At 42.0% G+C, this 65,401-nt stretch overlaps 3 protein-coding genes across 6 annotated transcripts; 2 read left to right on the top strand and 1 right to left on the bottom strand.

Annotated features, from left to right (window-relative positions):
• The first annotated feature begins 3,843 nt into the window (after nt 1-3,843).
• LOC113195607 (speedy protein E4A-like) lies at nt 3,844-8,874 on the top strand. Its single transcript, XM_077802907.1, has 6 exons — nt 3,844-3,879; nt 4,932-5,100; nt 5,932-5,990; nt 6,597-6,682; nt 8,475-8,643; nt 8,815-8,874. The coding sequence occupies exons 1-6, from the start codon at nt 3,844-3,846 to the stop codon at nt 8,872-8,874; spliced, it is 579 nt and encodes a 192-aa protein (XP_077659033.1).
• Nucleotides 8,875-35,683: 26,809 nt separating this feature from the next.
• On the bottom strand, nt 35,684-41,479 carry LOC144256970 (E3 ubiquitin-protein ligase RNF4-like). Its single transcript, XM_077802906.1, has 3 exons — nt 41,450-41,479; nt 39,254-39,331; nt 35,684-36,262 (listed from the first exon to the last, which is right to left on the bottom strand). The coding sequence occupies exons 1-3, from the start codon at nt 41,477-41,479 to the stop codon at nt 35,684-35,686; spliced, it is 687 nt and encodes a 228-aa protein (XP_077659032.1).
• Nucleotides 41,480-46,280: 4,801 nt separating this feature from the next.
• Rbak (RB associated KRAB zinc finger) lies at nt 46,281-64,567 on the top strand. 4 transcript variants are annotated; one of them, XM_026407186.2, is made up of 5 exons: nt 46,281-46,553; nt 49,230-49,288; nt 57,215-57,341; nt 57,595-57,690; nt 58,493-64,567. In XM_026407186.2, exons 2-5 carry the CDS (start codon nt 49,274-49,276, stop codon nt 60,379-60,381), a joined length of 2,127 nt encoding a protein of 708 aa, XP_026262971.2. In that variant the 5' UTR covers nt 46,281-46,553; nt 49,230-49,273; the 3' UTR covers nt 60,382-64,567. The 4 variants fall into 4 exon arrangements, with proteins under 4 accessions (XP_026262971.2, XP_026262972.2, XP_026262973.2 ...); XM_026407187.2 differs by having other exon boundaries at nt 57,193-57,341; XM_026407188.2 differs by lacking the exon at nt 46,281-46,553 and adding an exon at nt 55,927-55,972 and having other exon boundaries at nt 49,236-49,288.
• Nucleotides 64,568-65,401: the final 834 nt, after the last annotated feature.

Genomic DNA, 65,401 nt, shown 5'->3' with positions numbered 1-65,401 from the left:
AACATTTATAATGGAGTCTTACTTAAAATTGAGTTCTTCTCTGGGGCTCGGGATATAGCCTGGGTTCAATCCCCAGCAACACACACACACACACACACACACACACACACTTGAGTTCTTCTCTTCTTGGTCAAATGTCTGTGAATTCTGTCTCTATACAGGTTCCCTGAAAAAATAATTTTTTAATTACTTAGTCATCTTTCTGTTCATGGAACAAAATACCTGAAATAGTCAACTTAAAAAGAGGATAAGTTGACTCATTGCTTTTGGGGCTGTGAGGAGCACAGCATGGTGGGCATTGTGTAGAAGAGCAAAGAAAAGAAAGAGTTGGGATCCAGCAATCCCATGCTAGGGCTCAGCTCAGCCCAGTGACTTATTTCCTTCCACTAGGCTGTACCTTATAGAGGTCCCCCACTTCATACAAGTACCATACTGGGGAACAAGGCTTTAACACGTTCATCTTCAGATGATCTTCCAGATACAAACTTAATCAATAAAGGTCTCCAGGTCCTTCTATGTATAAATATTCTCATTCAAGATTAGCTGAAAAATGTAATTCTCCATCCTCCCTTCCTGCCTCCATGCTGGGATCTGATGGGTTACTTATGCTAAAGAGTGGAGGGTAGAGACAGTTCAGGGGAGGTGAGCCTCAGGACTTTATGAAAACTGCCAGCAGGACAAGTTCAGCCCCAAGGAGAAAACAGACCAGAGGCTGGTGTAATCTGGTGTGGAATGGCCAATAAATATAATGTTTGCTGGTTATAAAAGTTCCTGTGACTATCTCCACATATCCCCTTCTGATTATTAAGATTATTCTATTAATAATCAATGGTCCAAAGTGTATAAAAGTCCTCATCAAGTTTATGCTTTATACAACTTGACATTTGCTCTCAACTTGTCCATATCCACAGCTGGAAACTATATATTATTATAGCAGTACACAAAGTCATAGAGCATGCTCAGGTTAAGAATCTGGGCATTTTCGTCCATATGCTATCCCATGCCTTTATAGAGTGTTATCATGTCAGTCATTGAATTCCCCATGACTTCCCTATGCTTTAAAACAGTGGCAAAACCTTGTATTAAATAGCCATCCCTTTGCAGGTAACCACATCGATCATTAGGCTGTGCAGTCTGCCATTGTGTGTCATGCCATCTAAATCCTACTACCTCAATAGTAAGTACTAGCTCATCCAAATGAATGGGCATATAACCCATCTTGATATCTTCGCGCCTGCAGCTCTTCTACAGCATTCAACTCATCCTGCACAAATGTGAGCTTGTCCAGTTCTGCAGTCTAGAAGGGATTGGGGGTGCTGGGAACCTCTTGGCCAGCCTTTGCTGCTGCTCAGCATGACCTGGTCTAAGTCCTAACTAAGGAATGAAGTTGACAATGCTGACACAGAGACCGTAAGTCCAACTTCCAGGAAACATTTCTCTGGGTGCTTCTTGGCATCATGTAGAGAATGGAAGCCACACTTTTTTACATCTAGGAAACCACATGGGGAAGAGAACTGGAACTGGAATCAGCCAAGGTCTCAGTTCTTACCTCCAACTGTGCACCCACTTCACAAAACTCAAGCATGGGAGCCTCTGAACCATACTTCTCTGATTCTCTGCACTGTGACCTCCAGGTGCCATGTCTCCCTAGATACCCAACTCTACCCATTGTTCTTTCTGCTCGGGGACAATGCTGGCTCCCCCAAAGCCCCTCCTGCTCTGTGAATTGGAAACTTTTTATCTAACGAATGAGATGGAATTACCTCTCAGGGATCTAAATTCCTAAAGACTGCTATTCCATATATTTTCCCTCTTTTAAAATTTGTTTTAGCTGGGATCCTGCGAATCCATGTTGAGCAGAAGAAGCAAAAATATGCCTTTCATTCTCTTTTTTCCCAAGGATTTCACTAGTTTTATGACAGAAGGGATAGTTCTCCTCAAAGTCCAGAGACCTTGAGTCACCAAAGGTTAAGGGAAGGTGAGAGAAATTTTCCTATTCACACGGACTCCAGGGCCAAGCAAGGGGGCTGTCACCCAATAAGAAGACTGCAGGCTGATTCAGAGGGTCCAATCAGGGTAGGATCCAAGGCCTGTCATAGTCTTGCCCTGAAGGGCCCTGTTCATACCTCGCCTACCCACAAAAATGTTTCCTGGTCATTTCCTTCTGTATTGATTTTGATTTCTTTAGAGGAGTTCTGTGGCCTTCTCAAACCAGAGATTTGAAACCTGAAATTATAACAATGAAAGTGTTAAGTTGGGTGGTGTCTCAGTCCATTCAATAAGAATATTTAAGGCTAGGTGCCAGCAGGATCTGTAGTGTAGTGTTCCTCCCTGTGACCTTATCCTCTTATCTCTCCAGTGCAATGAGCAATGATAGTCATTGTTGTATCAGACTGCATCCACAGGAGGAAAACAGAAGTGGAGAGGCAATGGTCCATATCAGACATTATCTGGGCAGTTTACTTAATTTTTGGCCAAATACCCACATTTATTAAGAATGGGAACTGCCTACTTGTAAGCATGTCTACACCAGGTGGCCAGCAGAGACAGGAATATCAAACTACAACTGGAATCCTGGTAAAAATAATCAGGATCTTCATGGTCCAGAAAAGAAATTTTAGTGAAAACAGAATATTGATTCAATAGTCATTCATCACTTAACGAGGAGGCTAAAGAGTGAAAATGTGCCATGAGTCAATATATCACGTGGTAAGTCACAGAATGTACTTACAGAGGCTATGATGTCTCCTAAGTCGCTAGGCAATATCTTATATTGTGGGACCATCGTTATATATGTGGTCCATCATTGATCAAAACATTGTCACATGGCACATGACTGTACTTGAAAACTTTCTAGTAAAAAAGGAGTGTGTGAACTTCTAATTTTCTATGGGAGGACCCAATCAGCTCTGAGGGTTGAAGGCATCATGAATGGAAATTGTATAAACAGAGCAGCCAGTCAATTTGTCTCCTACAGTAGAAGGACCTGCTTCCTGATGCACAGTATTTTTCCCATCAGGGAGAAATTCAGTGGGCAGCACAGGCCTGTGAGGGAGCTGCCAGGGAACTTGCATGTCATGTGGAAGATCTCTGGAACCTCATCCAACGCCAAACATCCATGACAGCCAAACAAGGTGGACACTCACTCCCAGCACGTTCCATGAACTAACTTGACGTTACTCCTGTTTGGCCTGGGTTCATTAGCATCATGCAAGACATTAAAATACAAAATGAAACTTCCAGCACAGCATGAATAACAGATGTGCTTCTTGTCAATATGGTCCAACACTGGCAAAAGAAAGACTTAGAATCCAAATGTGGAAACAACCCAATGTCCACTGAGGGATAAATAGATGTACAAAAGATGTAGTCTAACATGCATGGGACTGTTATTCAACCTTAAGAAAGAATTCTGACCCACCCTCCAGCAATGTAGGGTCTTAGAATAGTGCACAAAGTTAAATAATCAGGGGAAAATTACACAGGGGCAAATACTGTATGAGTCCACAGTATGCAAGACAGATGCGGTACAGAGAGTTGTCAAATTTATAGAGACAAAAAGTTGAATGGTGGTTAGCAGGAGCTGTGGGAGCAGAAGTGGGGAGTTATACAAATTGGTTCCATCACATGATATCCCACAGTGATGTCACAGCCATCTCAGTTGAGTATTCTATCATGTTTGCACAACTATGAAATCAACTAACAGCACATTTCTCAGAACATACCCCAATCATTGAGCAACACATGGCTATACTTAATGCCACTGAACTCTACACTTTAAAGTGGTTAAAATAGTACATTTTGTATATACTTAACTCACTGTTTTGGTCAGAAGCATAAAGCATGATTCGACTATCCAGCAGGAAAGCAGAAGACCGAGTAGGAGGTTCAGAAAGAGTTCCCCAGTCCCATTGGGTGCTGTGTCACATCCCATGCACTCCCCTTGGCTTTTCAGAAAAAATATTGTCTTTCATGGGAGATTTTTCCATTAGTCTCTTTATACATGTGATGTGTTCTTTAGGGAAAATAAGTGGTAGTGAATTTCTAGGTCAAGAGCAATACTGGTATACCAAAATTAGCTAGGTAGACTATAGAGAATAATTAGAATTGAGAAGCAGACTACAGGTGATCCACAGACACCATGACACTGTAGACACTATTTGAAGAGAGGGTGAGCAGGTATAGAGTATTCTATGATTTTAGATCCTCAACAGATCTCCAGGTGTCAAGGATGCCTAAGGGTACAGGATGTGTTCCCAGCACAGATTACTGAACACAGTGAAGGCCAATAAACATTCAGCAGAAGAACTTTGCCTAACCTAGTCTTTTCATATCCAGCCCACTCTTCAGTGTACCTGTGATCTTTTGTACCTATTTAGCTCCCTCTTGGGAGGTCTTATCATTTCTTCTCTCCCCAAATTTCCTTGATATTCTTCCTTTCCTGCCAGACTGAGCTCTGAAAAGGAACTCTCAGAGGGGAGGAAAATCCAACCTGGGTTAGGAGATGAGATTCAAGCAGAGGAAGCTGGTGAAGGGAACACAGGAAGGATCACTCCCCTTCATGGGAGAAAGTGTCCATAATGAGCAAGAGTTTTTGAGGAACCGGGAGATGGGATGATGGCAAGGAGAATCAGGGGCAGATGGTCATCAGCAAAGGAGAAAGCAACAGTTGAAGAGGTTAGGGTTTTTGACGGGAGGTGGTTTGGACATACATGATAAAAGGCTGAATTCCCCAAACAGAAGCTTGACTTGGCTTTCTTTGCTCAGCCCCAACAGTAGAACCCAGCTGCCTGCCTCAGTCCTCCAGCCAGAAGAGGAAGACAGAATGGTCATCAGATTCTGGGGAAGAGCTGGAGGAGGATCTGCCTGGCTTTTTGGACTCAAACCCCAGGGTAGAACCTGGCCTCCAGAGTGGGTTCTCTGGCCAAAAGAGGAAGAGGGAGTGCTCATCTGATTCAGAGGAGGAACTGGAGGATCTGGATCCTGAGCCTAAGCACCCCTGGGATGTGGAGACCCTGTGTGGGCTCGAGATGACGTTAAAGAGACAGCGTGTACACCTGGTGCAACCAGAGCACCATGAAGTCTTTGCCAGGCTGCTAGGTAGGGAGATACCCCAATTAGCACCCTCCAGTCCAGTTCTTAACACAAGAAGGAAACTTCCACTCACTGTACTTTTTTTTGTACTAAATATTGAACTCAGGGGCATGTAACCACTAAGTCACATCCCCAGCCCTTTTTGTTTTTTATTTTGAGAGAGAGAGTCTCTGCTTTGGGCCTCGCTGCATTGCTAAGGCTGGCTTTGAACTTGTGATCCTCCTGCCTCAGCCTCCTGAGTTACTAAGATGACACATAGTCACTGCACTATTCCAATGGAAAAGATGCCCTGCTAGCCCTGAACTCCCCATGCCTGGAGGACTCAGAACCCATCTTCCCTCAGAGATCCTTAGATGACAGAAGTTATTCTATCTTTGAAAAAGGTCCCTGCTTGGGATCACAGAGCTTGGTTCCAATTGTCCCCCTGAAAGTGAACTTTCGTTGACATTCTGGCTTTAAATATCATCATCCCTGAGAGGTGGGAAATGAAGCCAAGTTCCCACTCTGATGTGACTATCAAATGAGAAAATGCCCTACGTAAGTCTCTAATTAGGAGGTGGTGCAGTCAGAGGTAATCCTGGGCCCTCGGTTTAAGTTCTTAATCATACTGATACCTGGCTGTTACCTAAACCCTCACTAAGTTACTTCTCTGTGGAGTCTCAGGTCTAAGCCATGGTCCTTTGCAGGTGAATGTTCCTGTCCTCTTCTTATCCACCTTAAACATGGGCCCCAACCCTAAATATATATTCTCCAAGGGAGGCCTGATTCCCTCCCCTCTATCTCACTCCCACTAAACCCATTCTGGTCTCCAGACTAACATATGAGCTCTGTTCACAGAGGATCCTGTTGTCAAAAGATTCCTGGCCTGGGACAAGAAGCTGAGGGTGTCTGACAAGGTGAGGTTGTTCTCCACTGGGCAGTGTTCCTGCTCCAGCACAGCCTGGATGGCGGGGGGGCTTTCTAACCCCTTGGTCCTCTGTGCTTCCACATAGCTTCAACACGATGCTCCCAGGTCCTGGCCCCTTTGTGACTTGTTAACATCTCCCTTCAAAGCCTAGAAGCTTCTTGAAGAGAGGACAGGTGGACCTTGCCTCCGCTTGGGTGCTTTGAGCCTGAGGCCAGAGTCTTGCATGGCTGTCCTCTCTTGGCTTGCAACCTGAGGTTCCTGGATCATCTCCTCTTAGCTCTCTCTGGGCCCCTCTTTTCTCCAGCTTACCAAAGACCCCCCCTGACACAGCTGACCTAAATGTTCTACCTCAGAAGGGCCCCCTCAGAGATGGCCATCCAGTGCATATCTAGGCCACCCCTCCTCCTGACTTCTCTGACTTGCCATCAACTGACTTTGTCTCCCCGTACCATTCCCTAGGTAAGCTGGTCACCCTAACAGGCATCATTCTCTGAATAGTGGCACTGTGTTCCCCAGCCTCCCATTCTTCTGTCCCCACATTCCTTCCCTTCCATGGTGTGATCTCTACATATGTTTTTTCCTCTCTCTCCATCAGTACCTCCTGTCTATGGTCATAGCTTATTTTAGCCGGGCTGGCCTCTTCTCCTGGCAGTACCAACGAATCCACTTCTTTCTGGCCCTGTGAGTATTTTGCCTCATCCTGTCAGTCAGGATTCATTATCAGGGATGGTGGGAGGAAAGCAGAGGGGCACTAATCTGACCTGAGCCTTTTAACCTCTGTTGTTTTTGCTCTGGGTATAAAAAAAAAAAAAACCATAGCATTATAATATAGTTTTCTTACAATTCTCCAACTAAAAACAAACACTCAAACCACCTTAAGGCAGGTTAAAAAGAGTAAATGAAATCAAGGGAAACATAAAGTTCACCTGGGAGGAGAGGTGGAAAGGACAGCACATCCTGTCCCTAGTCTGGAGGGGCGGTGATCTGACTACTCTCTCTTTCTTCCTACATCTACACCAACATTTATCTTCTGCCTCTGGATTTCCAGGAAAGATGCCAAATTTAGGTCTTGTCTGCACAGCACTGGTCCACTGTAAAATTCTCCCTGTGGATATCCCTCAGCTCATAGTGTTCTAGGTATTCCCTGAAAATCTTTCCAAACCTGGGTGCAACCCCATCTTAGCCCTCCTCAGCAACTGTGTTGCTCATGGCTTTCTAGAACAAAACTGGAGTCCTCGTGTGGCATTTAGCCTTCTCTATAATCTTTCCATCATTAAATCCTTTTACCATTAAATTCCTTCTGACTTTCTTTCAGTGTTCCTTCCAAATTCCCTCTTCTCTCTCATCCCCTTGTGTTTCCTGTCTCCACACATTTGTACCTAAAGAAAATGAACTATCCTTAGAATCAACTAAAACACTGAAACCTCCATGGGTATGGTGTTGCTCACTCACACTCCTAGCTTCTTAGAAAGCATGGGTGGGAGGAAACTGGAGCCCAGGACAACAGCCTGACAATAGAGAGAGATCCTGTCTGAAAAACAAAAGAAGACATCAGGCTGTGCTGTGCTCCCTGATCAGTAAGCTACTGCACCCTGGAAGTGATTAAGGCCATAATATTTTATTTCAGTTTACACTTTCTTATCTCCCCTGTTCCTTGCCCTAATGCCATTGGACGGAACACCTTAGGAAGGCAGGGTCCTATCAAAATATTCATACGTTGTTAAGACACTCAGCTCAATTATCTTGATCTTGATCTTGCAAGAAATTATTTTATAGCATTGAGTCTATGAGGTGGTCATTATGGCATTTGCTATAGATAAAGATTTCATTCATTCATCTGTTCAATAGAACATTATGAAGTGTATTCTCTGTGGCCGGGAAGAGGGACCTTGGGAAGAGAGAGATAATAATGTCTTGTTGAATTAATACACCATATGAACCAGACCCTCTGCTAGCCAAATGGTAGGAAAGGGATGACTAGATAAATTATCCAGGGTCAGGAACAAGCCTGGATACTACCTGGGTATGGTGTGCTCACTCATACTCCTAGCTTCTTAGCCAGTCAGGATTCATTATCGGGGATGGTGGGAGGAAAGCAGAAGGGCACCCCCCCCGTGGTGGGGGACACAGAAGTGAACACATGGAAGAAACTGAAGGGAGGGGGATGAGGATAGAGATGCGCAAACTGATGTCAACTGCACTGGGTGTGGGTGGCAGGAAGGAGCCTTAGGTGATCCAGCATCAGGTGATCCAGCATCAGGTTTATCTTCAGCCTCAGGGTGTGAGAGAGACCCCCTTCAGAAGGCTTCTATCAGGGGCCTCTGGACCAAGGGATGATCATCCGTAACACTGGATAGGGATGGTGCGGTCTTGTCTAAAAATGGTAAGCCTGGCCTCCTTTGGGGGAATCTGACCTCAGGAGGAGGTCCTTCCTGGTTGTATCCCTGAGGAGCCACCTGATTTTTTTCCCCAGCTACCTGGCCAATGACATGGAGGAGGACAACCAGGCTCCTAAACAAGACATCTTTCATTTCCTGTACGGGAAGAGCCACGCCCAGCATCCCTTGTTCCACAAGCTGCGCTACCAATTCATCCGTTCCATGGGCTGGAACACTCGGGTTTCCAGGGAGGAGTGTGAGGAGGTGGGTGGTGCTGTGTGTGCTTGTCGGGGGAGAGGGATGGGCTGATAGGAGAGACACGGAGAGGTGGGGTTTGCAGGTGGGCTCTGCAGAGAAAACTCTGCAGGCTGCACAGGGAAGGAGTGGGCAACCATCAGTTTTTTTTTTTTGGGGGGGGGTTCTTTTTCTTTCCAGATTCAAACTTACAATCCGGAACTCTGGGTGTGGGGCCGAGATCGTACCCTCAATCCCTAGAAGACATAGGTCCATGGAGGCCTGAAGTCATTGGCCTGAGGGGAGGTATGAAATTCTGTTTCCATGGCCCATTTATTGTCTATTTAGGAGATCCAAGGAACCCAACTACTGACCTACTCATGTCACCTCCCACCCACAGCCACCCTCTATACACCATGCAACGGCACAAACATGCACACACAATCTGAATCTCCTGGTCAGCTTCACAGCCTCAAAACCACAACCACACAGATCATCTACTACAGATGTGCTACTGGGTGCTATAATGCTGCTCAGCCAGACCTCAGAAAAAAACAGTTGTTACAGAGGCACACATGTGCCTTAACCCAAACCAGTTGGGCCCAAACGCCAGCTTTTATGAAATGTCTCTGTCTAAAGTGAATAATATCCCATGAAATAGCCACGAGTTTCTCTCTCCCCCTGTGAATTAATTGCCCTTTTTGTGTGTGTGTGCTGGGGATCATTGTTCACAACGAAATAATGAAGACTAAACATCAAATGAAACTTTATATGTACAGCAATTCGGGGTACTACAACTGAATATGTTGTGCATGCAAGGCAAGCACTCTACCATCTGAGCTATCTATATTCCCAGCCCTAAATTAATTGCCTTTTTACCCTCTCCTTTTAATTCATTTTGGACCATTCATCCTTTAAGGATACCTAGTATGAAGATTTTTTTTTTTTAGTCGTAGTTAGACACAATACCTTTATTTTATTCACTTATTTTTATGTGGTGCTGAGGATCAACCAGGGTCTGCTGAGCCACAACCCCAGCCCCCAAGTATGAAAATTAATTTAGAACAATGTGAATGTGCCCCGATAAGATATTCTATGCGACTATTCACATATTCAACAATGAAGATAATTCTCATTAACTCTATTTTCATCACAGTTTGCTTTCAAACAAATGGCTTACAGACAGAACTAACTCCTGAATGTCTTTTGTCCACTGATTCACTGCTTGGGGATGAAGCTCTCCTCTCCCACAAAGATATCATTTCCCCTCAAGTTCATGGTCAAGGAAGTTTGTCAGACCACATCAGGTTAAGAAATACCAGGGCATCTTCTTACAAGCAATACATCAGAGTTACAAATTTGGGTAGAGCATAAAGCAAAGATTTGGTTTAAATCATGTGCAAGCAGTCAAGTTAGGAGCAGTCATTATCTGGAATTGTTAGGGATTAGATAGGGATTTCAGTCAACTGGTACCCTGGTCCTCGATGTTGGTATGTTATTGATTTTCAGTTCAGATGTGAAGTCATTGGCAAGGACCAGGATGTGACTTATGGCCAAGGCTCCATTCACAGGTGTGCTCTAATCCACCAGCAGAATCAACTCAAGTCTTTGCAATGAAGCAGAACTCTGGGCCTGACCATATGAAACATATGAAACACCTTTTAGAGTTGGGGTCAGTAAAGTATGAGAACCAAAATTAAAAAGATGGTTCAGAGCTGGTGTCAAGAATGGAGGATCAGGGATAAAGGTTTGTAAGTTGGTCTAAGCTCTAGTTAGGACTGGCTCAGAGTGTAACTCACCTTCATGTCTACAGAACTGGGTCCACGAAGTCTAACAACTTCTTCTTCCTTCCAGATCACTGGGGGAGACACATTTTCAGCAGGATGTCTATGGGGACACAGAGAGTCATGAGAAAGGAAGAGAAGAACCTCTGTATAGATAGTCCAGAAGAACCAAGACTCTTCTAGAACAGCTGCTTATTTGCTAGAATTGTAATCCTGGGAGCTGGGGGTAGGGGAGATACTTCCCCTGGGAATGATGAGAAACTGGTTTCTTCTGGTTCCATGGTTTCCTGAGTCACTCCCTACATTTTAGAGTATTGAATACAAATCATCCTTGAGGTAAAATGTCAGAGTCCTACTTTTTATATATAGTTACTACAGTCTAGGACCATTTGAAGATGGCATGCAGGGATTCTGATGGAGAGGGAATTACTTTTAAACAAGAAATTAGAACCATAGTATTGTTATACTTTTGCTTCATATTTCGCATTTTATTGGTTTATTTTGAATATATTGGCTACTGGATTATTACTCTATTGATTTTAAATAATTTTAAGATAGTTATTGCTTTGAAAACATATTGTTCCTAATCAGTTATATGATGGGTGTTTTATCTGTTGTATGTACCCAAGTAATTTTACTTTTTAATAGAGATTTTCTCTTGTTATCTTTTTCATTTATGTATCTATTATATTTTAGTTCAGTTGTAGTACCCGGAATTGTTGTACATATAAAGTTTCATTTGATGTTTAGTCTTCATTATTTGATTGTGAACAATGAACTGTCCTTTTTCAACATGCCTTGACACATTTGTCCTTCATTTTAAAGAGGGTGTGTATTTTAGGAGAACAAGTGTGCTTCATGATTTTGAAGAGCACAGCACAGCACGTTCTTGGAGAAACTGAGCAAAGATAAACACCTTCTCACCTTCGTGACACACGTGATCATGTCGGTCCGTACTGCTTCTTTGCTGTCAAATGACACTGTTGATTAACGGGGTTCTTGTCAATTGACCAAATTTCTTAATTCTGAAAATGAATCCTCAGTTGCTATTCATACAGGAAAACAATAGATAGAAACTAGAAGCAGAAACAGGGAGGACTTTGAGGGAGACAACCCATTTCAGAGAGATGACCCTCAGGGCTTTCAGAAACACATTACCAGCTGCAATGCAGGCAAGAAGCTTATTTCACTTTTTAGGGACAAAGAAATATTTTGATCACTGGTTTTCTCAAGGAAATGCTGTAAAAAAATGGAGAGAAGAAAAGGTCTCTACCTATTGGCAACATGCTATATTTAATCTTTTATTCATTATTTAGTAATTAATTTCCTGATTTTTAGTGCTCTAAATGAAACCCAGCTAGACCAGCAGTCCACCAGTGAGCACACCCCCCCCAGCCCAATCATTTTTTTTAATTCAGTGAAATTAACAATATCTGGGCTGGGGCTGTAGCTCAGTGGTAGAACACTTGCCTCACATGTGTGAGGCACTGGGTTCGATCCTCAGCACCACATAAAAATAAGTAAAATAAAGGTATTGTGTCCATCTATATCTTAAAAATATATAAATAAGAAATTAACAATATCCAAGAAAATGGTCAAGTAACTGTACTAACCAACAAGAACGCACACAGGATAATGCCACACTGTATTTTAATATAAAAATACATTCTCATGGAAAACCTAGAGAAGACAAGAATTTATATGATAATCGATTCTGCTCCAAAGGGGTTTTAGAAGAAAATTAAAATGTGAAATAATATTAGCAAGCACACTGAAAGGGACATGCTCTTAAGATAGGACAAAAAATACCCCCCTACACCTCAAGACCAGCAAGTTTTTTGTCTGTATGGTGTTGGGCAAACCAGGGAGGCTTTTTTCTGTGATTTACTTTCCTTGTTTGACATTAGAGACTCACAGTTGTAGGTTGTTGGTAGGTTATGACTGGTGTCAACCTCTCCAGGCTCAGTAGCTGGATGGGTGGGTCAAACCTCTGACCCCACTCCAGTGCCTGCTTGAGCCAAGGGAGCTCACCTGCCCTCTGCACACCAATGCAGGTGTGTCAGATGCCATGGAAACAAAAATCCTTGCCAGGAGCTGGAAAAAGGACCTGGATGGGATAAGCCAGTTGGGAACCAAGATGGAGCGAGAGATCAGGGTGAGGAGCCAGAAAAGAAAACCAAGCTCTGGAATGATGGTTTCCAGATGTGTGCTCTCACCTGAGAGGAAGTGGGGAGGGGCCACATGGAAGGGAGCTGCTTAGCAGATGAATTTGGGGACCCCAGCAGCAGACCCAAGCTTCAGCTCCAGCCGTGACTTATTGCTGTGTGTGTGACTCGGGCAACATTCTGAGCCCAGTTCCTTTGTCTAAAAAGAGGGGAACTAAGTTTGAAATCAAAACTCCATATCTCTCTCAGTATCCCTTCAACCCAAGATTTAACAGAGCTAGGATTGACAAAGCAGAGAAACTTATAAGCACCAACTCTCACAGAGCAAGCAAAGAGGGTGAATTGGCAAGTGAGAGGCAATAAAAACATAAGGAATGTATATGTATTCATCAGCACATCCAGCACTTCATTTCTTCTTTAGACCAAAAATATTCCTTCATGTGAATAAAACATATTTTGTTTACACATTCACCCACTGATGGATATTGGTGTGGTCTCCCCTCTTTGGCTGTGGTGAATCATGCGGCTGTGACCATGTGTGTACAGATCCTTGTTGGAGCACTCTGAGGTATGTATGCAGGAGTGGAATTGCTGGATCACAGGGAGAGTTGTGTCCAGGAGCCAGGAAACTGTTTCCCACCATTTTACATTCTCACCACAGTGTTAAGGGAGTTCCGGTTTCTCCACATCCTTGTCAGCATTTGATATCATCTCTTTTGTTTTAGCCATCTCGTATGTGTGATGTGGCTTCTCATGGTGCTTTTAGTTTGTATCCTGCATTGATTTTGTCCCCTCCTCACAAAGAAGTTGTCCACTCTGAGATACTGAATCTATTCCCTATTGTTTTTACACTAACTTTTTTTTTTTAAAGAGAGAGTGAGAGAGGAGAGAGAGAGAGAGAGAGAGAGAGAGAGAGAGAGAGAGAGAATTTTTAATATTTATTTTTCAGTTCTCGGCAGACACAACATCTTTGTTGGTATGTGGTGCTGAGGATCGAACCCGGGTCGCACGCATGCCAGGCGAGCGCGCTACCGCTTGAGCCACATCCCCAGCCCTACACTAACTTTTAACTTTAAATTTTTTTCTAACATAAAATCTATTTTTCCAAGCAAGTTGGTAAATAATCTCTTTCAATTCACAGGCTTGAACTCTATCTTATGACATAAACATGCACAGTTCTGTTGGTGAGAGATTAATGGACTAGCACCTTTATGGTTCTTTATAGCTTTTTAAAATTTATTTCTATCACCTAATATCTGTCAGCATCCATCTTTGATATGACTCCACATTTAAAGATAAATACTCTTAATATTTATATTTCAGATAATCTTTCATACTTTGCCAAATTCTCTTCAAAGGAAACCACTAATAAGATCATAATGCTGTATCATAAGTCTGTATCTCTTGATCAAAACCAGTATTTATCCAAATGATTTCACATGAATTTGTGAAATGTATCCAAGTTTCTGTTATCCAGACTCTTAAACCTGAATTCAAAACTTGATTGGACTTGTCTCATGGGGGAAAAAGACAACATTTATTTAGGTTTAAGTAAAGATCAAACAATGGGGAATTGGATGGGTTATAATCTATTACCTCTGCAGAATTTATTTTCCTGTAGTCATCTGCTTTTCCTAACCATAGCTCTCTCACCACTTTCCAAAGAGGAACAGAAGATATAATTCCACCACTCCATCTTTATGCTTTTAAAAGCTGGACTCAAGAGAAGTGACAAGAAGTCACTTGTTAGACTAAACAAAATATTTCCACACCTGGAAAAACTCATCCTGAATGAGAGAGACAGCACACAGGCACAGTCACAGACACGAGGTCCTAGAAGCTCTCCCCACGAAAAATACAAGGTGAAAACAGGACCATTTCTAAAATGGCTCATTTTGGCCATCTGCATAGTACAGTATTGTTTTTCATGAATCCCTCCTCAAGAACAGATATGTTCTAGCCAATCTCAGCAAATTAATTTGTGTTTTAAATTAAACCCCAGAAATTTTGCATATAAAAACCTTTTGAATTTCTGGTAGAGATCTAAAATCATGATGCACTAAGGTACAGTGGTTTGGATCTGCAGTGTCCCTGAAAGGCCCATCACTGAAGGCTTGGTCCCCAACTTGTCATGCTAGTAGGAGGTGGTGGGAACTGTAGGACATGGGGCCTAATTTATTATAAGAGTTAGCATGCTCTTGAGGGCATATTGGGACACTGGTCCCTTCCTGTTTCTCTCTCTTTCCTCCCTGGCTGCCATGAGGTAAATAGAACCTCTATGCCACATGCTGCAGCCATGATACCCTAAGCAACAGGACCGAGCAAGGGTGGATTGAAACCTCCAAGACCGTGAATCAAAATGAACCTTTCCTTTTTTAAAGTGGATTATTTCAGGTGTTTTGTCACATGCAACAATGCACTAGATTGTGCAATGACAACATCTCAGAAATCTTAATGCCTTCAAACAAGAAAAGTATACTGTGTGTACCCTACATCCTCAGTAGACGTGCAGACAGTTTGTCATTGGGTCCTTGAGAAACATGGGCTGATGAAATGGCCACCATCTCCAACCTAGGTAGTTGTTGCACCAGAGAGAGAAGAGGACTTTCTCCACATCTCACCCTGGAAATGGATTATTCTGTGTTAAAGTTCATGAAGGTGATATTGGCTATCAATGTATTCATATCTACAGCTGGAAAATATACACTGTTTTAGCAGAGGCATAGAGCATGCTTGGGTGGAGAATTTAAGTATTTTTTCTTTCATATGCCACCCCATGTCTTTATATATGCTATTATGAAAGTCCTTGAACTCCCCCACTAGTTTCCTATACTAAAAATCAGGGGCTGCAGTTGTAGCTCAGTGGTAGAGTGCTTCCCTAGCATGTATGAGGCACTGGGTGCCTCATAAATAAAATAAAGGGATTGTGTCTATCTATCTATCTATCTATCTATCTATCTATCTATCTATCTATTTTAAACCAGAACCAAAGCCTTGGAGTTAACAGCCATTCTTTGTAGACAACCACACAGATAATTCAGCTGTGCTGTCTGACACTGTGTGCCATCGCCATCTAAATTATCTGAATCCTTGCTGAGAGAGTGAAAGTGACAATTGGTGACAGAGAGACCACATGTCCAACCTCCAGGGAACATTTCTCTATGTGTTTCTCTGCATCAGAGGCATTCTTGGATGTCTAGGAAGCCATGTGATGAAGAGGGGCAGAGTCAGAATTTGCCTGAACCCCAGTTCTCACTTCCTACTGTGCACCCACCCAGCTCAGCCCAAGATGGGGGGTTGGGGGAGGTTCTGCACATTGCCACTCTCTAGTTCTCTGCACGATGACCTCAAGCTGCCATGTCTCCTTATATACCCGACTCTGTCCTTTCTACACTGGGACAATGCTGGATCCGCCATGTCCCCACAAGCTCTGTAGATTGGAAACTCTCCATCTGGGAAATGAGCTGGGCTGGCCTCTTTTTCAAGGATCTAAATATCTAAAGACAGATGTGTCAAATATTTTGTCCTCTTTTTAAACTTGTTTCGTCTGGGACAGTGAATCTGGACTTTGTGCGTCCATGTTGAGCATAAGTGACAAAAGTCCACCTTTGGCACTCATTCTGTTTCCTCAAGGGTTACTGGTTCTATGGGTCACAGAAGGGGTAGTTCTCTTCAAGGTCCAGAGACATTGACTTATCAGAGGAAAAGGGAAGGTGTGGAGAATCTGCTGGGAAGAAGGCAGGCAGAACTTCCTGAAAAGACTCCTATTCACATGGATCCCAGGACTGAATGAGGGTCTGTCACCTTCCAGGAGGACTAAAGCCTGGTTCAGAGGGTCCCGCTCAATGGAGAATTCATGGCATGTGACAATGCTGCCCTGTCAGGCCCTAATTATACCTTTCCTCCTACTAAAATGTTTCCTCTTTATTTCCTTCTATGGTGACTTCAATGTCTTTTTTCTTTTTTCTTTTTAAATATATGACAGCAGAATGCATTACAATTCTTATTACACATCTAGAGCACATTTTTCATATCTCTGGTTGTATATAAAGTATATTCACATCAATTCGTGTCTTCATACATGTACTCTGAATAATGATGATCATCACATTCCACCATCATTTCTAACCCCCTGCCCCCTCTCTTCCCCTCCTACCCCTCTGCCCTATCTAGAGTTCGTCTGTTCCTCCCATGCTCCCCCTCTCTACTCCACTGTAGGCGACAGGAATCCTAAAGAAATTGAAGTCGCAGGTAAATGGATGGAATTGGAGAAGATAATGCTAAGTAAAGTTAGCCAATCCCCCCCCCCAAAAAAAAAACACAAAAGGGTGAATGTTTTCTCTGATATAAGGAGGCTGATTGATAGCCTATCCATTTACCTGCGACTTCAATTTCTTTAGGATTCCGGTCGCCTTCTCCAAACAGAAATATCCAATCTGAAAATACAAAAGAGAAAATGTTCTCATTCCCACTTAAACAGAATTGATAAGGCTAGACCCAAGAACCTGTTCTGTAGTGTTCCTCTATGTGACCTTATGTTCCTCCATGTGACCTTATGCTGAAAGGCTGGTATTTGCAAAACATTTCTGTTCACGCTGATATCACTCTGGTATGACTCTCATCATTATTGCACCAGCTGCATCCATAGGAGGAAAAGAGGAGTGGAGAGGTGAAGTACATAGCACAAAACCCTGGGCTTGTTACTCCATTTTTGGGCAAAGTACCCACAGATCTTAAGGCACTGTGTAATTGTAGCCTGTCTCGAGCAGGTGGCACTAGAGACAGTCTACTAAGAGACAGGAATAAGCAAACTAGACCTGAATTCAAGCCAGAATAATTTTCATGGTCCAGCAGAAAAATTTTAGTTGGGACAGAATATTGATCTCTCACATAGTCATGCAGCCCTTAATGACAATGATGAGGTCTGAAAAAAAGTGCCATTAGGAAATCTGTCATTGTAAGAAGTCATAGGATGCACTTACAGTAGATAGGATGTCACCTATGTCACTAGACAATGCCATCATGTATTTTTCAGTGTACACGAGATCTTTGGTATGTCCTTAATTCTCTCTTGGAGGTCTTGTCATTTCTGCCCTCCCCACTCTTCCTTGCCATTCTCCTTCCTCTCCCACCACACTGAGCTCTGAAATGGGAATGTTCATAGGAGGAGAATGCAACATGTACATAAAACAGCCTGGCAGTTACAGGTTTTTTCCTTCAAACTGGTGGCCAGGTTGGAATGACTGATACCATCATGTTCTTCAGCCTCCTTATATCAGAGAAAACATTCAGCTTTTGTTTTGGGGGGATTGGCTAACTTCACTTGGCATTATCTTCTCTAACTCCATCCATTTACCTGTGACTTTAATTTCTTTAGGATTCCTGTTGCCTACAGAGATCGGAAGAACTATGCCCATTTGTCAATCATTCTCCCAGTCTGAGGACCAGAATTCTCCCCCTAGCATGTCAGGGTACTGCCTGGAGGTGGAGATGGATGATGAAGTTCTAGGACCATCAGGGGAGGGAGCTCTGGAGTGAGAAGTGATTGGAGACAGTGATTGGTAAGGAGGAGGAAGGAGGAGGAAAGTCAGGAAAGATGAACTCAGGAAACCAATCTTGGAGAAGGAGAGAAAAGGACATGGGACAAGGAAGTCCAGGTGGATAGAAAAACCTTCAGAGAAAGGAATTGGGTTAGAAATCCAAACAGAGGAGAGGGGTGGAGGGGATACCGGTAGGGTCACTCCCCTCACGGGAGAAAATGTCCATAATGAGGAAGGGTTTGGGGGAACAGGAAGATGGGACAATGTTAAAGAGAATCAGGGGCAGACGGATATCTGTGAATGGGAGAGATGAAACACCACCTCAGAAGAAAGCAATGGTTGGAGGTTTGGGGTGTGGGAAGTGATTGGGCTTAGATATTGAAATAGAAGCATGACTCTAGTTTCTTTACTCAACCATGTGGGTAGAATCCATCCTCCCACCTCACTCCTCCAGTCAGAAGAAGAGGGAAGGCTCCTTTGACTCTGAAGAGGAGCTGGAGGGTAGACCCTGGGCCTAAGCACCTGTGAGATGTGGAGACACGGTGTGGGCTCAAGATGAAACGGAAGAGACAGTGTGTGTCCCTAGGCAACCAGACCACAGTGAGGACTTGGCCAGGCTGCTCAGTAGGGAGACACCCCAGTTAGTGCCCTCCGGTCACATTACTTACCCAAGAAGAAACTCCTAGTCACCGCACCTTTCCAATAGAAAAGATGCCCCTTCTAGCCTGAAGCTCCCTGTTTCTGGAGGACTCAGGACCCATTTCTCCTCAGAGATTCTTAGACGACAGAGGCTTATGCTATACTTGAACAGAATCCCAACTTGGGATCACCCAAGCTTGGTTCTAACCATTCCCCTGAAAACTAAGCTTTTGAAGACACCGGCTCCAAATGTCCTCCTCCCAGAGGGATGGGTAATGGAGCCCAGCTTACACTCCGACGTGACTATCAAATGAGAAAATGACCTGAGTAACTCTCTTGATTCTGAGTTGGTGCATTCAAGAATAATGCGGGGCTCTCGTGGGTTATTCAAAGCTCTTAAAAAGAGAGATACTTAGGGCTGGTGATATAGCTTAGTTGGTAGAGTGCTTGTCTTGCATACACAAGGCCTTGGGTTCGATCCCTGGCACCAGAGAGAGAGAGAGAGAGAGAGAGAGAGAGAAAGAGAGAGATTGATTTGATTATTTACCCAACCCCTCACTCTGTTACTTCTCTGTGGAGTCTCAGCTCAAAGCCACTGTCCCTTGTCTAGTGAATGTTCCCGTCATCTTCCCATCCACCTAACCCTGGGCTCCAACCCTGAATCTTCTCCAAGAGAGGCCATGGTTTTCCACCCTGCTTCCTTGGTCCCATCAAAGCCTGGGATGGTTCCCAACATAATGCCTGTGCTCTGTTCAAAAGACCCCTGGCCTGGGACAAGCATCTGAGGGGGTCTGAGGCGAAGCGAGGTTGTTCTCCACTGGGCAGTGTTCCAGCAGGATGGACTGGGGAAGGAGGGGCCTGCTCACCCCCACAGTCCTTCTCTGTGCTTCCACCTAACTCCAATGTGATGATCCCCAGGTCCTGGCCCCTTGCTGACTGTCATCATCTCCCTCAGGGCCTAGCAGCTTCTCGGAGAGAGGACAGGTGGACCTTGACTCTGCCTAGGGTGCTGTGTGTTCTGAGCCCAAGGCCAGAGGCTTGCATGGCTGTCCCCTCTTTGCCTGTTGCTATTTGAGAATGCCGGACCCTCCCCTCTCACCCTCTCTTGGGACCTCCCTTTCTGCAGCTTACCAAAGATTCTCCTGACCCAGATGACCTAAATGTCCTCCTCAAAACAGCCCCACAGAGCTGGCCATCCTGTGCCACTCTAGGCTACCCCTCTCTTGGACTACTGACTTAAGCTTGCCCTGTCCTTCCCCAAATAATTAGGTCTGCATGGCTGCCTCAGTATCACTCTCAGCCCCAGCCTCCCGTTCCTCTGTCTGCTCTTTCCTGGGTCTGACCTCTCTGGGTACTTTTTGTTCTTTCAGCACCAGTACCTCCTGTCTATGGTCATAGCTTATTTTAGCCAGGCTGTCTTCTCAGTACTAACAGATCCACTTTTTTTTTTTTACTGGCTCTGTGAGAATTTGGCTTCATCCTGGAAGGGTCTGAATGGACCCATGCGGCTCTAATCTGTCCTTTGCCTTTTATTTTTTGGGAGGAGGTACTGGGGATTGAACTCAGGGTCACTCAAATACTGAACCACATCCCCAGCCCTATTTTGTATTTTATTTAGAGACAGGGTCTCACTGAAGTGCTTAGCACCTCGCTTTTGCTGAGGCTGGCTTTGAACATGCAATCCTCCTGCCTCAGCCTCCCTAGCTGCTGGGATTACAGGCATGTACCACCGTGCCTGGCTGACCTCTGCCCTTTAACTTCTTTGTCTTGATTACTCTGGGCAGAAGAAACCCCAGAATTATAGTGTAGTTTTTTTTAACATATCTCCTAGTAAAAACACATACACAAGATTCTTTAAGGCCAGTTTTGTTTCTTTAAATAGAGACAACAAATGGAAACAGAAATCCCATTTGAAAGGAGAGAGGGAAAGCAGGGGCACATCTTGTCTCTCGTAGAGACTGGAGGTGCAGCTGCACTGATCTGCTCAGTCTCTTTCTTTCTGATCTATACAAACCTTATTTTGCCTTCTGCCACTGGATTTCCAAGACAGATGCTCAATCAGATCCTCCCTACATGGCACAGGTCTGCTGTAAAATGCTCCCTGCTGGTCCTTCTTATAGGAGTCTCCCCAAGCCCGTGTCTTTCTATGTATTCCCTGAAAATCCTCCCAAACCTGTACAGCACCCCTCAGGCCTCCTCAGCGCCTGTGTTGTTCATTGCTTTCTAGACCATGGCTGAAGTTTTCATGTGAAATTCAGCCCTCCCACCATCTGCCCACCGCTAAACTCCTTTATCTTCTACCATGTTGCCCTTTCTCCACTGCTCCTCCAAAATGCCCTTCCCTCTGCCTTTCTCAGGTCAGGGTCAGGCCCTACCCTCTGGATATTGACCATATGGTGGGGGACATCGGTATGAGCACATAAAAGAAGCTGAGAGGAAAGGGGTAAGAATGGAGATGGGGAAACAGTTATGTCAACTGTACCGGGTAAGGGTGTCATTCCAGAGGGATTTTTCTTCAGCATCAGGGTGTCTCTCCAGCAGAGGCCTCCAGACCCAGGGCTGGTCCTCTGCAACTTTGGATAGGGTGGTTCAGTCCTTTCTGAAGATGGTCCATCTAACCTCCTTCTTGGGAATCTGACCCTAGCGGGAGAGCCTTCCTGGTAGTGTCCCTGAGGAGCAACCTGATTTCTTTCCCCAGCTACCTGGCCAATAACATGGAAGAGGACACCCAAGCTCCTAAACAAGACATCTTTATTTTCCTCTTTGGCAAGAGCTATGCCCAGCCTCTCTTGTTCCACACACTGCGCTACTAATACATCTGCTCAATGGGCTGGAACACTGGGATTTCCAGGAGGAGAATGAGGAGGGGGCTTGGAGAAAGAGGGGGATGGGCTGAATAGGAAGGTGGGTGGTTGTAGATGGGATGTGGGGAGGAGAATGAGAAAGCTCTGGAGGTTGCACAAGTGGGGAGAGTCTTCCTGGGCAGCCTTCAGCTTTTGAAGGGACTCCTTTTCTTTCCTTACTCAAGCTTACAATCTGGAGCTATGGGTGGGGGGCCGAGATTGCACCCCCATTCCCTAGAAGTCCTGGGGATCATGGAGGCCTGAGATCATCGGCCCGAGGTAGGGTATGAAATTCTGCATCTCTGGCCTACAGTCAGGGTGATTTGGGGCCCAACTGCTTGAACCATTCCCATCCACCTCCCTCCCACAGCCACCCTTCGCACACCACGAAAGAGCCCAGCCACGCACACACTGCTGAACTCTCCTAGTGAGCTCCACAGCCACAAAACCATAACCACAGACAAGGCTTCCCAGAGATGTGCTGAGTGCCACGAAGTCACTCAGCCAGACCTCAGAAAAAACAGCTGTCACAGAGCTACAGATGTGCTAGAAAGGCTTGACCCAAAGCCACAAGGCCCAATATCAGCAGGGAAGAAAAGTTGATCTCTGTCCAAAGGGAACATCCTTTAGTCATGAATATGTCTCCTTCTGTACATTGTCTTTTTATCTTCTCCTTTTAATTCCTTTTGGGCCATTCATCCCTTAAGAATACCAAGTATGGAGAGTTATGTATAACAAAGTGAAGGTGACACAACAGGATATTCTGTGCCACGGTTCACATATTCAACAACAAAGATGATTATCCTTACCTCTATTTTCCTCCCAGTTTGCTCTCAAACAAATGGTTCACAACCAGAACTCACCCCTGCATGTCCTCTGTCCACTGACTCACTGCTGGTGAATGAAGCTCTCCTCTAGTACAATGACACTTTCCCCCTCAGGTTCACGGTCAAAGAGATTTGTCAGAACCATAGCGGGTTAAGAAATACTAGCTTCAGGGCAGCTTCTTACAAGGCTCACGTTAGACTTATGGACTTGGGCAGAGGATGAAGCCAAGATTTGGTTTAAACCATGTGGAAGCAGCCAAGTTAGGAGCAGGCATTATGGGAAATTTGAGGGGACAGGGTAAGTATCAGGCACCTTGTCTCCTGGTTCATTATGGTGGTATGGTAGTGATGTTTGTCACATTAGTTCAGATGTAAACTAAATGACAAAGATTATGGTGTGTATTAAGTCCAAGGTCCCATTCTCCATGTGCTCTACTAGCAGTATCACCTCAAGTTCTTGCTTTAAAGCCGAATTCTGGGCCTGACCATAGGCTTGTGGAATTATTTTTGAAGTCAGGGTTCGTAAAGTATGCATGTCAAGGTAAGTTGAAGAAGAGCAGCTCAATGTTCACAACTCAGTTTGTGTGTGTGTGTGTGTAAGCTTTTTGAGTACTTTGTATATCCTGGAGATCAATGCTTTATCTGGGTACAGGTGGCAAAGATTTTCTCCCATTCTGTAGGCTCTCTCTTCATGCTCTTGATTTTGTATCCTTTTCTGTGAAGAAGTTTTTAGTTTGATACCATTCCATTTATTGAGTCTTGATTTTTACTTCTTGCGCTTTAGGAGTCTGGTTGAGGAATAGGAAAGACAGTGGAATGAATCTGACATAACTTCTTACATACATATATGAATACACCACAGTGAATCTCAACATTGTGTCCATTCACAAAACTGGGATTCTAATTAGAATAAGACATACTCCATGTTTGTATAAATACGTCAAAATAGACTATATGGAGAGTATAACTAAAAAGAACAAATAAAAATAAAAATAATAAAGGGTCAGATAAAGTTGGGATTGTAAGTTGGTCTAAGCTCTAGTTAGGATGACTCAGGGTGTAACTCATGTTCACATCTACAGAACTGCGTCCATGAAGTCTACCACCTTTCTTCTTCCTTCCAGAGCACTGGGTAACGGGGAGAGACATCTTCAGCAAGATGTCTATGGGGACACAGAGAATCACAGGGAAGAAAGAGAGAAGCCTTTTGTACAAATAATCCAGAGGAACCCCAACTCTTTTAGAAGGAGATGCATAGACACTATCTTGAACTCCTGGGAGCCAAGGGTAGTAGATACACTATCCACAGGGAGAAGATGATAAACCTGGATTCTTTCTGGGTCTCTTCTTTCCTCAGTCATCCCCAAATGTTACAGCACTGAATTCAAATCTGCCCTGAGGTAGAAGATCAAGGTCCTGTGTTTTATATATTTAATGCTATAATCTACGAAGGTGGCATACAGGGACTCAGAATGAGAAGGAACTACTTGTAAGCATGAAATTAAAACCATGGGATTGTCCTCAAGAAGTTTACTACATATCATACATTTTACTGGTTGATTTTGAATGTGTTGGTCATTGAATTATTACTTTATTTATTTTAAACAATGTTAAGATAGTTTTTTGAAAACATGCTGTACCTAATTAGTTTTCAGTTGAGTGTTATAATTGGCTTATGTATCTAAATATTTTTCCTTTTAAGAAAGGTTTTTGAGGTTTTATCTATTTTTGTATTTATTATATTTATAGCTTTGTGGTGGTATTCCTATGTCTTGTAAATATAAATATTCATTTGATGTTTAAGCATAGTTGAGTTGTGAACATTGTTCTTCAACTATTCTTGACATGTTTGTCTGTCATTTTTTAAAGTGGATTAACACATAAATAGGTCCCTCATACTAGATAAAGGTACCAAAAACATACTTTGGAGACAAGAGAGCCTTTTCAACAAACGGTGCTGGGGAAACTGGAAATTCACATGGAGTACAATGAAATTTAACCCCTATTGCTCACTTTGCACAAAACTCAGAGTGGATTGTAGACCTAGAAATTAGACCAGAAACTCTGCACATACTAGAAGAAAATATAGACCCAACACTCCAACAGATTGGCAGAACTGACTTCCTTTAAAAGATTCCTAAAGTGAAAGAAGTAAAATAAGTAATCAACAAATGGGATGGCATCAAATTAAAATGCTTCTTCACAGGAAAGGAAATAATCAAGAGCGTAAGGAGAGAGCCTACAGAATGGGAGAAAATCTTTGCCACCTGCACCTCAGATAGGGCATTACTTTCCAGGATATATAAAGAACACCAAAAATGTAACACCAAAAACAAACAAATAAACCAATCAATCAATGGGCAAAGGAACTGAACAGAAACCTTCAAAAGAAGGAGTACAAATGGTCAACAAATATATGAGAAAAAATGTTCAACATCTCTAGCAATTAGAGAAACGCAAAGTAAGCCTACACTGAGATTTCATCTCCAGTCAGAATGGCAATTATCAAGAATATAATCAACAACAATTGTTGGTGAGGATGTGGCGAAAAAGGTACACTCATAAATTACTGGTGGGGCTACAAATTGGTAAAACTGCTTTGGAAAGCAGTATAGATATTCCAAAAAAAAAAAAAAAAGAAAACTAGTAATGAAAACAGCATTTGACCCAGTTATCCCCACTCCTCAGTATATATCCAAAGGATTTTAAATCAGCATACTACAGTGGCATAGCCACATCAATGTTGATAATGCCTCAATTCACAATAGGTAAGCTATGGATAGAACTAGGTGCCTTTCGAAAGACGAATGGATAAAGAAAATGTGGTATATATACACAATGGAGTATTACTCAGCAATAAAGAAGAATGACTGTGACTTTTGCTAGTAAATGGATGGATGTGGAGATTATCAGGCTAAATGAAAGAAGCCAGTTCCCAAAAGCCAAAGGTCAAATGCTCTCACTGATATGAGGAAGCTAACCCACAATAAGGAGGGGTGGAGACTAGAAATTCAGTAGATTGAACAAAGGAGGATGAAGGGAAGGGAGGGGTGGTAGGAAAAGGAAAGACAGTGGAATGAATCTGACATAATTTTCCCAAGTACATATATGAATATACCACAGTGAATGCCACCATTATGTGCATCCATAAGAATAGAGTCCTAATTAGAATAATATATATAGCATTCTTCTATAATTTATCAAAATATATTAATATACTCATGTATAACTACAAAGAACAAAAAAAGAAAGTATTGTAAATGATTGACATTCATGAATATACATATTAGGCATATATTCAGCACTTCTAATGAGCATCTAGTAATTTTAAACTGAGACTAATTAAAAAATTTTTTTTTTAGAGAGAGAGAGAATTTTTTAGCATTATTATTATTTATTTTTTAGTTCTCGGCAGACACAACATCTTTGTTGGTATGTGGTGCTGAGGATCGAACCCGGGCCGCACGCATGCCAGGCGAGCGCGCTACCGCTTGAGCCACATCCCCAGCCCCGAGACTAATTAAATTTTGATGGACAGTCAAAAAATAAAGTATGAGAGAGAGCTAATGTGTTCCATGCTTTTGAAGAGCAGAGAGCAGGCATTCTTGGGGAAATAATAATGAAGAGGAACCATCTTCTCACCTTCGTGATGTGTGTGATCCTAACAATCTGAACCGCTTATTTTCTGTCAAATAACACCGCTGTATAACAGGGTTCTGGTTATTTCACCAAATTTCCTACCTGTGGGGGGAAAATCCTCAAATACTTTGCATGTAAGAAAAGGGCTGAAGAGCTAACAGATCCTGATCTAGAGACTGGAACCAGGAAACACAGGGAGGACATTGAAGGACACAACCAGGAAGAGTAGAAAGAAGAAAGAAAATTCCAGGGAGCTGTCAAACAATCCCAAATCTGAAATCAGAGAGAGGCATCTAAACAGGAGGTGCCCTCTGGCAATGGTCCAAGGCAGGGGGAAGCACAAGGAAAGGTTGTGTTTACCAGGTGAGTCCTAATGGGACTCTCTTCCACCACTCTAATTCCAGTTTTATATAATAAAGAAAATCCAGAGGGTTGTGATGAAATACAAACACACAAACAACAACAACAAAAAGGTAACGGAGAAGGTTCTGAGAAAAAATAAGGTGATCCAAAGATCTGAAGCTGCCAAACAGGTGCAGAGAGGAAAGAGCTAATGGTGTGGGCACCGAGTGATAGAAGAAAGGCATCTTGGGAGATGGGAGCCTCTGAGACTATGGGAGCAGCTGGAGTCAGGTATCCAAGCCAGAACAAAGCCCAAGGGAGGTGACAACAGAGCAATAGGCTTCTGAGAAAAAAAAGAGTCACTAGTGACCTGTGAATGGGGTTAGAGAGAAAAGTGGCATCAATGTTAAAGAGCCTGGAAAGGACCCATGTGACACGAGGTTAAGGTTGGGTGGTTGTGTGGAGAGGGGGACGGTGGTTGAGTGAGTGGAACAAATGAAGAGGTGACAGATCCATCAAGGAGAAGCCAGAAAAGATGCTGCAAAGTTGGTGGTTCTCGAATTTTACTTTATAATTCTCTGGAACAACTCACTGAACTCAGAAGAGCATGAATCTTGCCATTACTGTCGGACACCAAGTGAGACCAGCCAAAAGAAGCTGACACGTGGCTTGAGGTCTGGGAGGGTCCCGATGACAGCTTTCATGTCCTCAGGATGGATCATCTTCCCAGGACATCCACGTGTGTCACCAACCAGGGAAGCTCCCCTTGGTTTCAGTGTCCTGAGTTTTGATTGGAATTTCAGAAAGCAATTGGTAGGAGTGGATGAGCAGAGAGTGAAATCAGGCTCGGGTCCTGCCCTGTGGTTACGTCACAGAGAGTGGGGGAAACAGGTGTGTGTCCAGGAAAGAAGACAAGGGAAGGGGGTGTGGATAAAGACGGGGGATCGAAACGTCAACTACATAGTGTGAGGGTGGCACCAGGCAGCGTTTGGGTCTCCAGACTGGGTTCTTCTTCCTGACCACCATGTGAGAGGTGCCCTTCAGAAGTCCCTGGCCAGCAAAGCCCTCTCAAGGAAAGGCCTGTCTTGACCAATGCTGGGCATGTAGGCACCGGACTCCGACTTTTGGGCCTACGGGAAATTTGTCTTTCTGGGCCCACCTAAATTGGCAGAACTCACTGGAAATCTGTGATCCAGAGCCCACGGCAGGTCCCAAGGTAAGTACTAGGACTCTCTTTCCCAAGAGTCTGTGCACCCCATTTAGAGACAGTGTGAAACGTGCCCGCCTCGTCTAACAGTTCAGAGGAGACTGTGAACATTGGCTGCCCATAGGCCTACCAGCCTCCCAACTTCCAGTGAGGTTTCTCCTTAGTTCAAAGGACTGTTTAAGGAAATGTCTAGAATGTCTCTCCTTCATATGGTGTTTTTCCTGATTGTGTATGGATTCAGTGAGGTTACAAAAATCTATACATGGGATAAAATGGTAAAGACCTAAAGACTCCTTGCATAGATGACAATTTCCTAATGTGAATACTATCCTGTGGTCTTGTCATATGTCAGCATTGGAGGACACTGGATGAAGGTACATTGAACCTGTATGCACTGTCTTCACAAGTTTCTTGGAAGGTACAGGTATTTTGAAAGAAAAAGCAAAAAATTTCAAAAAAGCACTTATATTGACTGAAACTTTCAGAGCCTGGAAAGCGTTGTATGATTCTAATTTTATGAAACTGTGGGAAAGACAGGGGTCTGGGCTCTGTTAGGCTTTTGAATATCTGTGTCATTATTGTGGTAAGAATGATGGTCCATTATATTTCCCTCAAATTGACAATACATACACCTAAAATGAGTGCTTTTGTTGTACATATTAAATATAACTTACATTGATTTTCTTTTTTTAAAAAAAAATTTATTTATTTTTAGGTGTAGATGGACACAACACAATGCCTTTAGTTTTATGTGGTGCTGAGAATCGAACCCGGGTCCTGCTCATGCTAGGCGAGTGCTCTACCACTGAGCCACAATCCCAGCCCCTTGATTTTCAAATCAACAAAAAATGATCCTTCCTGGGCTGGGACTGGGGCTCAGTGGTGGAGCACTTGCCTTGCACGGGTGAGGCACTGGGTTCGATCCTCAGCACCACATAAAAATAAATAAATAATCAAAGATATTGTGTCCATCTACAACTAAAAAAAAAAAAATTTTAAAAAGATCCTTCCTGGATTTTTGAACATTTTATAGAGAGTTTGACAGATAGAAATGACGGGGAATCTTTTTAAAATTCATTCTCCCCTCTTTCTTTTTATGCCACCGTTGTTTTATTTTTCTCTTCCTACAGCTGGTGTGGTTATGATTAGTTCAGGCAAAAGATACATGAGAGCAAAGAATCTGAGTAATCATAGGTGAGAAACTGAGAGGATGGGATTAGCTGCAGTGACAGGTGTTGTCCGTGGGTGGCCTGCTGGACTCTCTGATGTTACCACCTATTGCTTCTTTCTAGTTTTCTCCACATTTTGTCCTCATAAAGCTGCTTCCTGGGCTGGGGCTGGGGCTCAGTGGCAGAGCGCTTGCCTCATATGTGGAAGGCACTGGGCTCGATCCTCTGTACCACATGAAAATAAAATAAAGGTATTGTGTCCATCTACCACTAAAAATAATTTTTTAAAAAAAGCTGCTTCCCCTTGTTTTACTCCTTGCTTTTAAACTATCCCAGACCCCGCCCCTCACTACAGCCCCTTCTGTTACAGCCACAATTTCCTGGGCCTCCTACTCATCTTCTGAAGTCCTGTAGACGCATTTTCTCCTCACATAAAATTCTGCTTGCCTACGTTTGTGCTGTGGTTTCAACTTTCTCATCCGATCCATTCTGTATAAGTTATTATCACATCAAACCCTTGTTTCTGGTTGCCCTCTTACCTTTCTACTTTTAACCATTCATAGCACCGTTTCAGATACTCCCCACACTTCCCCATGTCTCTCCAATCAGCCCATCCCTCTCCCCCCACAAGCTCACATGGTCCCACCCACCTCCCCACACTCCTCCCTGGAAACCCAAGGGTTCCAGCCCAGGGAACAGACGAATTGGTAGCGCAGTTTGTAGAACAAAGGACTCTTCCCATAGAGGAAACTAAAGATGCCTTGTTTAGGAGCCTGGTTGTCCTCCTCTATGTCATTGGCCAGGTAGCTGGGGAAATAAATCAGGTTGTTCCACAGGGGCTTCCCCAAAAGGAGGCCATAGCTGGGTGTGGTGGCACATGCCTGTAATCCCAGCAGCTCGGGAGGCTGAGGCAGGAGAATCGCATGTTCGAAGCCAGCCTCAGCAACTTAGCAAGACCCTGTCTCTAAATAAAATATAAAAAAGGGCTGGGGATGTGGCTCAGTGGTAAAGTGCCTCTGGGTTCAATCCCCAGTACAAAAAAAAAAAATTAAATGTTATGGGGGACTATCCCTTTGTCCAGAGGCCCCTGTTGAACAGACATAACCTGATGCTGAAGACAAACGTCTTTGGAATGCCTAAGGCTGCCTCCTGCCACCCTCTCCCACTGCAGTTGACATCACCGTTTCCCAAACTCCATCCTCACCCCTTTCCCTTCAGCTTCTTCCACGTGCTCACACCCTTCTGAGGGAGGGTATTTAGATCAGCTGTGTCAGGAGGGTCTTTGATGATCTGGAGCAAAGGGGGTTCCAGAGAGAGAGAGAGCTGAGAGAAGAGGAGCCCAGAACCTCGGGTGGTAACAAGCAGAGAGGATGGGCATGTAAGACTGTGGTCTTGGGCTTGGAGCCCAAAGCACCCCAAGCAGAGGCAACGCCTGCAAGAAGCTGCTGAGCCCTGAAGGGTGGTGTTTACAGGTCACTAAGAGGCCAGGACCTTGAGAGCATCCCTTTGGAGCTAAGCGGAGGCAAAGAACTGTGGGGTTAGAAAGCCCTCACTACTCCAAGCTGGGCTGGAGCAGGAACACAGCTGAGTGGAGAATGACTTCACCTTGTCCAACAGCCTCGGATTCTTGTCCCAGGCCAGGAAACTTTTGACAACAGGATCCTCTGTGTACAGGGCCCCGGCATTAGGTTGTGTACCAGAGTAAGTTTCAATGGAAACTAGATAGCAGGGTGGAGAGTCAGATCTCCCTTGGAGAAGGTTCTGGATGGGAGTCCAGGGTAAGGCAGATGGAAAGAGGACAGAAACACTCACTGGGCAAGACTCCACTCTTTGACCTGAAACTTGACAGAGAAGTGACTGAAATAAATGAGAAGTTGGGTGGCAGCTGGAGATCTCTGTTATTATGAACTTTGAATAACCCACGAGTGCACAGCACTGTGTACAAACGTACAGATCAGAATCAGAGACCTACTCAGGTTGTTTTCTCACTTGATAGTTCCATCAGGGTGTGAATATGTCCAGGATGAGGACATTTTGAGCCATAGTATCTGCAAAAGCTCAGTTTTACAGGGGGACAGTTGGAACCAAGTTCTGTGATCCCAAGTTGGGACCTTTTTAAAGTATTGTGTAAGCCTCTGACATCTAAGAGTCTCTGAGGGGAGCTGGGTCCTGAGTTCTCCAGGCACGGGAGCTCAGAGCTAGCAGGGCATCTTTGCCATTGGAAAAGTGTAGGAATTGGAAGTTTCTTTTATATATATATATAGGACTGGAAGGCATTAACTAGGGTCTCTCCCTACATGGTAGCCTGAGGAAGACCTCATGGTGCTCTGGTCACAACAAGTATAGGTACAGTCTCTTCTGCTTCATCTGAGCCCACACAGTGTCTCCACATCCCAGGGTGCTTAGGCTCAGGGTCCAGCTCCTCCTCTGAATCAGATGAGCACTCCCTCTTCCTCTTTCAGCCAGAGGACTTAGTCTGGGGACTGAGTCCAAAAAACAGACTTCCTCCAGCTCCTCCTTTGAACCTGATAACAACTCTCTCTGCTTTTTCTGCCTGGAGAATTGAGGTAGGAGGCTGGGGTCTACCCATGGGACTCAGTAAAGAAACTTGAGTAGAACCATCTAAGCTCAATTCACCTCCCAAACCCCAATTTGGGGTTTGTTCCATCTCCCTGTACCTCAAAACTCTTGCTCATTATGAACACTCACTCTCATGGGGGGAGTGACCCCGCTTACATCCCCTTTACCCCCTTTCTTCTGTGTGGTTCACATCTCCCAACCTAACTCCTTTCTTTGTAGGTTTTCCATCCATGTGGACTTCCTTATCCCACGTCCTGTCGCTCCTCTAAAACCAAGTTTCCTGAGTCCATCTTTTCTTTCATTTTTTTTCCTAGTCATTTCAAATCTCTTGTTGCTCTGGCTCCTTTGCCTGATGGTCCTGGGACTTTATCATCCACCACCACCTTCAGGCTGTACCTTGAGGTGCCAAGCTGGGAGACTGATTGACAAGTGGCTATGAGTTCTCCCAAACTCTCTTCCTTTCCAAACAAAGTATACTCTGATCTGCCCAAACACTTTTTCCAGAAATCTGGTTGAACTCAAACCCATTTGTGCTTCTCCAGACGGGGGGAGAAATCAGTGGTGGAGAACAACCCTGAGAAGAAACTGTTGACCACTGTGCTACCAAGGACCCATGGAGTCGGACCCTTTCAATCAGGAAGGTTGGAAGCCTCTGATGTCATTGCTCATTCCAACCTGGTACCCAGTTTGAAGGAAAACACCTGTAACTCACAGACTGGTGTGTGCACCTGTCTGGAATTCCAGGGCAGGAGGTATCTACTGCCACTGACCCTAAGTCTGTCCATCATGTCTAACTGTCCTCCAGGTCTTCAGCTCCCTCTTCCACTTCTCCCCAAAACATGCCTCCTTCTCTCAACTCTCCACTCAAAACATGCTCTATTCTCATTCTCCCGTGCACTCCCACTTCAGAATTCAGTCTGGTGTGAGAATAAAGAGAATGGCAAGGAAATGTAGGGAGAGAGGAAATGACAAGACATCTCAAGAGAGAAATGACTATGTAAGAAAGATCTCAGGTACACTGAATTTTCTGCTGAAAACATTAAATAAAATCACTTGATTTTCAAGTTATTCTAAGTGTTACTGACCTTCATTCAATTTAGGAATCTGCACTGGTGATACCTCCTAAAGCATCTTTAAGTTCAGGAGATATTTTGTGGACCTAAACCATTGAAATCTCTACATATGCTCACACACTCTTCAAACAGTGTTTAAAATTTCAGGGAGTCGATGGAACACCTCAAGTCTGCCTCTCTACACCAATTAATCTCTAACCTACTTAGCAATTTGGGAGCACAGCTATTGCTCTTGACCTAGATAGTTCACTACCACTTAAGTACCCTAAGGAAAATGTCGCATGTACAAAAAAGAACAAATGGAAAAAATCCACCATTCTAGAGAGATGATTTATTTTTCCTAAGAAGGTGGAAAGCATGTGGCATGTGACACAGCACTCAATGGAAATGGGGATCTCATTCCAAACTTCCTTAGGCCTCTGCTGTCCACCTAAGTAGCTGAGTTGTGCTTTGTCTTTCTCAATAAAAGTTGTTGTTAAAAATACACAAAACTTAATATTTTAACCTTTGTAAAGTGTAGAGTTCAGTGGCATTAAGTACAACCATGTATCACTCAGAGAAGAAGGTACATTCCCAGAAATGTGTTGTTGGTCGGTTTCATTGCTGTGCAAACATTGTACAGTGCTCTTAGGCCAAACTGAGATGATTATGGCATCATTATAATAGGATATCAAATTTTGGAACCAATTCATAGATGTGGTGCATTGATTGGCCCATTATTTGCCAAAATGTCATCATGTGAAGCCTGACTTTACATTTTCCTTGTGCAACCATTATGATTCATCTCCAGAGCTTTTCATCACTCTAACCAGAGACTCTGCACCCAGAAACAGTAACTCCCCACTTCTCCTCCCACAGTGCCCACTGACCACCATTCTACTTTCTGTCTCTATGAATTTAACAACCCTTGGTGCCTTATCTGTCTTGTGGACTCACACAAGTACTTATTTTTGTGTGTCTGGCTTATTTAATTTATGCATTGTCCTCAAGGTCCTATATTGTTGAGGATGTGTCAGATTTTTTTTTGGTCCAAATTAATGGTTTTATTTACATCTTTAACACTAGTAGAGGAGTCCAAAACAGACTGATGTCCATTGATACAGTTTCAATGTAACAAAGAAAGAGCTGAACTATGTACAGTGAGGAAAGGGACTTTTCCCCGGTACCAGTCTTTTCCTAATTAGCAGTTTCTCATTAGTAGAAACTAAAGACACTTTTTTTTTCACAATTTAATTTAGGATGAAGTAATGCAACTTTTATAATTCATCACATAAGTTGTCTTGTAAGGATAAAATACTAAGAAAATGTTAAATGCGTGTCACCACCTCTATGGGTTGACAGCTTCGCAGTCACCTTGGCCCTTGAAGTCTGGTGTCATTACAGTCTAACAAGAGCACTTCCGTGAGGCCCAGAGGGGACTTCATGGCCATGATGTCCAGAGGGAGGCAGGCACGCAGCACTATAATGAGCACAGAAGCTACCGTCCTCTTTCAACTCCATAAGGAAAATCCTGACTCTCATTCAGATTAACTGGAAGTGAGCCAGGCGGCAGAGACGTCAGTGAAGAATGAAACCTTTCTTTCACACAGAAGAGGGCCACTCCTTCAGCCCTGTCTAAAGTGAACGCTGTGCGGAGTCCTGCTCCTTCAGGAGAGTGCAGTTATTGCTAGCAAAGCCAGAAAGGCCCCTTTCCCACCAGGAAGGTATTTCACATGGAAAGGCTACTGGATTGGCTTGAAGCCCTCTGAAGGAGGGTATGGCAGCAGAGGCTGGCCCGTAATGCACGGGAGGCCTCTCCCCTACTAGCCACCCCCAGTGTCTCGGGGCAGTCTGGATCACCTTGTTGCCAAGGCTCCCATACACCTAGGGAGCAGAGGTTGTCATCAGGCCCTTGCAGAGAAAGAGCCACCACCATGCTCTGCCAACAACCTTTACAGCTGTCAAAAGCCCAAAGGGTCACAGCCTAGCTGACCAGAAGAAGAGCTTCTGAAATGTTGACTGTGGGGGAAGGTGAGAAGCCAAGTCAGGGCCAGGTCCAATGGGCCAATGTCTTTGAAATAGGGGTGCCAGCGATGTGGGCAAAAGCATGGAAGTGAGCAGCTGATAAGGCCCCAGTTACTGCCACCACCTCCTGGTATCTATACAGGGCAGACATAGGCAGTAGGCACTGAGGAACTGAGGACTGGAGAGCAGGTGGCCAACAGGACAGATTTTATCAGAAAAGAGAGGACACCCAAATACATACCTGCCCTATTGGCCTCGAATGTCCTGTGCCAGGTGGAGAACTTTGGAGCTCGGTGAGGTTCCTGAGAACACTTGATGAGCAGAGACAGGATGGGATGGGCACTGCTCCACAGGTGACATTAGGGCTCCTAGGAGGACACTAACAGTGCTACATCTCCTAGTCTGCTATAAAGTAGTAAAGAATGGGCTTTATTGCACTTTCGTACTTAGGAAACAGGGGATTGACCTGCAGAGGTTCTTGATTTGCAGAAAACACTGCAGATAATGACAAGGTGCAGGCAGAATCACGGGTCACCTCTGACCCTCAAGGCGGGGATTCAGGGGGGAGAGGAGGGTCCAGTAGTTGGGTTTTCCAGGGGGCCACTGCTGCACCTGGAACCCTTGGGCTGAGTGGACTGTGTCTGGCTTGGTTACTGTGTGGTAGACAGACTGGTCAACTGACAGTTGCCCAGGAAGGTTGTGTGTGTGGGAGAGATAGGGCAAGCTTTCCAAACAGGGAAACTTCTTGGCAAAAGCAGGCCCAGAAAAGCTGGAACCACAATTTTCAACTCCAATGTCCTGACTCTTACTCCTACTCTGGGATAAAACTACCTCAGAGGAGCCAAGATAAGGAGCCAGATGGGGAGGGCCCCTGGTCCAGCTCCAGAGCATCAGATGAGATTACAAAAGGATCTAAGGGGGGCAGGTTAGAAACAAAAGAGAAGTTTACATATCAGATGTTGGTTTTGAAACAGTATGTTGAGCTCAGGAAATTGAAGGCAGATACCATGTGAAGAGCCCAGCCGGGCTGTTTGTCCATTCGTCTCTCCTGAGCAGCTCTGAAACTTCATATATAAATGGGGTGGCATGGGGCTGGGGTTGTGGCTTAAGCGGTAGCGCGCTCGCCTCGCATGTGTGCGGCCCGGGTTCCATCCTCAGCACCACATACCAACAAAGATGTTGTGTCCGCCGAGAACTAAATAAAATAAATATTAAAAATTCTCTCTCTCTCTCCTCTCTCTCCTCTCTCACTCTCTCTTTAAAAAAAATAAAAATAAAAATAAATGGGGTGGCACCGTTTGTGGTTGATCTTTTTCCTACAGGTTGGGCAAGTATTAGCATTCTTTAGGGAATCAAGGAGGCACTGGCGACAGAAGACGTGGCCACACTCTGTTGAGACAATGAGACGTCCATTCTGCACCATCTCTGAGTATCTGTCCATGCCGATGGGACAACTGACGGTACCAGAGGGCCTGAGTCCTGTGGCCCCCTCGTCCCTGGTGTTTCTGGGAGTGTGGGTGGTCCCATACACATCTCTGTCTCTGGACAACTCCTCATCATCACTGCCCACCATGCAGATGTTGGCATGGTCTTGGCGTAGCCTCCTTGTGTTCCTCCTTGGCCTCCTCCTTTGGTCAACAATCTCAATAGAGTCATTGTGAGTCAGGTCCACCACCACAGGCTCTAAAGATTCACAAGTGAGGTCCATGATTTCATCTCCAGCAGTTTCCACGAGTTCTATGGGTTCTACTTCCAAGGAAATCTCAGGGGTGGAGGCTGCCTCCCGAGTTCGATTCTGGGCTTGTCTAGAACTTACAGTTCCACCACGATGCTTTCTCTGAAGGTATTGTACTCATTATGATCCTTGGGTCCAACCTACAGAAAGGGAAGTGATCTCTACCCAGGTTTGCAGCAAAGCAGAATATTCAACCTCTCATGCCCACTGGTTACTCATCCTCTGGCTTAAAAGAATTTGGAGCCAGGCAGATTTCAGTTTCTTTGAGTCCTGTCCCAGGGTTTGGCTGGTCTGGCAGGCGCTGCCACCAACACTTTTCCTTCTTTCTTAAGGGTGATAGTCCAATTTGTAGATAGCCTACACCTTTTGTCCATCTATCCATCTATCTGCAGGCATTGGGTTGCTTCCACATTTGGGCTCTAAGTCTTTTTTTTTTAATCCACTGTTGGACCTTATTGATAAGAAGCACATCTGTTATTCATGTTGTGCTTGAGGTTTACTTTGTATTTGAATGTCTTCCAGGATTCTAATGATACCACGCTAAGCAGGAGTGAAGTCAAGTTGGTTCATGCCACAAGCTGGGAGTGAGCATCCACCAGGTTAGGCAGTCATCGGTTCACAGTTGAATGAGGTCCCAAAGACCTTACAAGAGAACTGTGAGTTCCTCTGCATCTTCCACATAAGCCCGAGCTTCCCACTGAGTCTCTCCCTGATGGGACAGGAATGTCAAGAAGTAGGTCCTAGGGGCTGGGATTGTGGCTCAGCGGTAGAGCGTTCACCTAGCACGGGTGGGACCCGGGTTCGATCCTCAGAACCGCATAAAAATAAAGGCATTGTGATTAAAAAAAAAAAAGAAGTAGGTCCTATTGCTGTAGAAGACCAATTGCCAGTATGCTCTGATTGTCCAATTTTCACTCATAACACCTTCAACCATCAGAACTGGTTAGGTCCACTCACAGCAACTCAGAATTTAACATACTCTCTCTAGTGGACAACTTTCTTTCTTTCTTTCTTTCTTTTTTTTTTTTTTTTTGGTATCAGGGATTGATCTCAGGGACACTCTACCACTGAGCCACATACCCAGCCCTATTTTGTATTTTATTTAGAGACAGGGTCTCACTGAGTTGCTTAGCACCTCACTTTTTCTGAGGCTGGCTTTGAACTCACAATCCACCTGATTCAGCCTACCAAACCACTGGGATTACAGGTGTGTGCCACCATGCCCAGCTTAATGGACAGTTTTCAAATGCACTCATGTGAAATGACTGTTTAAGTGAATGATGCATTACATATGCATATGCCCAATAGGATTATATTGCTTAAGAAAATTAGAGCCATGTTAGCTTGTGTAAGTGCAGTCTGATTTCCCACAATGATGAAATTTCCTAATGGCATGTTTGTTAGATCTTATCTTATCCCTTAAGTGCTGAATGACTATGTAATATAAATATTCTGGTCCCACTAAAGTTTATCTTCTGGACCATGAAAAGCCTCACTTATTTCAGCCACAATTCAAGTCCTATTTGGCATATTCCTATCTCTTCCGTCTAAACATGCTACAATTCAGCAGTGCCCATCCTTTATTTTATTATTATTATTATTATTATTATTATTATTATTATTATTATTACATACCAGGGGTTGAACTCAGGGGCACTCAGCCACTGAGCCACATCCCCAGCCCTATTTTGTATTTTATTTAGAGACAGGGTCTCACTGAGTTGCTTAATGTCTCACTTTTTCTGAGGCTGGCTTTGAACTCGCAATCCTCCTGATTCAGCCACCTGAGCTGTTGGGATTATAGGCATGCACCACCGCACCCAGCTCAGCAGTGCCCATATGTTGGTACTTTGTCCAAAAATGGAGTAAACTCCCAGGTTTTTCACCTCTCCACTTCTCTTTTCCTCCTATGGATGCAATCTGATGCAATAATGATGAGAGTCATACCAGAGTGATATCAGCATGAACAGAAATTCTTTGCAAATACCAGCCTTTTAGCATAAGGTCACATGGAGAATCACCACACTACAGGTACCTGGTCCTAGCCTCATAGACTCTAAATGAATGAGACTCACAATGTTTTCACGGTTGTACTTTCAAATTTGGAAGTCTCTGGTTGGAGAAGGCAACAGAGATCCTAAAGAAATTAAAATCACTATAGAAGGAAATAAATAGGAAACATTTTTGTAGGTAGATAAGGTATAATGAGGACCTGACAATTTAGGACTCTGACACACCTTAAGTCTTCCACTGAGGGGGACCTTCTGAACCAGGCTGCAGTCCTCTTGGAGTTGTGACAGTCCCTGACTCAGCTTTAGGGTCCAGATGAACAGGAGACTTACAAGGAAGCTCCAACCATCTCCTCCCTAGAAGGTTCTCCACGCCTTGCTGAGTCTGCTCCTCTCACCTGCCTGTGATCAAGCAAGTCAAGGTCTCTGGACTTCAAAGAGAAGTTCCTCTCTGTGATGCAGAGAACCAGTGAAACCCTTTGCAAAAAGAATGAGTGCCAAAGATAGTGCCAAAAGACTTTCGATGCTTTTGCCTAATATGAATTCAAGGGGTCCAGTTTACTGCCCCAAATGAAACAAGTTTTAAAAACAGGCAAAATATGTGGAATGTAATTTTTTAGGAATTTAGATTTCTGAAAGAAGAGGCCAGCCCAGAGAGAGCCCAGCTCATTGGCCAGATAGGGAGTATCCAATCTACAAAGCAGGAGGGTACATGGGGCCAACAGTGTCCCTGAGCAGAAAGGAGAGAGTATCTAAGGAGATATGGCAGCCAGAGGTCACATAGAACTAAAAAGGAGCAAGGTTCAGAGACTCTCAGTCTTGGGTTGCATGAGGTGGGAGCACAGTAAGAGGTGAGAACTGGGGTCCAGGCAGATTCATGCTCAACCCCTCTTTAACATATGGCTTCCTAGACATCCAAGCATGGCTTCTATACTCTTCTTGATGCAGAAAAGCACATAGAGAAATGTCCCTGGAAGTTGGACATGTCGTCTCTCTGTCACCATTGTCACTTTTAATCTCTCAACAAGGACTTAGACCAGGCCATGCTCAACAACAGCAAGGGCTGGTCAAGAGGTTCCCAGACCTCCTCCACAACTGCCTCCAGGTAGTAGCACTGGATAAGCTCACACTTGTGCAGGATGAGCTGAATTCCACAGCTGAGCTGGGGACACCAAGATATCAAGATGAGTTATGCACTCACTCACTGGGGATGAACCAGTACTTAGTACTGAGGAAATAGGATTTGGATGGCATGGCACACAGTGGCAGATGGCACAGCCTAATTATTATTGTGGTGGCCTGCAAAGGGATGGCTGTTTAATTCAAGACTTTGCTGAAAGTTATGGGAAGACTTGATAGCATCCTTTAAAGACATGAATATAGTGGAAAATCCCTAAATTCTCAATCCAAGCATGCTCTACAATTCTTTGTACTATAATAATATATTTTTCCACTTGTAGATATGAACAAATTGACAGCCAATATCACACTCTATTAAGCTGAAACTTGGTAAGAATTTGTACACAATTTGACACATTTATTAATAGCCAGAGTTATCATGGTAATCAAAGGGGAGAAGTTGAGAATGTCACAGGACCTTTTGTACCCAGCAAACACACCGTTGATTGACTACTACAAGCCAGGTACACCAGCCTCTGGCCTTTTTTTCTGATTGAGCTGGCCCTACTGTCAGGTTTCATACCTGCAGTCCTGAGGCTTATCTGCCCTGAACTATCATCTACACTCTACCCTTTACAAAAGGTAACCAATCAGATCCCAGTGTGGATTCAGGAGGAGAGAGTGAAGGAGTTAAGTATTCAGATAAAACTAGATAGAGAAAGTTTACCCATGGAAGGAACTGGAGACCTTCAGTCCTTCTTTGAATCTGGAAGCCTTGGTCCCCAGTATGATGCTTCAATGAATGAAGTGATGGGACATTTAGCAGTTCCTTCCTTAGTTGAAGGAAGTTTTCATTGGGCTGAGCTCTAGAAGTAGGTAGTATAATCTCAGCCTCTTCCCCCCACCCCTGCTGTCCTGCAAACTGAACCTAGGGCCTCATGCAAGGTTGGCAAGCATTTAGCACTGAGTCACATCCATGCCTCTTTCTCTCTTGCTTCCCGGCTGCCTTAAGATAAGGAGCTTTGCTCCTCTATATGCTGGCCACCAGGCCCTTCTCCTCACCAAGCTCCAGAGAAATTGTGCAACCCATCCACTTTTTTTTTTTTTAGTTTGAATCCTGGAATGCTTTACTGAGCTACATCCCTAGCTATTTATTTATTTTTTTTAAAAAAAATAGGGTTTTTTTTTAGTTTTTTAGGTGGATACAATATCTTTATTTTATTTTTATGAGGTGCTGAGGATCAAACCCAGTGCCTTATGAATGCCAGGCCAGTATGCTACCACTTGAGCCACACCCCAAGCCCCCCTAGCTATTTATTTCTTATTTTTTATTTTGTGAAAAGTTCTAAGTTGCCTAGGCTGGCTTTGAACTTGGGAACCTCCTGCCTCAGACTCCCAAGTTGTAGGGTCTCCCAATTACAGGTGTGTACCACCAGGCCAGGCAACCTGTCCTCTTTTTACATTGATTATTGAACATATTTTATTCCAGTAACAGAATGCTGACTAATACATTTATTGACTCCGTAATTAAAACATTGTTTTTTTTTCAGGGCATCTACATAGAGATAGATTCTGCAGACATTTGACCAAGAAGGGAAAACTCAACTTTAAGTGAGAGCACATATATGAATATGGGATGCTTGAATCAAGAGTCTGAATATAAAATGCTGCTTCCTAAGCTTTTGTTACTCAGCTTAGGAGAGGGGTTCTTACCATGTTTGGCTGATTGAGTCAAAGTTGGAGCAGAGAAGAGAGAGATGCAATTACATTGAGCTGCCAAGCAGTGCCTTGGCCTTTGTTGAAAGACTCACTGTTCTGAATTTCATGTGTTCATGGTGAAAATCTTTGATTTTTTTCAGACTTTAGTTCCTTCATCTTTAAAATGGGATGACAGTGTATTCTACTTCAAGAACTTCTGTAAGGAGCAAGTGGGTTACTGCATTTAAAGCATAAGAAAACTACCTAGAGACGATCAGATTCCTGCCGGCAATTTTCTTATTTGTGGTGGGTTTTACCAAAAATTTTTAATCCATTGCATGAATTTAATTCATTGCATGAATCCCTTGTGGTTTGATGAAACTAAGTGAATAATTCGCGCCAATGTGTTGGTAATACAAATCATGAGTTTAGCTTTTAGGGTAGAATGATGTATTTCCAGTACCAAGTTGGGGAAAGCCTCTCCGTCCGGCATAGCCACCACCAGGGTTGGAGAGGCAGCCATTTCAAGGACCTGTGTTTCTCAAGGACCCAAAGACAGGCACAGCCTGCACAGCCACTGAAGACATACAGTGGTGCAAGACTATACCTTTGTTGTTCAAAGCCACTGAGATTTCTGAGTTGTTTCTATAGCAAACTGACTAGTGTATTGTTCTGTTTTCTGTTACATGTGGCAAAATACCTGAGATAACCAACTTAAAAGGAGGAAAGCTTATTTTAACTCATGCTCAGAGGTTTCAGCCCAAGGTCACTTGTCTCTTTTATTTTGGGCTTCTCAGTACCCAATATATCATGGATAGAGCATATGGCACAGGAGGTCTGTTCACCTCATAGCAGACAAGAAGCAAAGAGAGAAACAGAAAGCGGCCAGGGTTCCATATCCTTCAAGGACATGCCCTGAAAGCTAGGCCCCACCCTAGAACTTCCACCACTTTTTTTTTTTTTTGATAGCAGGGATTGAACTCAGGGGCATTCAGCCACTGAGCCACATCCCCAGCACCATTTTGTATTTTATTTGGAGACAGGGTCTCACTGAGTTGCTTAGAACCTTGCTTTTTTCTGAGGCTAGTTTTGAAATCACGATTCTCCTGCCTTAGCCTTCCAAGCCACTGGGATTACAGGTGTGCATCACCACTCTCAGCTCTACCACCTCCTAATAGCACCCCAGGCTGTAGACCAAACCTTCAATGCATGGGCCTTTGGGGACACTCCTGATCCATACTACTATACCTAGTGCATCCTCATTTAAAATTTACCAGAAATTAACTGAAGATTTTTAGATTAAAAATTGCTATTTTTTGAAGTGTTGCCTGTCAATCAGCCTAAATTGTCTTATTGAGATTGGCTAAAAATATCTGCTCTCCAGGTCAAATACCTGCCAAACAGTATTGTATAATGCAAGTAACCAAAATGAGGTGTATCAGCAGTGGTTCAGGTCCAGCTGGTATTACTAGTGGTGTGAGCTGCTGGAACTGCATCTGCAGCTGTGCATGTGTGCAGTCTCCTTCAGGATGTTTTTTTCTAGCTATTGAAACATTTTTCTGTCCAATAAGCATATGTCATTTTTCTTGATTCCTGCTTTACAAAGCATGTGGGTAGAGTGTTGGACTTACCTCAGCTGCTTCTCTGCAAAGTGGCGAGGTTTGTGGCAAAGCAGATGACTATAGGAAATAAGACTTTCTACAGAAGTAATAGATTATAGACAGTCTAATTCCCAATTGTTTGATCTTTAATTGAACCTGGTTAAATCCATCACCTTTGCTCCATGAGGCAAGTCCAGGGAAGGTTTGAATCTGAGTTTAGGAGGCTGAATAACAGAAGCTTAGAAATTTGGATCCATTTCACAAATCCATGCAAAATCAGTTAAACAAACATTGTTCAACAGATACTAATTATAGCTTCATGGTCTTACCAGTGGGTTTCTTTGTATACAATTTGGCAAAGGTTATCTGAAATACAAGTGCTAACCCTAAAAAATGGAGAAATTGTCAGAGATTTTTTGTGACATTTAATGCCAGATAACAAATTAAATAAAACCAAGTATCATGAAGAATTATAATAATAGGTGGGGATATATGTTATGTCACAAGTCTATGAATAAAAGAGACTATTTGCCAATTTGTTTGGAAAATAGATTATATACTAGAAAAATTTTAAATTTAATAGAAGTTAATGCTAAAAATAATGAAATAAGTTGCTATCTCTGATGAGGCAAATCCTTTGCAAGCAGGAACCAAGATTGATTTAGGAATACAACCCAAAACCACCAAGAGAAACCACATCACAGCTGTAAGGATGGCTATGATAACCAAAATAGAAAATAACAAATGTTGACAAAGAGAGAAACTAAAACTCCTTTAAGATTTCCCATGGAAATATAAATGGTGGAAAACAGTTTGGTAGCTCCCCTACAAGTTAAACAGACTCCCCCTGTGATCCAGCAATTCTACTCCTGCATATATATCCCCAAAGAAATGAAAACAGGTATCCAAAGGATCTGTACACATACGTTCACAGCAGCATGATTCACGGTTGCCAAAGAGGGAAAACCACACCAATGGCCTCCAGTGGATGAATAGGTAAAAAAATGTGTTTCATCCATATGAAAGAATATTTTCAGTCTAAAGACAAAATGAAAGGCTAGACGTGCTGACATACAGATGTAAATATACACCCATTATGCTTTCATTGTCCCTCAGTTGCAAATTCACCCTTTTGATTATTCTGTGATCATGGAGCTGGTCCTTGCAAATCTCTCTTTGTCAGCCAGAATAATGTTAAACCCTGTCTGGAAGGAATGCTGGGAGAGATAAGTTGTTCGATTCATTCTTTGTCCGTCTTTTGTTAGATAAGAGAACTGGGCTCAGAAAGTTGCCCTAGTCACATAGCATAAGTGACAGCTGGAGCTGAAGCTTGGGTCTGCTGCTGGAGCCCCCAAATTCACCTGCTCTGAAGCTTTTTTACAAAGGTAGCCCCTCTCCATCTCCTCTCCGCTGCAAGCAAACATCTGGAAACCCTCATTCCAGAGCTTGGGTTTCATTCCCATTGCTTACTCTGACCTGCTTCCCCATCTTGGTTCCCAGCTGCCTCATCCCATGTGGATCCCTATTCTATCTAGCTCCTGGACAAGGACCTATGTTTCTACACCATCTGACACACCTGCATTGATGTGCAGAGTGCAGGGGTGCTTTGTTGGCTCAAGGAGGCACTGGAGTGGGGTCAAATGTTTGCCTTATTCATCCAGGTGGCTGGTGGCAGGTGCTGAGACTGAAGTGGTTGACACCAGTCATTACCTACTTAATGACCTACAACTACAGGTCAAGAAGGAAAGCTTACCTGACTTACCCAACACTACAGAGACAAAAACCTGCTGGAGAATGTGGGATTTGATTTTTGCCCTATCTTAAGTGCACATCATATTTTTTTATATTGTAATTTTCCTTTTAAAAAACTTTTTGGATGGGGCTGGGAGTGTAGCTCAAAGGTAGAGCGCTTGCCTAACACGGGTTAGGTCAGCACTGCATGAAAATAAATAAAAGTTTAAAAAGGGGGCGGGGCTAGCTCAGGGGTAGCGCACCCCTTTCAAGCATGTATAAGGCACTGAGTTCGATCCTCAGTGCCATACAAATAAATAAAGATATTGTGTATCCAACTCCAACTTAAAAAATTTTTTTAAAGGTTAAAAGAATTCTGGAGTACTTTGTAATTATCACATACATGGATTTATTATTTAAAATATTCTTGTGAAAGTGCATCTTTATGTTAAAATACATTGTGTTCATTATCCTGAATATATTATTTTTAGCCTTTACTTTTACCATATTCTTGGACATTGTTATTTGCATCTTATAGGTTTTTGTTTTGTTTTCTTTTGTTTTTAAGATGGGACTGGGTGTGTGGCTCAGTGGAAGAGTGCTGGCTGAGCTGGGTTCCATCCTTAGCACTGTAAATTGAGAACTTAATAAATAATAAATAAAAGATTACATTTTGTTTGTTGACAAAAGGTAGAGACTGTCTCTCTTCCTTTTGCAGAGGTTTTCCTTTAGAGAACTGATCCTAGAAATATTTCCTGTCTCCCTTTGATTCACATCTAAATCTTTTAAAAAGTGGTATAAGCTGCTTGCCAGCATTCCAGCCAGGAATGCATTCCTAGGCCTGAGTCATCTCTCTAAGATGTAAACCTTGAGGAAGACAGCGACACTATGTCCCTGTCACCTTGGGAGTTTGGTGCAGGCACCCTACTCTGACCTGTATCTACCTGCTTGTCATAGAGATGTGAGAAGTTTTGCTTTTCGTTGGGATAAAGGCAAGAGCTCGGACCACCACTTCGATTACCAGATGAACTCAGGATGAGTCCTGTGACAATGGCGAGCCCACGGTGAGACAAGTGCTTTCACCCAGGACCAGCTGCAGTTTATCTTGAGCCGGGTGCGCGGGCTGGAGGGTCCCTGCTTGGTATTAGAAAGGCGAGGCGTCCTCCTGCAGTCTCCTTAGTGGTTCGCCTAGGATGCGCATCACAGTCTGGCTCAGTGCTTCCTCGGGATTAAAATGGTTGTCTTCACTTTCTGCATTTGTGCAGAGGAATTCCTGGGTTGGCAGATTTTGTTTTTACTACTTCCCCCACCAGCTTTTAAGAACCAATTAGGCCAGAGAACTGTTGCATTATTTCAGCCAAAAATAGTGAGAACCCATTGTGCTTATGGTCTCCTTTTCGAGGACGGACATTTGTACCTAACTCTAAACGTGATCTTCTCGGACAGGCACAGTCACAGGTGGTTCCTTTCAGTTGGTGTGCGCTGTCTTTTTGCAGTTTGGGCACATTACTTGTGCGATCTGGAAAAGCTACGGTTTATATCTTCTTTCCCTTCCTTGGACAGCACCGCTGGACATCTGCTGTAGCCTAGCCTTTGAAAAACTTCTGCAGGACACACCTTCTTCGGTTTGTCAGAACTTGGGTCCCTACCGAAGGCTCTGAGGAAGAGAGAACCTGGGCTCCCGGGACCAACCACTCAACCCGCTGCTAGAAGCCGAAAGGGACCGGAGACAAATGCGAAACCGAGCGCGGGGTTCGCGGCGGCCAGGACTCTTAGCACAGCAACTCTTAACCGCAGGACGAGGCAGAGACCTTTGCATCGTTCCCTAAGTCCGGCGGCGCGCAGACTTTTGGGAAATAGAGTCCGAGTAGGGGTCCCGCGGGCTTCGGGCGGCGTCCTGCGCATGTGCAGTTCTCCCTGTGTGCGTGCTCACGCATGCGCCTCGCCGCGGCCTCGCCTGGCTTCCTGTCCATCCAGGTGACCGCCGCCCGGGTTCCCAGGCTGTGCCCTCGGGTGGGCGAGGATTTGGGAACCTGTGGGGTGCACGTCGACCGGACGGGCTGGCGTCAAGTGTGCGTGCCTGTGTGATCTAGTGTCCGGGCCGAGGCTCGAGCGCGACTGCCGAGCCCGCGGCGCTGGGCCCGATTGTTGGCCGGGCAGCAGCGGCGGCGAAGGGGCAGCGGAACCCGGGCGGGCGGTGGCTTCCTTGGCAGCCAGGCCGGCGCTCGCGGGACGGTGAGTCCTGAGGGGGCGGGTCTGGGCCCCGCAGGGAGGCGCGGCCTCAACTTGTGCTGTAGGCCCAGCTCTGGCCTTTCAGAAAACGAAGGGCCTGGCAAGGGGCAGCGCGACGGGCGGGGCGTAGCAGCGGCCAGCTGGAACCTCCCGGCGCTCTGTTGCCCTCGGGGAGTCGCGGGACCGAAGCTGCACAACCTCAGAAGAGGCAGTCGTGGTTTTGCTCGCCGCTATGAGCGGACCTTAGGTGCAGCCACTACGTGGTGGACATTAGCGCGGGGGGCACAGAAGGGTTTAGCGGTTTCTCGGTTTGGGTGGGGCCAAGGCGGGTTGCACGGTCTTCCGCGCTCTGTGGGAAGATCTAGAAGGACACATGGACACCGGCCTCAACTGCGACTTATATCTGCACCCCATCTTCCCCTTCCTCCTCTCAACGCTTCTGTCTCAGTGTGTCAGTAAACCTCCATGGGCACCTCAGTTCTGTGTTGAGTTCCCCCTCGCCCTCGAAGAATCATAATGCAGCAAAGGAAAAATCTCTTACTTCTTTGGTTGGTAGAGGAAGGCTTTGTGCCTGACATGGTGGATGACTTGATGAAGGTCATGGGGTTTGTTGATAGGATTGCATTTAATAGTAGTCAAACTTTCAAGCCAACGTTCTGTCTACTGTATCCTAGTTTTTTGTTTTTTTTTTTAAGTTAGTGCACGAAGCCAGGCATGGTGGCACATGCCTGTGATCCCAAGGCCTTGGGAGGCTGAGGCAGGAGGATTGCAAGTTCAAAGCCAGGCTCTAAGCAACTCAGTGAGATCCTGTCTCTGAATAACATACAAAATAGGGTTGGGGATGTGGCTCAGTGGTCAAGTGCCCCTGAGTTCAATCCCTGCTACCCCCCCCCCAAAAAAAAGAAATAGTGCATCATATATATCATTGCGGAGTTTACTCTGACCTATAAGTAAATGAATATAACATAGTTTACTCCATTTCAATCCCAAGTACTACTCTATTCCCACTCCCCCATCCTCCCACACTTCCTCTACTCTTTTGGTTTTCCTTCTGCTTTTTTTTTTTAATTGGTGCATTAGAGATGTACATAAAAGTGGAATTCGTTGTGTTATGTGCATACTCATGAGATAGTAATTCATGAATAAAGAGAGAGATACTGAGTCTCAAAGGAAGTGCCCGTAAACCATGGAAATGCAGAAAGCATCCATAAATAATTGCAACTCCTGAACAACATCCTCTTAGCCCATGCTATTAATGCAGGGAAAACCTTCATGAAATTATGTAGCTCGATCTTACTTCTAGTCCAGACTCTAGCAACTATTCCTTTATAAATATAACAGCCCTTATCAACAAGTTGCTGTCTCCTCCTCTGGAAATAACCTGCATCCTCCCTTGCATGTATATTCCTTGCTTTATCCCAAAGGTAACTCTTAATTTTACCCCCATTCTCCCTTAAATATGTATCCACTTTCCTAAATGAACTTCTGTTTATTCCTATGACTGCATGCTGTATGCGAAGAATCCCACTGGTCCTGAGTCAAATTCTCCCTTCATTCTGGGACCCCCTTGCACCCTTTTTGCAAGACATGTCTTCTCCCTGGCCACATGAACATAATGTAGTTTGTTTCATTCTACAATTCCTTCCCTCTCCTCTCCTTCCTTCCTCCCACTTGATTCCCTTCCTTTACTCCAGTGTTCTCCCTTCTGTTTTCATGAGATTCCCCCCACCTTTTTAAATTATTATTTAAGATTCCTTATTTCTCTGTAGCTTCCATTTATGAGGAAAGGTCAGATTCTCAATACCTGTGGCTTGTTTGCTTTTTAAAAAATTAAAGAGACAATAAGACACATGAGTACTCTAAGGGGAATTTTTTTTTTCCCCACCTGTGTCAGGCTGACAAAGGAGTCAATGTTTATGTTCACCATTGAGAATCTTTTTTTAATTTTTATTTTTTTTATTGATTGTTCCAAACATTACAGAGCTCTTGATAAATCATCTTTCATACATTTGACTCTATTGGGTTTTGAACTCCCATTTCTACCCCAAATACAGATGGCAGAATCACATCTGTTACATACTCACATTTTTACATAATGGCATATTAGTGACTGTCTTGATCTGTTACCTTTCCTAACCCCTACTATCCCCCAATTTTTATTTTTTAAAGAGAGAGAGAGAGAGAGAGAAATTTTTTTAATATTTATTTTTTAGTTCTCGGCGGACACAACATCTTTGTTTGTATGTGGTGCTGAGGATCGAACCCGGGCCGCACGCATGCCAGGCGAGCACACTACTGCTTGAGCCACATCCCCAGCCCGAGAATCTTTGTTTTAAATATTTATTTTTTAGTTGTACACAACACCTTTATATTTTTTATTTATGTGTGGTGCTGAGGACCGAATCCAGGGCCTCGAATGTACTAAGCAAACACTCTACCACCAAGCCACAACCCCAGCCCCGTCATCATTGAGAATCTTAAGTCGTCTAATTACCACTTGATCACATTGGAATTCGAAAGGTACAAGTGTATGCTTCCTCCCTCTCACCCATTTTTTCTCTTCTGAGAGTTCAGGGATCAGATTTCATTGAGCTTAATTTCAAGGTTCTCATACAGGTAATTCCTACCTGTGCAGGCCAGGTAACTGCTGTCTTCAATGACCTGCTTCTCCTCCCTTAGGTCCACCATCAACAATCTCTACACTTTTCCAAGAGCAGCAGAAAATGAACAAATTGCAGGTGAGTTTTCTGTGTATATTTTCTTTCACTTTCCTTTGTAATGCATCTTAGGTTTTTAAGAATTTGTACTTTAAAATGGAAATATAGAAATCAATAAAAGACGGCAGATCAGCACTGAGACTCTTCTGTCAGGGACTTAATGTGTAAGTAATGTGATACTTTAATGAAGGTAATGAAGCCACAAACGTGGCTCAGATGTTCTTGACAGCCATAGGGACAATATCCATTGCAGCATTTACATCAGTATAAGAATCCATTTTTGTTACTTGTAGCTTTTAACGATTTCTTATGGCTCAGAAAAAAATTTCATTGCTAAAATTGATATGATTGTGGATAGCTTTCCTAATAACAACCATTAAATCATTGCAATGCTGACTTACTTGTTGGCTGTGTCAGCAGATGGCCAGCTGCCCACGGAGAACTTGGTCATATAACTTCCCAGGGACCAAAGTATTGAGCTAAGTAGACACATTTCTGCTTTTACTCTTTTAAACTACAGATGAACCTAAATCATGGGGAATGAGCTGATCATTCTTGAAATATTTCTGTAAGTCCATTTTGGTTGCATAGCAAACAATATAAAAATAATTATCTTATAAAGATTTTTTTTACTTCCCACTCACATTTCCCTTTTGAGTGTTTTGGTTGCATCCTCACCACTTTCCTGAATCTGTGAGGAAGGAATGCTGGAGATTTAATTATGGTCAAATCCAGCAGCCTTTCCAGTTCTTATCCACTATGACTCTTAATCTGCTTTGATATTTGTTACTTCCAAACTGATTGATACTTTTTTAATGGTGTTTCCCTTCTTTGGGCTTAAAAAAATCATCTGTAAGTATTTCTTTAAATTATAAGGAGTCTTTTTAACAAGGGTTAGAGACTACCTACAATGCCATTCTTTTTTAGTATATAATATCCAGTGTTCAGAATTTCAGTTTTCCCAACAATATTTTTGATTTGCTTGTTTTTTTCAGAATATAGGTAGATTCCATGCTGATTGATTGATAAGTCTTTTAAGTCTCTCAATAGTAGTTTCCTTAATATGTTTCTTGTGTTATCGTTTGCCATTTGTTTTTCTTAGAAAGTGGGTTGTTTATCCTCAGTTTCCCAGTTGGGAATGTGTTGCCATCATTTTACTTTTAACACATTTTTAAAATTCTTTGTATGCCTTGTAAAAGTGTTGGTTTGATCTGGAAGTTCAATCAGATTTATGTTTAGTTCTTTGAGCATTTGTGTCCCTCTAGAGGCACATCCTGTCCTTCTATTCTATCCTTTTTGTAAGTTTAGCATCTACTGATTGATGTTGATTGTCATGATCCAGTAATTCACTAGGGAAGGCAGGATGGTAACCCATTAATTCTACCATTTCTTCATTTATCCGCTAGAATAATTTTCTGAAAGTAAACATTTCTCCATTTTAGTTAAGTGGTTGATACAGAAAAAAATGTTTTCAATGTATTGGGTAGGCTCCTGAGCAGCATGCTTTTTTGTTTGGTTATCATGAACCAGTGTGTTCTTTTTTTAAATTTTTTATTTGTTTTAATTAGTTATACATGACAGTAGAATGCATTTATGCACTTTGATATATCAAACATAGATGGGATATAATTCCTCATTTTTCCGAGTGTACATGTTGTAGAATCACATTGGTCATGCAGTCATATAATAACAATGTCTGTTTCGTTCTTCTTGCGCTTTAGAAGTCGTATTAAGGAAGTCAGATCCTAGGCTGACATGGTGAAGATTTGGGCCTACTTTGTCTTCTGTTAGGTACAGGGTCTCTGTTCTAGTGCCTAAGTCTTTGATCCACTTTGAGTTGATTTTTGTGCAGGGTGAGAGAGAGAGGTTTAATTTCATTTTGCTACATATATATTTCCAGCTTTGCCAGCACCATTTGTTGAATAGGCTATCTTTTCTCCAGTGAATGTTTTAGGTACCTTTGTCTAGTATAACAGAACTGTATTTATGTGGGTTTATTTCTGGTCCTCTAATCTGTACCATTGATCTACATGTCTATTTTGGTGCCAATACCATGCCATTATTTTTACTATAGCTCTGTAGTATAGTTTAAGGTCTGGTATTGTGATGCCTCCTGCTTCACTTTTCTTGCTAAGAAATGCTTTGGCTATTCTGGGTCTCTTCTTTTTCCAAGTAAGTTTTATGATTGTTTTTTTTTTTCTGTTTCTATGAAGAATGTCATTGGGATTTTAATAGGAATTGCACTAAATCTGTATAACGCTTTTGTTAATATAGCCATTTTGACAATATTAATTCTGCCTATCCAGGAGAATGGGAGATCTTTCCATATTCTGAGGTTTTCTTCAATTTCTTTCTGTAGTGTTCTGTAGTTTTCACTGTAGAGGTCTTTCACCTCTTTTGTTAGATTGATTCCCAGGTATTTTATGTTTTTTGAGGCTATTGTGAATGGGGCATTTTTATCCTAACTGATTGTGCAAGGGGACATGATATCTCCTCCTGCAACTGGGGTTTGTCTATTTCTCTTTGCAGTTCTATCAGTTTTCACTTAATGTATTTTATTAGATATATACACCTTCAAGATTTTTATGTCCTTGATTAATTAACCTCTTTGATATTGTGAAATGGCCTTCCTTACCTCTGGCAATGTTTTGTGCTGTAAAATGTTCGTTATCTGTTATTTATAAAGCCACTTTGGCTGGCTTTCTTTCTTTTTAAAAATATTTTTGTAGTTGTAGATGGACACAATATCTTTATTCATTTATTTTTATGTGGTGCTGAGGATCAAACCCAGTGCCTCACACTTGCAAGGCAAGTTCTCTGCCACTGAGCCCCAGCCCCAGCTCCACTTTATAGTAATGTTGGCATGGTATATCTTATCTATTGTTTTACTTTTAACCTGTTTGTCTTTATATTTAAAGTGTATTTCTTACAGGTAACCTAGAGTTGGACCTTATTTCTTTTTATCCATTTTGACAATTCTTAATTGGGGGCGTTTAGACCATTTACATGTAATGTGATTATTGCTGTGTCTGGTTAAGTTATAGTCTATTGTCTGTTTTCTATTTGCCGTGTATTGTTTCCTTTTTCTTCTTAATCTTCCTTTTGACTGGGGTTTTGTTTTGTTTGCAGTGCGAGGGGTTGAACCCAAGGCCTTATGGGTGCTGGGCAAGTGATATGCAACTGAGTTACACTCCCAGCCCCTTGATTATATTTTACTATCCCATTTTATTTCTTTTGTTGGGTATTAACTATAATACTGCTTTGATACTTTAATAAGTGCTTTAGAATTTATGGTGTGCAATTTTATCAATAGTTTATCTTATAGAAATACACCATTTTACTTAAAAATATAAGAAGCTTACAATAGTATACTTCCATTTTTCTCCTTTAGTAAATTCACTTATTTTTTTTGGTATTTTTTTTTTTAACACTTAGATCACTCGCCTGGTTGGTGTAAGGTATGAGTGCAGTTTAATCCATGTCAAAATGGTTATCACTTGTCTTTCATTTTATTGTCAACCTTAGAAATACTGGAGGTAACCAACTTATAAAGAGAAAAGTCATTTATTATTTAGCTCACAGTTTTGCAGGACCAAGGTGTGATGCTGGCACTAGCTCGTTTTTGGCTACATCACATCATGGTATAGGTGCTTGTGTGAAAGAGCTTATGCCACCAAATGGGAAATGTGTGAGACTGGAGTCCCACTGTGTCTTCTGATCTCCAGTGACCTAAGAACTCACTAGGTCCCACCTCTCAAAATTCAACTACCTCCCAATAGTGTCACGATAATAGGACCAAGATTATAATCAAAATGGACTTTTGGGGGACCCAGGCCACACCCAGCCATAGCATCATTTATTAAAAATCAGTTCTGCTTCAGTGGTTTGAGATGTTCTCATTATCACGTAACCATGATTTTTTTATTTTTATATTTTTTAAAATTTTTATTTTATTTTTAATTGATCTATCTCATATACTAATACCATACTTTTTTTTGGTGCTGGTGATTGAACCCAGGGCCTCACATGTGTTGAGCACACACTCTGCCACTTCGCTACACCCCAGCCCTACCAAACTATTTTAATCATAGAGGCATTGTTTTAAATCCAGAAATCCAGTAGTGTTAGGCCCCCTTTGTAACTTTTTTAAATATTTTCATAGTTATTCTCAGTTTTTTTCCTTCTTTATGTGAACCTTAGTATCTGCTTGTCTAGTTCCAAGAAAAGGCTTTTTTTTTTTTAGATATCCATTTTTTTTATTCATAAGCTATTTCTTTTTAAGAAAAGGCTTTTTGATATTTTTTGTTGAGATCTCATATTTATAAAATAACAGGGTAACTGAAATTTTGTATTATTAAATTTACTTACACCAAAGCAAGAAACATTTCATTTGTTCATGTCTACTTCACTGTCTTTCAGGAGTATTTTAAAGTTTTCATCAGTGATTCTCTTGAGTTTTTATGTCATCTGCAAATAGAATTAGTTTTTGTTTTAATCAGTTGTATTCCTCTAATTATTTTCTCTTCTCTAATTAGAGATAATGAGCATTTAACCTTGTTCCTGGTTTTACTGGGAGTGTGTATGTTTTCCCATTAAATGATCCTTACTTTGGTACCGATAGGACTGAAGCATAAATGTGTATGTGTATTTATATATATGTGCGTGAACTTAGTAGTATATACATGTGCTTGTGTTTGATACATATGTGTGTATGTGTATATACTGTGCATATTAGGGTATAAGAGTATGCTTGTGTCTTAATGTATGTGTATAAATGTTGATTTTAGTATCCATTGATTTCTATTTTCTTGAGTTTTTAAATCAGGTGTGCATTTTAAGTATTATCAGGCTTTTTCAGGAGATATAAAAGTTTTCTTAGTTGTATTATAATCCATATTCATAGTTTTTTTATATGCTTATCTAACCTATAGTCTTAAAATAAGTCCTCTTTGGTAATTATAATATTTTTTAAACCTGGTATTGGATTTTGTTTATTAGCATTTTATTTTAGCTATATTGACAAATGATACTGGTATATAATTTTATGTTATCTGTTGATGTCTATTGTAACCCCCACAGCACCACTGCCTTCTGGAATAACTTACTCCATAAGAATCTACTTTCTATGAGAGAATTTGTCAGCTAATTTCTTACCTGTGGATAAACTTGGATGCTCTGCTTGAGGTAGCAGCTCTACCTTTGCTGTCTTAGGGGGTCATTCTGGGGTCCTGTATAGTTGTGGCTGCACCGGTGGATGTCCATTTGGGGTTAATGCATCTTTTATAATAGAATGTAACATGTTCACTGAGTACTTGCCTTTTTATATGTTTGCAGTCCCCAGATCTGCTGTGCTTTTTTTTTTTTTTTTTTAGAGAGAGAGAGAGAATTTCAATATTTATTTTTTTAGTTTTTTCAGTGGACACAACATCTTTGTTTGTATGTGGTGCTGAGGATCGAACCCAGGCCACATGCATGCCAAGCGAGCGCACTACTGCTTGAGCCACATCCCCAGCCCCCCAGATCTGCTTCTTACAACAACACTGAAAACCCTTGCTTGCTGATGTTTCACTAAGGTTTGAGTGTTTTAAAGAAATTATGTTCTTAGGTAATAAATTGTCTTGCTTTTCTGAAAGTATCTTTTAAAGTGCCCACAGGCTTAAATAATAGTTTGGCTTGCTGTACAGTTCTAGGTTCCAAATCTTACATTTTTCTTTTAAATTTGTGGGCAGTTCTTCATTGTATTCTATCAGATGAGAAGTAGAATGTCAGTTACCAGGATTAATAGTGTGTTTTTTTCCTGATAACATTTTAGGAATTTTTTCATACTAGGATTTGAACCCAGGATGCTTTACCTCAGCGCCTTTTATGTTTTATTTGAGACAGGGTCTCACTAAGTTGCTGAAGCTAGCTTTGAACTTGCAGTTCTCTTGCCTCAACCTCCCAAGTCACTAGGATTTCAAGGCTTTTAGGACTTTTAAACTTTAGGTTTTTCGTTTTGTTTTAGAAGTGCTAGTGATCAAATTCAGGACTTTACCCATGTAAGGCAAGTGCTCTTCCACTGAGCTACATCCCCAGACCTATTTTAAGATATTTTATCAGGAAATTTCTGGATCTCTGTATTTTCCTCCCCAGTATTCTTGTTTGTAAATTAGAGGCCCCTTTTGATGAGAAGGCTTACATGTTTCCTCAGCCTGGGTGTCATTTTCAATTTTGTCTTTAGTTATTTCTTTTGTTTATCCTCTTTGTTCCTTATTTATGAAAATGTTGAACCTGTTGGATCTCAGTTTTGTGTTGTGAATTATATATTTTGTGTCCCATTTGTTAATCAAGTTTCTTACGTGAGAGTTTTTAAAGCAATTCAACAATCCAGTCTTTATGTACTAAGTAATTTGCTCAAGTTGCTTTGAGAACTTTGAGCCTTGTTGCTTTGAGAATATATTTTTAGAGTCTGCCTTTAGGGAAAAAGAATCCATATCCAATATGGATAGAGTTGAATATGTATGTACTGGTTTACCTGGAATAATCTTGGATTGCACTTATATTCCAAGTATCCTATGTTTATCATTTGTCCCAGACAGAAGTTTTCTCTTTAGACAGTGCATTTATGGTTGTCCTAGTGACAGACGTCTGTTATTATATACCCTGCCATGTCTCTGTAGTGCCATATCCAGAGGGTTCTTCTCAGATCCACCATTCATCTAGCTGGTAAGTGTGCTTAAATCAGATCATCATGTGAGCTACTCAGCCAATCACTATGCTACCCACAGGAGCCCTAGGCCTGCCATGGATTTGGAGATTCTTAAGGACTCTACTGGAGAACCTGCTGTTTGCTTTGGCTGCAGCCCATTAGCCTCTGTATAAAGTTGTGTCTCATGGCTCCAGGCTCTTTTTGTCTTTTACTCTTCTCTGGACCTCAAAGATGTCCTCGGAGAAATTCCTAATTTCCTAGCCTCTGTGTTCCACTGCTCTTAGGAGAGTGAATCTCTTTTTCTGTTTGACTTGGGCTTTTTTGTTTCTTTTTGAGGCAGGAAAGTAATTGTGTACATTCACTTTACCCTCTTGAATTACAGTCGACCCTTATTGTCTCAAAAGCTGTCCTTAGGAAAGGACCTTCTTGGTGTCTTTTGGCCTGTTCTACACCAACCTTTTAAACATTGATGCTGCTTCAGTTTTTGCCATTGGTATTTAAGACTTCATCGTCATCTTTTCATCTCAATTTAGTTACATGGTTCATACTTAGGGGCTTCAAATTAACCAAATCTGTAAAGCCTAATCTGAGAGCGTAAACTTAAAAATAGTTTGATTTCCTTTTGTTACACCACTTGCACACATCACTCTATAATACCTTTGGTTATTCATTCAAACAAAAAGTACATATTACTGCAAGAATGAGATTTTGAAATAAGGTGAAAGAGGTAAACAACTTCATTTTGCAGATGGCCAAAAGTAGCTGGCTGTGCAGATGAAAGAGGCAAAAGATCAAAGAGTGGAACTGGGCAAGAGCAGCAGAATAGTGATGGGAAGGAGAGAGACAGGGCCTGTGTCACGGTTGCTATACCGTGAAGGGGTCCAGGAGAAGGGAAGGACAAGCCAGCAAAGGAAACAGAAGGAAGTGAGAAGGAGCAAAATGCATGTTTATGTACAAGTCATCTCCTCATTAGGCTGTCATCCTTTTGAGAGCAGGAATGGTATTGTTGAAAACTCAGATAGTTCAGTGGTAAAATGGGAACTCGGTTGTACCTTGTTTTTTAATTTTGCTTTTTTTGTTTCTTATATATTAAAGAACTCAAAGGCAATGTGTTTCCAGTAAGTTTGTATTTCTTTCACAGTTCAAAATATAAAATAAGGTATACAGTGTTTGTAGTTAACTTTACCAGTGAGCTTGGGAAGATCTTGTCTCTGTGTTTCTGTTCCACATCATCCAGTTTTGACTTGATGCCGCTGCAGGGGCCAGTGTCATTCAAAGATGTGGCTGTGGACTTCACTCAAGAGGAGTGGCAGCATCTGGATCCTGAAGAGAAGATGACATACAGGGATGTGATGTTGGAGAACTACAGCAACCTTGTCTCTGTGGGTGAGGACAGCTTATGTTCTCAACACTTTCAATTTAAGGATTTTGTCTTTGAATTTGAATAAGATCTTTTATTTCCTTTTGGGCCTAAGTTGAATGTTTGTAACTTTATTTCTCCATTGAGAGGTAAAAAATTTTTATAAGGTAAAAAATATGGGGCATTTTGTTATGCAGCTTGTGAGGCAAGTTATCCTACACTGCATAGATTCTAAAGACAGCCAGCTAGTCTGAGTCCTTCTTCACTTCTTATTAACAGGGTATGATGTAACCAAACCAAATGTGATCATTAAATTGGAGCAGGGAGAAGAGCCATGGACAATAGAAGATGACTTCCCCTCTCAAAGTCATTCAGGTCAGTAAATAGAGTATCCAGTTTTTTAAAATGGTCATCCCTGTTAATGTCCTAGGTGCAGCTTAGGAATTTGATAATTAAGGAAGTCTTATGGTAGGGACATGATTGGTTTGAGGAGTTTATGCCAGTAAATTCAAATAATGTTAATGGTTAAACTTAATGAGCATTTGTTTTGTGTCATAGACTGTTCTAATCCCTGGTTATGGGACTGTCTCCAAACATGAGGAAACTGGTGCTTTTAGAGTGTTTGTATGGATTTATGTGCAGTGTAGAAAGACAAAGATTTGGGAAGGGTCTAGGTAAGTTGTAGTATTGAAATGAAGTGACAGCTTGCAATTTAACATAAATTATAATCTGTTTCTTCTTAACATAATCCAGACTTGAATATATTCTTCACATTGTTCTTGTCTTCCACTGACCTCTTTTGCTCTAAGGCCTTTCATTTCTGTCTAACTCTAGCACTTTTTCAATGATTTTATTCTCGCTCATCATGTCTTGAGTTTCTTTCATCTTTATTACTGAAGTTTTACACATTATACTACATAGTAATAAAGTACTTGTATTTAACGTGAATTAATTCCTTTTATTTTTAAATGCACTGAGTCCTATCCTGTCCTTTTCCTTCACCATGTCCTTCTACCCCACCCCTATGTGTATGTGCATTTTCTATCACAAAGAAAAAGAGACATATACACTCGGTTATTTTTATTTGTGGAGATTGACCCTAAAACCAGAATCAGCTCCCATTTTGTTGGTTGGTTGTTCAGATTCACATGGTTTGTTTAATCTTGTTCCTTTTCAGAAGTCTGGGAAATTGATGACATAGTAGAGAGAATCCAAGAAGATGAAGACCAACATTCAAGGCAAGCTGGTGATGTGCACAGCCAAACCCTGATGGACGACAGAGGAGATGCATTTGATGAAACTTATGTGGATACACACTGTGTTCTTTCAGACATAAATGCTCACAGTTGTGTTTCCTGTGGGGAGAATTTAGAATCTATTTCAGAATTAATTAGTAGTGATGGAAGCTATGCCAGAAAGAAAACTGATGAGTGTAATGAATGTGGGAAAAGTTGTCATGGAGAAAAATCCTATGAGTTCAGTCAAAATGGGGACACCTGTTCTCAAAGTGAAGAAAGCATTCTGCAGAAACCCTTTGAATACGAGTGCATGGAAGCCTTAGACAGGGAAGCTGTTTTCATTGCTCACGAGAGAGCTTATATGGGGGAGAAGCCCTATGAATGGGATGATTCTGGACCAGATTTCATCCAGATGTCAAATTTTAATTCCTATCAGAGGTCACAGATGGAAATGAAGCCCTTTGAATGCACAGAATGTGGAAAGTCCTTCTGCAAAAAGTCAAAATTTATCATTCATCAGAGGGCTCATACAGGAGAGAAGCCCTATGAATGTAATGTATGCGGGAAGTCCTTTAGTCAAAAGGGAACCCTCACTGTACATAGGAGATCACACTTAGAGGAGAAGCCCTATAAGTGTACTGAATGTGGGAAAACCTTCTGTCAGAAGTTGCATCTCACACAGCATCTGAGAACCCACTCAGGCGAGAAGCCCTATGAATGTAATGAGTGTGGGAAAACCTTCTGTCAAAAGACACATCTCACCCTACACCAGAGAAACCATTCAGGGGAGAGGCCATATCCATGTAACGAATGTGGGAAGTCCTTTTCCCGTAAGTCAGCCCTCAGTGACCATCAGAGAACGCACACAGGAGAAAAACTTTATAAATGTAATGAGTGTGGGAAATCCTACTACCGAAAGTCTACTCTTATTACACATCAGAGAACACACACAGGAGAGAAACCCTATCAGTGTAGTGAATGTGGGAAATTCTTTTCTCGGGTATCATACCTCACCATACATTATAGGAGTCATTTAGAAGAGAAACCTTATGAGTGCACTGAATGTGGCAAAACTTTCAATTTAAATTCAGCCTTCATTAGGCACCGGAAAGTACACACAGAAGAGAAACTTCACGAGTGTAGTGAATGTGGAAAGTTCTCTCAGCTGCCATGTCTCACTGATCATCATACAACCCATTTAGAAGAGAAACCCTATGAATGTAATGAATGTGGGAAAACCTTCCTTGAAAATTCAGCCTTCAGTGAGCTCCAGTCACTTCCAAAAGGGGAGAAAACCTATGAATGTAATATATGTGGGAAATCATTCTCTGATTTGTCATACTACACCATACATTACAGAGGTCATGCAGAAGAGAAACCCTTTGGATGCAATGAATGTGGGAAAACCTTCTCCCATAACTCATCCCTTTTTAGACATCAAAGAGTACACACGGGCGAGAAGCCCTATGAATGTTACGAATGTGGAAAATTCTTCTCTCAGAAGTCATACCTGACTATTCATCATCGGATTCATTCGGGAGAGAAACCCTATGAATGTAGTAAATGTGGGAAAGTCTTCTCTCGGATGTCGAACCTCACTGTACACTACAGAAGCCATTCAGGAGAGAAACCCTATGAATGTAATGAGTGTGGGAAAGTCTTTTCTCAGAAGTCATACCTCACTGTACATTACAGAACTCATTCAGGAGAGAAACCTTATGAATGTAATGAATGTGGGAAAAAATTCCACCACAGATCAGCCTTCAATAGCCATCAGAGAATTCATAAAAGAGGGAATATGAATGTACTCGATGTGGAAAACCTCTGAAGTAAAATCTCAATTTTTAGAAAAATAAATATGGGAAATCCAATATTGTTCATCTGAGTGTTCATGTTCCTGAATGGGGAAATGCACTGAGTTGCTAGATCCATTTTAATCTGAATTTTCAAAGAAGAATCCCTAAAAGTACAACAAAAGCAAATCCTTCAGCAAGACCATACAGCTCATGGGACACCAGATAATTTATACAGAGGAGGAACTTTACAAATATTTAATATTTATTTTGGATTTAAAGCGTATTTACATATCAGGGAATCATACTAAGGAGAAATATGTCAATATGATGAATGTGTAAAACATTATCTTGGAAGTTGTAATGCCAAAAGCCATATTTCTAATGTAGAAACAGGTGTTTATAGGAAAGATACCAGAAGCTCTCAGCTTTGAATTCATTGCATAAAATGAAGTTTAAAAATCATTAAGAGTTAATTGATCATGAGGACAATAGCATTAAATAAATATGTGGCATTTATTATCATGTTTTAAAATGCAGTTTAATGGTAGTTCTATGCAATTTTATGCAAGTTTGGATTTGCGTGATTTTATGAAAAGTCAGTATTTCTTGAGTATTAGAATGGCAAAATGTACTATTAAGACATATTGTCAGTGAGATAATATTTGATAGTTACAAAATAAAAAAGTATGTAATTTTCTATTCTTTAGATGAATTTGCAAGTGGGATTTTAGTGAATGCTTGCCTCATCAGTACAGGGGAGAGTGATTTTTTGTAGTTTTCAACTGTACTTGAGCAAAAAAAAAAAAAAGAAAATTTAAAAACACTTGATAAACTATGCATTCATTATTTGGAGTTGAAGTTTCAGTGAAAGAGAAACTGCACTGTTCGTATATACAAAGTATCCCAACTCCCATATACCACTCTTGTTTTCTAATCCACAGATTTTGAGGTATGTCAAGTGCCAGTATTATGTAATTCAGAAATTTTGTCCACATTTTTATCTCATCAAAATATGGCATCATTTTGTGTTTTTACTCTTATTCCCAGTATTTCAGAACAAATCTCTGAGTTTCTAGCAGTCAATTTTTGGTTCATTAACTTAGTGTTCTTTCCTCATTCCTGCTAGAAGTGTTTGGCTACCCACTATTTTTTTATATGGCATAGATAGTAAATCCTGATTATTCTAAGCCAATAGTGACAATTCCACTCTAATTGCCAGTATAGTAGTAGGGGACATGTTCCAAGATCCTGAACAGATGCCTGAGACAGTGAATACTACCAAACCCTTATAGGTACTTTGATACTGCTAACAGTCTATGTGATTACCATGATGGCTGCAGGTAGCATATGCAGTGTGGTTCACTGGACAAAGCAATGATTCACTTCCCAGGCATGATCGAGCAAGTTGATCACTGAGTGTTACACAGCTTAAAGCTTAGGAATTATTTCTAAAATTTTTCATTTAATGTTTTTGAACTGTAATTGATCCCAAAAACCTCAGGTGTGGAGGGATTTCTGTAACTTGTTTATAGTGCTCACATGACCCACACCTGAACAAACAAAATGGAGATGGATTTGTTCTGGAAAATGAATTTATTCCTAGCAGTGTCATACTCCAAGAATGCAAGGTAGCTAAATATTCAAAAGTGAGGATCTACTAGTAGATGACTAGTAGTTTGTTGCCTAGCAAGCATAAGGACCTGGTTTCAATACCCCAGCACCACCAAAAAAATAAAGAAGAAGAAATTTAAAAAAACTGATCACATGAAGTGGTCTGGTATGTAGGAAATTAATGTGATAAAATTAATATCCACTATGATCTTGGCTAAATACAATTGAATTTCCTTAATTGGATAAAGAGTAACTTAAACTACAACAAACAGCATACTTAGTGATAAAATGAAATTTTCTCCCAAGATGAAAATATAGATGAGGATATTCACTGTCACAAATTTTTATTCAACATTATGTAGGACGACCTAGCCAGGAAAGTAAGGCAAGTACAGCAAAGGCATAAGGATTGGAAGGGAAGTAAAACCTCTTCAGATAATGGGATTTTGCACATAGAATATTCTGAGAGATAGAATTAATAAATTGAGGGCTGGGGAAGTAGCTCAATGGCAGAGTGCATGCCTAGCATGCATGAGGTCCCGAGTTTGATCCCCAGCTCTGGGGAAAAAAAAAAAAAAAAAAACAAGCAAGGTCCCTGAACCTGAGGTCATATTGCAAAAATTCTCTTTCACTATACCAGCAAATAAAATAAAAAATTTAAAAGCAATACCACTTAAAAAATCCTCAAGTGCCTAAGGGAAAATTTAACATTTTCAAGAACTTTTATCTAGGAAAAAAATCATAGCACAGTGAGAGGGATATATTTTGTTTGCAGATTTCAGGATAAAGTTTTCCCTAAATCATATTCAGTGCAATCTTAAAATCCTAGAAAGTTCTTTAATGGAAATTAGCAAGCTAATTTGAAAGTTTGTATGAACAGTCAAGAGGGCCAATAGTAGTCAAGGCTGTCTTGGAAAACAGAACTGGAGAATTTTTATTCCCTTGTACCAATGCCTGCTATAAAGCCATTGAATTATGATAGTGTGATACTGGCACAAAGAAAACACCAACTGAACAGAATATAGGGGTTCTAGAAATAGACCCATACATACACAGTTGTGCAAAAATGATGGAGAAGTACAGTGGGGAAAAGGTTATTCTTTCCAATATATGGTTTTTTTCCCCATCAAGTTGCATAATTTTAACAAAACGGAGAAATCAGTTTTGGATAGTTACAGATCTAAATGTGAAATGTATGTTTTATTAAGAAGACCTCAGAATCTTAAAGCCTTAGATTAAGCAAAGTTTTCTTAAGATCCAAAAGCATTAAACTATAAAAGTTTTGTTAATTTGAATATACTAACTTTAAGAACTTGTTATCAGACACCATTACGAAGGTGAATAGGAAACTAAAATGTACAAGATATATGTGTCTTCATATATGTGACAATTGAGTAGAAAAAGCATGGGTACTTTTTTAAAAATGAGGAATCAGTAAATATTTTGGGCTTTGTCATACCTGCCCAACTATTTGTTAGTTGCTATTTAGTATGAAAGCAGCCAAATATACTTCATAATTAAACGTGCACAGCTGTTTCCCAGTAAAGCTTTATTCACAAGCACAGGGGACAGGATTTGCCCTGCATCCTGTGGCTTTCTGGTGTTTTCTTTGGAATATAAAGGAACAAAGGGGAACATGGGCAAAAGATCTGGTTGTTCGCTTCTCAAAAAACAACATCCAGAGATGACCAGTAACCATGAAAAGATTTTAGCTTTGTTAGTAATCAGGGAAATGGAAATTTTAAATAATATTACTACTACCACCCTCTGAGATGGTTAAAATTGAAGGCATGAGAAAGCACGAGGTTTAGTAAGCACGTAAGCAACAGGAACTCTACTAGTGAAATTGCTCTCTGATAAAAACTGTTTTGGAAAGTTGGCACTTATCAGCTAAACATGGGTATAAGCCCTTACCCAGGTCAGGCAGACGTGCACATGTGTGTCCACCAAAGGACATATGCTTGAATATGCATACTATGAAACTGCAAGAAACCCCAGAATTATCTTAAGACGTAATTAAGTTGAATAAAGTGGTATTTTTTCACAGCAAGATACTGTAGGGCTTTGAGAATGATTGAACTTTTAAGTCCACAGAGCAATGTTGCTGAATTTCACAATTCTGAATAAAGAGTCCAGACATGCAAGTAGACTACATGATGCTACATAAAGTATGAGGACAGGCAAAATTTGTCTATGCAGTTAGAAATCCATAGCCTCAGCCAGTGTTTAATAGGGGTGTTTATCTGGTGCTGATAATTGTTTCTAAATCTGGGTGCTGAATGTCTGTTCTGAGCTATTTACTTAAGATGTGTATTTTTCTGCATGTATATTACACTTTGATAAAAAGTTTTTTTGTAAACCAAATGGCTAGTTCACTCTTTCAAGATATTTTTCTAAATGTATGTGAATATGCTACATAACAGGAATTAAATGGTAGATTTTGCATAATTCTGTGTAGGAAATACTCTATAGTAGTTTTAAAGGTGTCTACTAAGATTTCCTACACGGTGTCCTTAAAGCTTACCTTGATGTATATTTTAAGGAAAAGGTTAAAGGGTCATTACATATTTTGTCATTCCACACTTTTGCATATATAATATGAGTCTGAGCTGCCTCTTCAATAAAGAAGCTAATGTGTACCATTTCATATTTTGTCAAATTGTTTTTCAAATTTCTGAATTTGAGATATATCTTAACCATTACCAAAAAAAAGTTGAGCTTTTGGTGGGTGGAGGGGTAAATATAAATAATGGTCAGTTTGATTTGATGAAATGTTTAAAAGGTTTTCTGTTAACCTTTTTGGTAAATTGATATTATTAACAGCACAAACAGAAGTGAAAGAAACGAGCAATTTTTAAGAGTTTGCCCATTTTAAAAAAATCACTTGCCTAAGCTTATGAAGAGCACGAGCAAAATGACATTTGATGTAGTTTTTATTTTGCATTTTTCATAGTGGATCAAGTTTGAAGTGTGAGATTATAATGCATTACTTGCTAGAGGAAGAGAAAAGGGGTCGAGTGGATCTTGGGGGTATTACTTCCCCACAGTGGCTAACTTTGTTCTCATTCCATGGGTCGTAACCACTAAGCATCTGGTCAAGCCAGCCTCTCCCCCTTCTCCGTCACGAAAATCCTGCTCATTTCATTGTGAGATTGTCCCCATCCATTCCCATCTTTACAGCCACTTAACTTGGGGTCAGTTGAAGTCAGTTTTGTCTCTACAAATATGCAAATGACATGAATGGAAGATGACATGTCTGAGACCAAAAACTCACCCACTCTTCCTTATTCCATCTCAAATTATGTTGATATATGGGGAAAACAAGCTCTTCAGAAAGGGGAAGTATATGGCAGCCCAGTGGTGTTGCAATATTCCCCAAATTCAATCCTGTGGAGGCCACCAAAAAAAAAAAAATGTAGCCACATTCTTGGTCAAGAAGCA

The sequence above is a fragment of the Urocitellus parryii genome, chromosome 9, assembly GCF_045843805.1.
Source record: "Urocitellus parryii isolate mUroPar1 chromosome 9, mUroPar1.hap1, whole genome shotgun sequence".
Taxonomy (NCBI): Eukaryota; Metazoa; Chordata; class Mammalia; order Rodentia; family Sciuridae; genus Urocitellus; species Urocitellus parryii.
Note: the sequence above shows the minus strand (reverse complement) of the source record. Positions and strands in the feature narration are given on the sequence as shown.

What these genes read in the sequence shown, in the direction of transcription:
- LOC113195607 (XM_077802907.1), top strand. Translation starts at nt 3,844, where the DNA reads ATGATTCGACTATCCAGCAGGAAAGCAGAAGACCGA. An exon ending in AGTCTTTGCCAGGCTGCTAG is followed by an intron (nt 5,101 to 5,931) that starts GTAGGGAGATAC and finishes CTCTGTTCACAG; the next exon opens with AGGATCCTGTTGTCAAAAGA. An exon ending in ATCCACTTCTTTCTGGCCCT is followed by an intron (nt 6,683 to 8,474) that starts GTGAGTATTTTG and finishes TTTTTTCCCCAG; the next exon opens with CTACCTGGCCAATGACATGG.
- LOC144256970 (XM_077802906.1), bottom strand. Translation starts at nt 41,479, where the DNA reads ATGCCGGACGGAGAGGCTTTCCCCAACTTG. An exon ending in GAGAGGCTTTCCCCAACTTG is followed by an intron (nt 39,332 to 41,449) that starts GTACTGGAAATA and finishes TGGTGTCCCCAG; the next exon opens with CTCAGCTGTGGAATTCAGCT. An exon ending in TGGAGGCAGTTGTGGAGGAG is followed by an intron (nt 36,263 to 39,253) that starts GTCTGGGAACCT and finishes CAATACCTTCAG; the next exon opens with AGAAAGCATCGTGGTGGAAC.
- Rbak (XM_026407186.2), top strand. An exon ending in CAGCAACCTTGTCTCTGTGG is followed by an intron (nt 57,342 to 57,594) that starts GTGAGGACAGCT and finishes TCTTATTAACAG; the next exon opens with GGTATGATGTAACCAAACCA. An exon ending in CCCCTCTCAAAGTCATTCAG is followed by an intron (nt 57,691 to 58,492) that starts GTCAGTAAATAG and finishes GTTCCTTTTCAG; the next exon opens with AAGTCTGGGAAATTGATGAC.